Below are 57,170 nucleotides of genomic sequence, written 5' to 3' on the forward strand. Positions count from 1 at the left end.
ATATCAACTTACACCTCTCCAAACCCAGCTTGATGGCATTTCCCCAAGTCCTGTCACTGGTCACAAGAGTGAAAAGATCAATGCTTGCCCCTGTTCTAGTCCCTGGGGGGATGTGGAAGACCCAGTGAGGTTTCCCCTCTTCTCCAGGCTGAACAGACCAAATGACCTCAGCCACCCTCTATGGCTTCCCCTCCAGGCTCTTCAGCACCCTCATAGCCCTCCTTGGGACACACTGTAACAGATTAATATCTTATTTTATATTATTTTTTAATATTTTTATTTCTATTTTTTATACTGATCCAGCCTGATAGGTGTTGCAGAGTGCTTTGCCAGAATAAATGTCAGAGGCTGAGTGAGGAGCTCTGGGGGAGTGGGACAGAAAGCACTTGGTGGGCTCAGGCTCAGGACACACCAATGCTGTGTGTGGGTGTGCTCACCCCCCTGTAAGGCTGGATGGGGAATGGGCAGAGTGCCTGCAGACAGAAAGGGACAGGCTCTGCAGACACAGCACCCCTCCAGCTGTTTGTTTAGCTACAGTCAGAATGCATCCTGCTTTGTGAACCTGCCAGCACACAGAAAAAACCACGGGATTGAAACCCCTTGCTCAGCACATGCAGGACACAGCCTTTTTGCTTTCTAAAAGAGTATTATTTTTATAGGCAGTCTTAGCTAGACTCAGGAGTCCTGATGTGTTCTAACCCACTCTAAGTTCCTTGTCCACTTTGTCCACCTAAAGACTGAGCAAAGATCTGTCTTTGCTCAAAGACATTTGTTAAACCTGAAGACTTCAGATACACAGCACTTTGCATCTTCAAACATTTTTTATTGCTATTCCCATTCATTTAGGTTCAGGATGGCGAGGTCTTTCCAGCATAGAGAATCAGTTTCTTGAATTTGTTTAATTTTTTTAAACATATTTTATAGTCTCCATATCAGAATTATTTGTTTTAATACTGCCTAGTGCAATGAAGAGAAAACCCTCAGATTCCTGATCAGGTTAGGGCTATACTAAACCATGGGCAAAGATCTAGGTGAGAGTGATCCCACTCTGACAGAGTGACAGCACTAAAGATGTCATTTAAAGATAATGGAAGTCAAAGGACTTGGACACCTTCTTCTCAATTTCAATTGCAGCTGGCTGCTCTGCAGTGTCCTCTGGAAGAATCTTACAGGGAAGCAGCCCAGTAGCTGTAAAAGACCATGCATCAAAGCCTCAGAAAAAACAATCTTCATGCAGACAAACAATTTTAATCATCAAAAAACAGGCGTCTCTTTTCTTTTTGTGCTTTGCAAGAAAAGTGTAAATACATACAGGCAGTCACAGAGTTACTCCTAATTTTTAAAATTATTTTAACACCAAAGAGTCCAAAGCCTATGTGTGTGTTAGGTAGAGGTTGTTGCTCTCTATCAATAGAGCAACTTTCCACCTACAATCCCTTGGGAGACCCCTCTCATCTAGCAACCCATTTCTTGTTAGAAACAGTGATTCTGGTTTTTCAGAGCTCAGCAATACCACTGCAATGGGAAGCAGAAGAGCATCTTTGTGCACCAGGGAAAGCCCTGTGGTGGCCATCCTTGCTTCCTGGGAGGTGAGATGGTTGAATTCAGCATCAAGGTGTTAGATCAGCCTAAAAGAATTCACAGGAATGCAAATGGTACTCAATAACGCACACAAATGCTATAGGTTTCCCACACACTATTGCCACAACTGCAAAAATTATTTCCTGTTCTTCATGAAACTCATTCATTCGATATCATAATTTTTGACTTCCAAGAGAAACTTGGGGACCCCTGCAGAGGCTCACCCAGGCCCAGCATTAGCCTGAGGTCCAATACAGCTCTGACCTACTCCTGTCTGTTCCTCTTCCCAGTTCTAGTGCAGAAAAAGAAATGGCAAGATTTACTCGGGGTGTAACAGTCCACCCCATCCCACAAGGAACCTGACACTTTTCACACATGAAGCTTTCCCAAAGGCAAAAATGAGCTTTGAAAAGCTATAGAGAAGAGTTCATAATGCAGTGATGACTCCTTCCATACAACCAAGAGAGCAAAACACACCACAGACACTTAACTGCACCAGGCCTGGGTCATGCTTGCAGCTGTGTGATGCAACCAGAACACTTTATAAGCAGAGCAATAACAAGGTAATAATTGTGAAGGGGGAAGAAACCTATCTGTTCCACTCTAAAAATGAATTAAAGGCACCACAATAGTGTGCATCTAACAGGATCTGACTCAGAAGAAACTGGTCTGGCTCTGTAAAAGCAAACCAGCTCCAAGGCAAAGCTGAGCATGCAGTGACTCTGTCAGGTTTTATAGGGGTTATCACCCTGTTTTCTTCTACATAGCTCAGGGCTGTAGCTCTGTCTGCCTGCATCTCTGTCAGATCAAGAAAGGGGGATTCTCCAGAGAAGTGGCCTAGCTAGTGAGGGTGTATAAATTGTCAGTCAAAACCAGAGATGTGTAACTAACCCAGGCCTCTCTGAAGGCATGGCCTGTGGGATAATTCCAACATGTCTTGATAGCGTAGAACTACAGAGTGGAAAAATCTTCTGAGTGCAACCTGCTGTCAAGTTGCATCCGAAGACATTTATACAGAAAAAAGATCAAAGACTCATGGCTCAGCAGCCACAAAGTGGATACACCAATCATCCCTGGCTGGCCACAAGCAAGAGAAGACTAGGTTAGTTTGTGACCGCTACCCCAGCATGTTCAGCCTACACCTTCCTCACCCCTGAAGCAACTCTGCAAAGGGCCATCTGACAGCAATTGGGTTCCATCAGCACAGCTCAGACAAAACGACCCCAGAAGGTACAAGAGGACATGTTGGGGCAGTCATGTGCTGAAACGCTGACGTTGTTTTTGAACAAAAGCTGGTTCACATCCCACCACCTGCTTGAATAAGAGGAACAAGCATTTGACTGCTGGGAGATCTCTGCAGAAACTCCTTCCTGCTCCACATGAGGATATGCACAGGAGCCTTTGCTCCTCGAAAAACCCAGGCAATTGCCTGTACCAAGATTGAATTGCTGCTCCAAGATCTGTGAGTGGTCCCATAAAGAGCAGCATTACAGACAGGCTGCCAAGGAGCCAGGGGCTGGCTCTGGGGGACAGCTGCATGCCTAGCAAGGGTCGTGAGTCTTGGCCTCTGCACAGAGGAGAACTTGTTGGAAACTCCACCCAGCATGGAACAGTGCTATATACCCAGTGAGTTACTAAGAATATGTTCTCTCCCATGGGATATCTTGCCAAAGAAGACAAGGCCATTTGCAGCAAAATATGGATAAATATGGATATAATATGGATTGTGGCCAAATTTGGAAATAATTGTGTCTCCTTTGCTCCTACAACATTCCACAACTGGGCAATTGGCCCAATGCCATTTCCATGCAAACCAATTGGAGGTTGCCATCAGTCATTCATTTGAATCCACTGAACTGCTGACCTACATCTCACCAAACAGACCGAAAAGACCCTGTGGCCTACATTATAAACAATTCCATAAATGCAGGGAAATTGAGACAAAAGATTCTCCCTCAGAACATCAGCTTGGCGATCAGCTTGCGCTGGGAATCAAGGCTCTTTGCAAGAAGCACAAAACCCAATAAATTACTATGTGTATTACACTTTTTATCAGCTCAGTAGTTAAAACCTGAAGACTGTGAGGCCAATTCACTGCTGATGCACATCCACTGAGTTCAGTAGCTTTAGAGATGGGCTGACTGCAGCTCACTGCTCCCTTGAAGTGCCACAGGCTGCCTTGGATTGCATGTTTGGTGCAGAGTTGCAGAGAATGGTGAGGAGACACATCCTGGCAAGGGCTCCTGCAGACCACATCAGTGACTCCACCTAAGCGTGATGGGATCATATTTGCTTCCCAGAACCAAGAAGCTGACTCAGAGACAGCATCCTTTTCCCACTGCTGAAACCCAGTAAGCCATGATTTAGCAAGAGGGGCCTAATGACCTTAAACAGATTGCTCAGGTACTTGGATTTACATAATCTCATCTTTCCTGGCTCATTTCATGGAAACAGAGCTGGTTCAGCTGCCCTCCAGAGATCTCTGACTGATCCTGGGTATAGAAGGGTGGAGGTTGGACTTTTCATCTCCTCATCTGCCCCACTGTCTGTGCTTGTCTTTGCCACCCTGCTCCATTCCCCACACTCCTCTCTGCCTGCTTCTTCCCTGCTCAGCCTGTTCTTGGTACAAATGTCAGGTGTTCACTCTCTCTTCATTCTTCTTGTGGGACAACAATGGGAGGACCAACAGATTCCTCCATCTGAAGGTCTCATCCTGACTGCTGGTGCAGCCAGAGCTTTTTGCATGCAGGACTCTGGCAGCTGGGGTTGACATTCTGTTAGCATTCAACCACATTTTATCCACTTGGAGCATGGTATTTCCTCTCCTGATTCTGTCTCCTTGTTTATGACAACAGCCTCATCAGGTCCAGCCAATCCCACACATTTCTCATGTAAGCTTTCAAGGAAGAAATGCTCTTTTTTTCTGAGATCTAGCCTTCTCGTGTGCCTACATCCCAGATGCTTTGCATCTCAATGAATGCAGATCAAGAAAGCAAACCTATTACAGAAAAATATGATGGAGGATAAAATTGGAATGTATGGCTCTGAAACAAGGCAACAGAGATGAGTCTGAAAGACAATGAGAAGGACTTTGACAAATACCTGTGAAAGAATGCACTTTCCTTGCATAGCAGTTGCATTTGAGACATAAGCTGTCATTAACCCAGAAAAACCTCTCCCATTTCCATTTTAAAACCTGGAACTGAATGCTACTATCACTTGTATTTAATGGACATTTTGTCATTCACTGTAGAATAGAAAGAAATGACCTTTGCAAAAAAAACCTCTCAAATTATATTTATTTATAAGAATCACTGCCAGTCACACAACATTAGCTTATTAGGAAAACTTAATCAAAACATCTGAACCTGATACCCGAATTTCAATGACCGTATTGACAAACAGAAGTGAAATGAGCTTGTGTGATTAAAACAGGATATTGCAGGTCTTCTTAAATATATGTAAAAAAACCCCCACTGGTAGAGGCAAAACCTAAACCTCCAAAAATTCCAACCAAATGAAATATCCCCAAACTCCAAAATGCCTTAGAAATTAAAATAGATGTTAATGGAGAATACAAGAATGTGTGCTACTACCCTGCACGGGTTGGTATGCAAGAGATTGCTGTCACAGTGCTTATTACACACATATTTATTACACACATCATGTGAATCGTTTGTACCTTGGAATTTCCTATCAGCTGATCTTCAAGGGTGTTGGAGGCTCTTGACTCCTGCCTCACAGAAAGGAACTGACACACAGGGAGGAGGATGACTTTGGAAATTAGCTCACCTTTGCCCAATAAATGAATGAGACCATTAAAACAGAATAATGGTCTTAAGCACTTTTCACCTCAAATGTAAAAAGCTCACAAGCCATGCCTCTTAAAGGCAAGGGACTGTCATGAAATGAATAGTTTTGATTTCTTTTCTTATGGGCTTTCTGCATTTAGAGCCTGCACTAAAAAAAAAAAACAAAACAAAAAAAAACAACAACAACAACAACAAAAAAAAACCAAAACCAAAACAAACCAAACCAAAACAAAACAAAAAACAACAAGAACCAAACCAGAACAATTAGTTGCACTGGAAAGCTTTGCTGCTGTGGGCACAAGAAATCTTGCTTTCCTGCTGACAGCTGAGGTGCTCAATACCATCTTCTGTGAGAAGGAAGTATTGTCAGGTCTGGGTTTGGTTATGGACTCTGCTGACAAGCCTCATCACCATTAATATGTACATACACTAAAATACACTTTGCACACCTTGCTGATGAGTTGTGTATGCAAATATGTTGAGGCCAGGTGCACGTGTAGCATTGACACACTGAAGTCATTAACTTGTGCCACTTGGAGGTTGTGGTCTGGGCCACAGCAGGAACAATGGGGCTCCTCAGACGTTCATGATCTGGTTAATCCACAGGGTAAGCCCTTACATGGCAAGAATGTGAGTCTTCATCTTCATTAGATGCTCCAGATCAGCTGCAAACGTGGCCAAGACTCAGAAAGAACCTCTTTAAGAGAAACATATGACCAAACCAAACCAATGAGCTAATCCAAAACAAAACACACACACACACACACACACACACAAAGTGCCAGCCCACAAACCGCCCCCCAAAAAACCCCAACCCTTCCCACAAACACTGTTGAGTGTCAACAAACATATTATTGCCCAAATAAGCCTGAGTCAAACCCCAAAGAACCTACATTTAGATGTAGGAAACCTCTAAAATAACTGTTATTTCTGTTCTCTGTAGCTACACTGGGTTCTTTGTAGTTAAGACATTCAGGCTGGTTTAAGGGCAATTCTGAAATTTTTAATGGCTTGGTAATCACAAGAGAATGAGCTGCTGACATAGCAATGCCTTCTCATTTTTGTACTGGGACTCCAGCAAAGATATCCAGAGAGACTTGTGAAAAGTTACAACAAACCTGCACTCCACCAAACAGAACACTTATGTGCTGCACCTGAAACATATGTTACTATGTTTTGTATTTCATGCCATTGCCACTAGAACAGAATGGAGACAGACCCTTGCTTGGGGAGCTGGGAAAAGCTAAATCACCTTTGCTGGATCCCCAAAACCAGAGAAACCAGTGCCTGGTCATTCTGCATGCCCAGAGGGCAGTGCTAAAGGGAGTAGCAGTGAAGCAGAAGATGTGGGGAAGTTTGCAGACCTGGTTCCTCACAAGGGGTCTCTGATGTGCCCTGGGCCAAGAGTGGCACTCGTGGCTTCTTCAACTCTAACAGAGCTGAGAACCCAGCACTGCCCTGGGGAGGAGCCAAGCAGTGTGCACTGATTCGGGGTGGAGCTCAAGGCACCAACCACTCCCCAAATAAACCAGCATCCACTGCTCTTTGATCTGTTTTACCACCTTTCCATGCCAAAGGACAGTGGGGTTCAGCAACAGGCTGCTTTAGCAACAGTTCATTCTCTGCTCAGCTGCAGCTTTAACTCAGCTAGCAGTGACTGCAGAATTTTTATTTTATTGACTGATGCCCATTTAGAAGCCAGCAGAAAGTACATATTATTCATTCAACTAGCTTTCATAATGCTCACCTTATGAAACCACAGCCACAAAAAACTTTAATATAAAGCTTTTGAGGCTGATTGGTGAATTCAGTCAGAAAAGCCCTTTCTGCTTGATAATGCAGTTGTAGGGGTTATTTCTGCTATAAGGGTCTAAGATAAATGCAGTTTTACTGAATTTAAAACATTTCAGAGAAATGTGCCAATTCAGTTTCATGTCAGAAAGAGAAAAAGTCAAAACACTCTGTAAAGATGAATTGCAATGATTTCCCTGAATATTAGAAACATAAAATATGCTGAGTTGGAAGGGACACATCAGGACCATTGAGTTCCAGCTCCTGGAACATGACATCCCAACAATCACACCAAGTGCCTGAGAGTGTTGGTCAAGTCTTTCTTGAACTCTGCCAGGCTTTGTGCTGTGACCACTGCCCTGGGGATCTGTTCCAGTGCCCAACCACCCTCTGGGTGAAAAACCTGTTCCTGATATCCAACCTAAACCTCCTCCAATTGAGCTTCAGGCTGTTTCCTCAACTCCTGTCTGATTTGATTGTGAATTTTAAAAATAAATAAATAAAAAGGAAAAACAAGGATTATAATTTCTCAGGACACTGACTATGTAGTTTCTGATCAGCAGCATTGCCAGACACAACAGAGAGGGATGCACACTGCCTGAATTTTGGAGACTTATCCAGCCTTTGATTATAACAAATTTCTTCCTCACTCCGTGGAGAAGCCTAAAAAGCTTGCACTGGCAGGAGCCATGTTGCACTGTATGTATTTCTGAAATTAAAAAGAAGAAAAGAACTGCACTATCCACTACCAGCAGTACAACATCTTTCAGAAGATTTTCTGCATCACACTACACAATATATGGTACAGCTTACATAAAACTAAAATTTACATTCAGGAGCCATGCTGTAGCCTTCAAAATGAGAAATAAAACCTAAATTTCTTCTCTATAAATACTACATACTCCATTTTTTTTTTTTTGGACAGTTATGAGTGACTAATTTTATGAAGGACATGGATGTAGAACATAGCAGATTCTTCCCTCCGTCCTCAATTCCCAAGCCAGGAGGGGAGTCTGAGCCTCCAGACCACGCAGGGTTTTGGGAGAGCCTTTCAGAATCACCCTGACACACCAGAGTACCTTTTTCCATCTGAGACTTCTGGCAAGGCTGCGCCCTCTCCTGACAGTTCAGGACTGAGAAAACCACTTTGCTGCAGTCAACAAACCAAGCTCAGCCTCAAACCTACCAAGACCAGCTCGACTTAACACCTCTATTGCACGGTGCAGAAGGGCTTCATTATTATTTATAATATCAAAATTATATAATTTTTTTGCCATGCTTTAAGAAAACAAACGTCTTGAAAGTATATGCTTTAAAAACACCTCATCATTTATTTGAAAATGGATGGAACACTGTGCTAGAATCATCTCCAAGTAAGATACAGTGTTTACAATCCATGCAATTCTGTAAAGGAAACTTTCATATGTTAAAAATATAACCTTGAATTACTGTTGTAACCCATGAATTCCATTTCACAGAGCTAATACATGATATGGCTAATGCTATTATAAAGAGTCAGTCTGCCTGCACAAGCAAATGTAATCTCCCTCAACAGCAAAGCTTATGCAGGAACAACTTGAAGAAATCCCACACATCTTGTCAATCATTCACACTATGCCTAAGTGAATATTATCTTCATTTTTTTGTGTGACATGCTTACCTCTCATCTGATCTTGCATTCAAGTTAAGTGAATTTTATGGACTCATAACTGCATACCGATTAATGCTTCAGGTCCTGGAAACTTCTGGATGCCATCAAGAAAGAGAAGGAAATTTTCATCACATCAGACTGGTAGGGACTATTTGTAGGAATTTTTTGCCTTTCTTTATAGCTTAAGATATGAGTCACTTCTTCAAAGCATCTGAAATTTTACTTAACAAATTCCCTTCTAATCTAGAACCTGATTACTGACACCATTTATCTTCCTGAGTTTTCTTCTGAGATACATGATTGTTCTGCAGCTGTGGGCTTTTGCACAAGAAGGGCTTTGCTATTTTGTTTTTCTTTAGGGTGCCAGTGTTGCAAAATGTGAAACATGTAAAATTTTCTTAAAAAAGGTTGTTCTTTAATGTTTGGTCTTTATATACTTTCAAGCCAAATCAACAAGAAGGGAGATTGAAACAGAGCATCTAACAAGCTCTAAGTGATATACAGGTGTTAGAAAAACAAATTACTTGTGGGTAGAATTGCCTTCTTAAGGTTTAGGGCTGGACTTACTTCAATGATCTCAGACCCAGGGGGAGGTTAACCAGGCTAGGGGAGAAGAATGTTCTACTGAGAGTGGACACAAAGAATGCAGAATTTATGGGCTCCAAGGACATTTAGCAGAGCTCCCAAGACAAGGAAGAGACCAATAAAGACAGCTCAGCGACTGTGCTGAATCAGCTGTGCCTGGGTAAAAGGTAATTCCAGCAGGGACAGATCACAAGCAGCAGCAGAGAGCCCACCTCAGAGCAAGGGAAAGCCTGAGCATGAAGACTAATCAGCATGAGAAGAGACAGAGCAATTAAACAATAGAGGAGAGAATACCAATTAGTAAGAGAACTGTGTGACTTGTAGCCAGTGAACGTTAATTCTTTTGTTTGCTAAAATGTATAAGTAGTAAAAAGTTTTTATAATTGGTGTGCTTGATCTGTGGAATACCACAGAGGACCCAGGCTTGTGCAACTCTCAGATAAATAACCAATGTCTCTGTGGAGTGTGTAATTATTGGCTTGTTGCACTGGCTAAAAAGTATGAATTTTTTTTGGACAACACTGGGGCATATGTTGCTGTCTGGAGAATTTACAGGCAGCATGTTTACTCAATGTATCATTCAAATGATTGGTAAGGCAGATGTATAAGAGAAGGCAATTATTACTTTACCTTGTCTAATTGTATTATTTACAACAGGACCTTTTACAGCCATAGCCAATGACCACCACTTAAACACAGCTGGAATGGAAAATGATTCTCCACGAAGCAGCAGCAGCAGTAAGGGATACCTCGGGCCCCTGGAAGTTAATGGCTACTGCCAGATATGGAGGAGTGGGGGGAAGATCTTGTAAATCACATTGCTGCACCTGCACACAGGTCAAAGAGCACTGAGTGCTAAGTTATCCTATTTCCTGTTCCCTCTGGCTTCTCCTTCTGCCCTGCCGGGTCAGCACAAGCCTCGCTCTGCACTTCTGACACTAAGCTGAAAAAAGAGAACAGCCACCAGGAGGCGAACAGAGCCTCATTAATAGTCACACAGACTCATTAATAGTCACCCACGATGATCTTCAGCTATTGTAACAGCATTCAGAACGTCAGAGAAACCTTGCATTAACAATATAATCCCCCCCTGCTTCACAAAAGCCTTGTATCGCTGATTAAATTAGCAGATTCATTATAATTACCCTTAAATGCATTTGAGGTATTTTTATTCCATGAAACTATCTGAAACATTCTCTGTTTTAAGCCTTTCTCGGCGTGTTTAAACATGGTGTGTGTGTGTGTATCTAGAGCCTCTGGAGGAACACAGGCTCTGGGGCGACCTTATGGCTCCTAGACAGGGCTGTAGCCAGGCCACCAGCAACAGGACAAGAGGCCACAGTCCTAAGCAAGAGAAGGCTTAGGTTGGACATTGGGAGGAATTTCTTCACAGAAAAGGTGATAAAGGCTCGGGATGGGCAGCCCGGGGAGGTGCTGGAGTCACCATCCCTGGAGGTGTTCCAGGCAAGGATGGAGGTGGCACTCGGTGCCACGGCCTGGCTGACACCTCTGGGTTGTCCCGGTGATTGTGATAGCAAAAGGGTTTTAAAATCATGGGGATTCAGGGTTAGAAGGAAAATTAAACTTAGTAGGCCCTGGGAAAAATACCCTGGGAAAGTATAGGCCTTGTACTTGCTAGAACTGCACCTGTGTAGCTAGTACATGATAAATGATATAATTGTTAGATGTGATGATTGTTTAGTAATTAAATAAAATAACCGTTTAATCGTAAGAATAATCATGAGAAACTGTGGTCAGGGGCTTGAGAAAGATCACGAGAAATTAATGCTTGAATAAAGTCAATGTATACAATAGAACAATATAAGTTTAATAATAAATATGTAAGTTATATAACGATAGAATATAAAATACATTCGGCTCAAAAGCCATGTCAGAGTCAGATTCGGGTCTGTACCCCTGATTCCCAGAGCTCTTCAATAAAAGCACCTGCATATAATCATATCCCGTGATTATGTGTGTTCCTGAACGCTAACAACCTCAGAGGCCTTTCCCAACCACATTAATTCCCAGATTCTGTAACAAAGCCCTGGTGTTTTATTAACGCAATCCTTCACTGCGTTGTGACCACTGCACAGAGCTCAGTTTAGCACAGCCCCAGGATGAATGGCAGGCTTTGCACGCTACTTGAATACTACTCTTTCAAACGTTATTTGTTATGTGTAGTAGCTATAATTCGTGCCATTTCTAGTATGATGTATGTGATATTGAATATTTGTTGGAGTATACACGTTTGTGTTAGGAGTCCCCACACCCTTTCAGGCGAAACCTGGTGTATGTTGAAACCCAATTTACAAGTAAGGATGTGGCTCTCTGGAGATGGCCATGAGCTGCTCCTGTGGGTCCTGCTGTGCCAGTGGGATATGGAATCCTAGAGTGGCTTGGGGTTGGAAGGGGCGCTAAGTGCCAGCTAGTTCCAAACCCAAGGGATTGTGTGTTAAAACTGTAAAGAATAATGTTGTAAGTGAAAATTTGTCCAGCTAAATTAAAATGAACGACCCGAGATGGATATCATGGAAATCCTCTGGACAGATACATGTGAATGCAGGGGTCCCCGTAAATATCATCAAGGGATTCAAGAACTCCGGACATCAGATTGTGTCGCTAAGAAAAGTAATCTAATCAAACTATGGGATTCTGAATAGAAGAAGGGACCGATTGCCGAAATCCTGGCCTCAGGCGGAATTTTCCCTATAAAACCCACATGTGCCAGGCTGGAGGTGTGTGGGCACAGAGGAAAACCTCTGCTGAGGCCGGCTCCTTGCTGCCGACCCCAGGCTCGGCTCTGTCCTTTCCTTGTGGCTGGCTAGACAGAACTCTCCCGCAAAACAAACACCTTATTTCTCCACTTCGGCTGGACAAATTCCCACCAACAACGCTACTCCTCCCATTTTGAACACACCCCCCCGGGCTCGCAGGCAGCCGGCGCAGCGAGCGCCCTCAGCCCGCCGCGGCGGGCCGGGCCGGACGTGACGCGCCGGCAGCGCGGTGGGCGGCGGCGGCCGGAGGGGGCCGGGCCGCAGCGACGCGGTTCCTGTCGCCCGCAGGGGCTCCCCTCCATGGCGCTTGCCGCGGGAGGCCGCAGATAACCGGCCGCGGCCCCTCTCCCCCCGTCCTTCCTCCCTCCTTCCCTCTCCCCCTCCCCGCCCGCCGCCATGCCCGCCCGGGCCCCGCCGCCCCGCGCGCAGCCCGCAGGTAAGAGACGGCGGCGGCCGGGCCTGCCCGCGGGACCCCTCAGCGCTGCCCCGGCGAGCGGCGGCGGCCGGGCCCGTCGGGGCAGCTTCCCCCGAGCCCGCGGCTCCCCGCGCTCGTCCCGCCGCGGCCGGAGCGGCGGCTCGGCTTTGTCCGCCTTTCCCCCGGGGCTCCGCCGCGCCGCGCTGCCGGAGCGACCGGGGAGGTGGTGCGAGAAGTTAAGCTCTCCCGCGCGGCTTTTCCCGACGAGCCGGCTCTTGCGAGGGGTGTGAAGCGTGTCGCTTGGTTGCTGAATGCACCTGGACGTGACAGGCTGAACAGAGTTGCGATAATCTAAATGTGGTGTTTACCTCGTCATTCTGAAACGGGGCCGATTTGCTCAAATGGTATTAGGTCCTGACACTTCGGTTTGCTATGAAAAGTGTCCCCTTGATGAACCAAAATATTATTTTTTCTGTAGTTCCTTAAAAAACAACGATAAAACCTTGGGATTCCTTAAAAGTGTCAGTAAATTGGCTTCTTAATGGTGACAGCCCCTTCCTTCCATCCTCAGCACAGAAAGGGGAACCGTCGACAGCTTAATGCTCCTTAAGCAAACATCTGTTCACAAATGACTGGAGTGACAGAGGGAAACGCTGCTGACAGGAGCTGCGCTGGGTTGGTTTTACAAGTTTTGTTTCCATGCATGGTTTAGAGCCCAACATGCTTCATTAGAACTCATTTTTCAGCTGTTGAGCCCGTGGTAAAGTGAGTTTGATGGATGCTGCTTTTTAGCTGGATTGGTCCTTGGAGATTGAACAAAATTAAAAGTATTTCCTCCTTGTTTTATTCTCTGGACGTATGAACTAGACTTGGAAAGGCAATTAGCCTACTTTAAAAATAAAAATGGTCTGTTGTATTGTCAGCACAGGCAGAGGTTTGCTCATGCAAGGCACAGGTAGCAGTTTCTCCTCCTGAAGTTGGAGCTATACCTGAAGGAATGTAACATTAATTGTGAGAGCCCGGGGAAGAGTTGGAGTACCTATGACTACTGAGGGCTCATTTTGTTTATTTTAAACAGTCATGTCAGTGAGAATAAATAGTGTGAATGTGAGAATGAGACTTAAAAACATGTAGAAAAGCTAATGGAGCTCTGGTGTTTTCATTCTGCATTGATGGTTGCATAAAGTACACATTGTATGACCTTTTGAGGTCATGTGAAAGTATGACCTCTTGTTTTTATTTCCTTAATTTGTTTATAAGTAAGCGGTTGAAGGATCTCAGCCTCAATTGTTTTGGTTTTTTTAAAGTGTACTTTGTTTTTGCTCAGATCATGGTAAAGGATTTAAAAGGCTATAAAATCTGGAGTTCACACAGTGAATCATATTTGTGTTACATATTGCTGGTGATGAGGGCTCTGTGTGATCTCTACATTTCTACTTAAAAACTCCAGTAGCTTACTAAGCTAACACGAGCCTCTTAACACCTTAATTACCTAAAGTAATAGTCTGAAACTTTCAGTGCTTTGAAAAGACTTCTCTTTCACAGTGGAAATAATAGAGCAGATTAGATGGACCTCAGTCAACTCTGCCTTTTCCTCTTGAAATATTCATCGAGCTGTCCTTGCAGATCTGTGGTGGTATCAGTTGGAAACCCAGCGGTGAAGAAACTGATGCTCGATCGAGTTGTTTTCACTACACTCAGCAGCATAATTTTCTTGCAGATACCATTATCTACCTCGACAGAATGTTCATTCCTCTCTGTGCTATTGTGCTGTTTGACAACTTAAACTGTTTCTTTGTGAACATTTCAGCGCAATGACATGCTAACCCTTTCACGGGGATTCAAAATACTCATAATTTTTCTGGATAGTCAGAGAAGTGCCTTAGATCCTACTCGTTCCTAGGTGTTAGAAATTTTGTCTGTTAGATTTTCTCCTTTGTGCAAAAAAACCACACTGAGTAAGGTGCTGCTATTGCACACACACAGAGGGAAAAAAAAAGCCTTGAAGTATGCTTTGTTTGAAAACTGACAGTCTCATTTTCAGTAGACTTTCTTTCATGCTAATGTCTTTGGCAATTAAAGTTTTCAATTGCAAAGAATATTTCTGTATTGGTGCCACTTGCAAGGCGATCTAAGAAATCTGCTGTAAAACAAATTATTTGAGTTTTTCAAATCAAAGGATCCCGTGCTGGGAGAACCACAGGGAAGGGGCAAATACTCTCTTCACTTTAGTATGTTTGGAAGTAGGGTGAAGGAAACGTGAAACCTCAAGTTCATATGTCTATTGATAAGTGATGGAAAATAGATTTTATTCTTTAGAGTATTAGGTGTCCCTCCTGTATTGTGTTTTCAATATGAGGTAATGTCTGTAGGTGGGATAAATGGTGAATAAGTAAGCCTGCTCACTGAAAAACAGGCAGTAAGTACATTTGCAGTAACGGGAAGAAGACCCATGGTTGTTTTCCTTGTATTTCCTCTGCCAGGCTGTGAGAGAAGTGTCACAGCAGAGAGCAGTTCTGATCTGCTCTGTGCTGCAGCCTGGGTGAAGTTTGAAGGGTTTATATGTGTTGGAGATCATACTGCTCTGTGAGGAAGTCTCTGAGAACACTTGACCCTAGGTAATCTTGTTCTAATACTTTCTAATCTAGCATCTTTTTATCCTAATTTAGAACACATTCCCAGCTAGTATGCTTGAGGATAACATCCAGAAATAGATTTCTTGCTGAGTTGAGCACTGTTTTAAAAGGAATTTAAGAAATCATAAGAATGAAAACATCTGAGTTATGTGTTACTTATGACATCTGTCTTTACACATTGTGTGGCTGTGTGCTGTATGTTGGACACAAATACTGCATTCCACAGAGCCAGACTGTAACCTGATTGACTGTCCCAGCCAGTTGTGTTTGCCCATATGAATTTAAGATGTGCTTGTTCTTACAACATTTTCCCCACTTTCTGTTTACAGATTTATGTACAGGCAGCATCTTCATCTGCAGCTGTTAAAGCACATCAGTAGACTTTGAGTTGAAACTTTTTTTTTTTTTGCTTATAGTAACTTTGAGGATAACCTGGGCTTTTAGGTTTGGAGAGTAATGCTATTCTTGGTTTAAAAAAGGAGTTTAGTGAACCAGCAGAACATATAGATTCATATTTTCCAACAGTTCCTCTGATTCCATAGCTAAGCCAAAATGAAACAGGGAGAAGTGAAGCAGCACAAATACTGAAAATACATATTTGCTTCTTTATATAGTTTAACAACATTTAAAATGAAAATGCTTGTACCCAAGATGTGTTTAAGTTTCAGATTTGTGCCACCTAACTTGGTCTTCCTGCATTGTCAGTGATGAGAGGAAGAGCACCACGGTCAAAGAGGTTTGAATATTGAATAGGCTGGATTGTCTAGGGGTGCCTGCTGTTTAATGCCAGCCTGAGAAGCACAGGAGAACAGGAAAAATGAGCTGCCTGAGATTAGTGCCAGATTCTTGATGAAGCTGTCCTGAGTTCTGTTACTTTAATGTTCATTATACATACAACACTTTGTAATAGAAAGTGTCCAGCAAATTCAATGTTTGAAACCACAGTAATGTACGGTGGAATTGATTAATTCCAAATGTTTGGTAGTGAGAAATAAGGCTTAGATGTGTTTGCTTTACTGGAACTGGAGAACATTGTTTTCCTCCACTCAAACAAGTCCAAGGAAAGGTGCTCTGAATTGTCTGCTTTGGGTAATGGACCTCCTGGCTGTAACAGCATTAAGTTCAAAATCGAAAACATTGATTTCTTGGAGGCCTTATGAAGTAAACATTTTCTTGCTGTATTTTGGTTGCTGGTAACTATTTCCAAAAATAAAAGTAAGCTTATTAAACCAATTTAAGAACATATTGACTTCAGCCTGGTCAAATCTTACACTCTCTCTAGAGTGAATTTGGGATACAGAAATGCTGTTCTAACAGGCTCTCCTCATTTTTCAGCTGCCATTCTCTAGAAAGAGGTTCTCAGGTGAAGAAAGAATGGGAATCTGGTTTCCATTGTTCATAAGCCAAAGAAAAGGCAAAGAAATAATGGAAGAGCTTTTCCTACTGGAAGCCAACACTGTGCTGTAATAAGAAGTCTAAATCTGGTCCTTACTGTGGTATTTTTGGCATTTGTTAGAGGAATTCCCTTGCAGTAAGAGTTAAATGTTCTTGGAAAGATCAGATGCTAGCAGCTAATGACTTGAATCCATCTCCTTGCCATTGCAAGGCTTTTACTGTAGAGTATTTCAGTAATATTGTAATTTCTGTCGTAGAGATCTTGATTGTGCCATTTCTGATTATTGTGTTTCCTGTATGCTTTAAGGAGGTGCTTTGCTTAACTCAGCTTTTCTTGAGAATAACCCACAGCTGAGAGGTTATTCATTGCTTTGCTTCCTCTCAAGTTAAAGGAACATTCTGCTCTGCAAGGAGTTTCTTTTGAATTTACATGCCTCAGGTATTTCTTTAGAGAAACTCTTTGTGACCTCCTGATTTTTGAGGTCTTCTGTGAGAGCCAAACATGCTGTTTCAGGTTTTGACTTAAAAGATACACAGAGAAGGAATTATTTATGCCTGCTTTTGTGTAGTGTAATTGTATAACTCTCTATGCTGCCTAGTCTTTATTAGACTGTTGCTATTACTTTGCAAAAAGGTAGTGAGCAAGGATGTGATCGTGTGTGAAGAAAGCACATATTGTTCTCTATTTACTGCAAACCAATAATGAGATAGCCTGGTTTTGTTGTAAATGTTTTGAAAACCTAGTTAGTGATCAGAAAAGAAGAATATGCATTTTCTCTTTCCAGTTCCTCGCCTATCAAAATTTTTCTAGCATTACTGATTTCTGTTTTCTCACTTCTTTTAATGTTTCAAATTAACTTGAATTGCATTTTTGAAATGCATGTGACTTGAGAAAAAAAATGTTTGAACCTTGAATCTTAATTAATCAGCATTTTTCTTCTTTAGAGTGCAATGTCAGTATGTACTTTTGAGTGTATTGGTGCATTGCATTTATAGTATGATTTCACAGTGGTCTCCTATTTGTGGTACTGAAATTTCTTGAGAAATTCCTTGATAGTGAACGTTAGAATGTGAATATAAAGAAACACATGGAATTAAGAACTAGCATTTCCAAGCAAACATGTAAAAGAAAGAAATACAGAAAATTATATCCGAGAGAGAATACAACTCTTTTTTTTTTCCTAGAAAATGTTGGTACAACTGCATGCCATGAGCTATTGATAGAAATCCATCTTCAGTCTAATCTTGAACTGTTGAGATCTGCAGAAGTTACTGGCATTTGTCAGCATAAATCTGTGTTTGTGACTAAAGCAATCCACTAAACAGGAGCACTTTAACTGTGTCAGATTCCTCACCTCGAGGTGTAAGGTCTGATGCCAGAAACCTGGGTTGTTGCTTATTACAAAGCACAGAAGTTAGGCAAATTGTGCTCTGTTACACAAGTAAAGACTGTTACAATTTCCTTCAACTCACAGTCCTTATTATTTAGTGTACTGAAAAATTGGTGGCTTCTTTTAAGAAATACATGTTTAAAGAACCTATAAGTGAACAGAGCATGGTAGCTTTATACTTGACTTATAAATTTGGTCACCAATTGGCTCAAAAATAAGATGATAAATAATCCATATTATTATTGGTCATAGAGCTTGTACAAATTCTACTTCAGGTTAAATCACATTGTAAACATCACTTGAAATCTCATTATTTACAAAATAATGTATCAGAATGTCTTGATGAAGGCTACGTCTGAGTTGAGTAAAAGGACTACAAAAGATGAAACCACAGTTCCAGCTGTATTTGAAATGCCAGACAAAACAGGGATTGACTAAATGAAATAAGGAACAACATAGTTGTTCTGTCAGACTTGTGGGCTTTCACCACAGGTTTCAATGGACAATAACTCATTTGGTTTCTAGCTGGCAGATAAAACACTTTCAAAGTCATGAAAGAGGACCATGTTGAAATTATTTCTGAAGAAAACTACATTAAGACTACAAATACCTAGGCTGCTTTATATTGTGAGGAAAATTGAAATTATGTCCAGTTTAAAAATGTATCACTGATTAGTCAAGAGGAGTGGGAATACTATTATGACTTTTTTTTCTTTTCTTACTGTTTGAGATCTGTCAATAACATTAAATTGTGTCAGTTGTAACCTTACACTCATTTATAATGCAGATTCATACATTTTGGAGCTCTCAGTGTTTGGCTTTTAAAATGCAGCAGTAGCATAACTGGAAATACCTGACATTTAAAAAATAATTATACAGAAGTCCATACAGTTGGTTATGCAGTGGGTTCTTGTGGGTTAAACAGATTGAGCACATAGTAGACTATCAAACCTGTGATCAAATTTTTAAATGTACAGTTAGTGTTCCTTGCAGATCCTGTTTTGGCAACAGTTACTGAAGTGTAGCTGGAGCATTGTGCTGCTGGACTGCTGCTTTGTAAATGATCCCTGTGATGTTTTAAAAGTGCTTTGAAATAAAAAATTGAAGGAAGTTTCTTCTGCTCTATGTAAGAAGTTGCAGGAGAGAAATTTTTTAAATGGCCAGGCATCTTCCTACATGTCCAGTTGGGTTTTGGCTGTTTGTTTCAGCTCTCATGCTGAAACATCATCTTTGTCCTGTGCTTATCCTTGTTATTCTTGTTCCTTGTCTCCCCTTTTTTATGTTAACTGAAAAGAAAAGGAGTCTTGTGGGTAAACTCCCTGTGATTGTGATATTTGCTCCTCTCACATTATTCAGTTTGTTCTGTGAAACTGCATATTTGGATTATTTTAGATCATCCTTGCCTCCAAGGTTGTTCTCAAATCTATTGTGATTTATTTTTGGCCGCAGTTAAAATAGTCATACAGTAAATGGTCAACCAAAAGATGTGTAGAGTTGTTATGATGGATAGTATATTAATTTTTCTTGGCACGTCTTGCCAAAATGAGATCCACTAATGTAAGGTGCTGTAGTTACGAGTACAGACCTGAATGTGATATTTCAAATGACTGAGGTGAAAACCAACCTATACAAGCATATAAATCTGAAAAGACTTAAAACACATGGTTTTTGATGAGCAATACAGATAAATTTTTCTTTTAATGGGAAAGTTCAGAAGTTTAGAGCAAGTGAAGCTCTTCTCTCAAATACCTTGTTTAGCAGCTGGTGCTGAGTAAGCCTATGTGGGAGCTTGTTGACAACTTAGGCTTTATTCTAAACAAAATTCCTTTGCAGTTCCCTTCAGTTAGCATATTATGTTACAAATTACTTCATGGTCTCATCTGATAGGCATGATGTACTTTTGTAACTACAAACTACCCTTTCAAAAAGAAATTTTAATTATGTTAGTCATCTCAAGGTTGCCAGTTTCCTGGCAAATATCAAGTGCTAGAGAAGAACAGCAGAGCTTCATTTGTTGCTCTTTTACCCTTTGTGTGCTGCTCTTAAGGTGCTTTTACAAAGTGGTTTACTAAAGGCACTGGGATAGAAGGATCACATTTTATCTGTGTTGCCTAACTAGTGTTGTAAAGTCTGCACTTATTCTGGTGGTTAGAAGTTCAAATATTTGCCAATATGTATAGGTTGTTTCCACTCTTTTTCTGTAGGTGAGGCTTAGTGTTACTACAGTTCATTCATGTGAAGTGTTGCTTGAAATGGAGAGAGCTAGGTGTGAGATCTTCTTTGAAGGGTTTTAAGGTATGAACTAGTTCAGTGATGTGTACAACTGTGAGTTTATACATGCTAGTAGTAGCTGTTTTATTAATTGCACACAGCATTGAAAAAGTCAAGATCATTCTTTAGGTAAGAAAATTTTCCATCCACACCTGGCTTGTTTCTTTAATGGTTTACAATGTTAAAACAGAGAAAGTCCTTAATCTGTTTCTACCAAGGCCATGGGAATGCTTTCTTCTTTTTTCTTTTCCACCTGTGGTTTAGTGATTTATGGTTAAATATTTTATGAATAATTGTGCTCAGCTCTCTTTTTGAGAATAAGTTTTGATGAAGTGTGTTTGGCTCTAGGGTTCACATCTGGATGGCATTTCTCAGCTGGTTCCTGAGACAGAAGCAGGCTGGTGGCAGCAGTGTTGACTTGTGGCTAGGAAATCCAGAGAACAGGGCAACCAAACTGAAACCCGTGGACTGGCAAGCAAGAGACTTAAACAATAGGGCAGTAGGTCATAGCTCATGGTTCTAAGAGCAGTTCCTTCCTCCAGTCCTTCACAGTTCCAGAGCTTATGGAAACACTTTTCAGAGTCTTTGACAGTGATGAAGGTCCCTTATGTGTATGGCACTCCGTGTGGCATAGCCCGTGGAGTGCTTAACTCTTGTCACACACCTGAGCACACAAAGGAGTGTGGCAAAACATGGACCAGGTCACTGGCACTTTAGTGAACTGTTGGTGATGGGAGGTAGAGAGCTGATGAGTTAAAACTGAATTTTGTTGTGCCAGCGTGTTGCACAACAGCTCAAGATGATGACAATTTGATCATGTAGCTGTTTAGCAGAGACTTGAACTTTCCCAGTAGATTCTTTGTGACTTGTAAAACACATGGGTTTGGGGAATGTTTCTTTCTGATATCTAATACAGATATTGACCTATATACAGACTTAAAAAATGAGGCATGAAACTGTAAAAAGGAAATATGTAAGAACACGAAAGCTAGCCAAGTTCTGACACAGCTCTGTTTTTCCCTCATGCAGAAATACATTAATGTTGAAGCAGAACCAAACAATGGAACCAGACATTATTCGAATGTACTCCTCATCCCCTCCACCACTTGACAATGGAGCTGATGATGATGATGAAGATGAGTTTGGAGGATTTTCTGGTGTGAGCACTGCTGGCGTAGCTTTTGCTGATTTTGATACAGCGGACTACAGTCATCCAAAGGAAGAGTTTATACCCACAAATCATTTCATCCCACTCCGTGATTATTCTGACAACGTAGCTAGCATTGCAACTTTCACATCTGTTAAAAATGGTAAAGACTGCATTGCAGAGCTTCCTACTCATACTAAGGAGCTTTCTGATATGTCAGCTACTAGTACTATCAAAGAAAAATCTAAGTTTAGAACTTCAGGTACCGCTTTAGAAGATGTAAACAGAAGGGGGGAACAAAGAGACAACACTGGAAAATCAGAGGGTTTTTCTTCTCGTGTGGTTAGAACTGGTGTAACAGTTGAGAGGCAGGATGAGCAGATAGATGCTTGTAATGGTGAGAAACTTCCATGTCTAGAGATTCTAACAAACGGATTTGCAGTATCAGACCCTGTAAATCCTCAGGGAACAGAAGATCTAGACAGTACTGGTGACTCAAAAGGACTGAAAACTGTTAGCACCCATAGTACTGAGCAAAATTTGAACTCGATGCCTAGCTCAGGTGGAGATGTTGCAGATTTTGCTACCTTCTCAAACAAAACCCCAATCCATTTAGAGGGAACAGGGCCTACAATATGCAGTGTTCTTAATGAAAGAGACTCGGTGAGCATTCAGGAGAACAACAGAATAAACAGAGTAACTCATAGTGAAGGAGAGGTTTGCATTTCAGAAATTAGTTCTGAACAGGGTCCCTCAGCACTGGAATTTGCAATTTCTAGTACGTCTCAAGCAACTGGAAGTTCAATATGCACTACAGAGAATGGAGAGCACAGTGGGAGGAGAAGACAGCATCACGTAGAGAATGGCAAAGATTTTACTAGGCCTGAGGATGCTTCAAAAGCAGCAGATATCAAGGCTGATAAGATCCAAAGCCCAAGCTGTGATCCTGCAGGAGACAAACTGGGTGGTGATGAAGATCTCAAGAATGGAGGAAGTAGCACTGAAGTTTTAACTTGCAGTGACAAGCATGAGGATGTGTTTGGTGACTTTGGTTCAGTCAGCAGTGCATCTCCCACCTTCAGGAATGCTCAAGACTCAATAAAAGCTTTTGATTCAGAAAGAACTTCTGAACAGCCCGCACATACTAGCGAACCTCACGAGGAATTTGGTGAATTCAGGGACACGAGTACTGTTTGTCAGCAGCCAGCAAGTTTGGACCAAGCTGAACTAAATCAGGCTGCTGACACTTTAGAATGTGATACTACCAGTAAAACTTCTGGGGTAGACTTCCAGCATACTACTGAGGTAGAAAATGGTGATGATACTGAATTTGGAGACTTTGATTCAGTGCCAAAGCCTCGAGATGAGAGCGTTGCTTTCCAGGACTCGGATGACTTTGCGGACTTCAGTTCAGCAGGTTGTGACCAGGCTACAGACTGGAATGCTTTTGAAGATGAACAAAAAGACAGCTGTTCTTGGGCTGCCTTTGGAGATGAGCAGGCTGGTGAATCTCATCACAGAAAAGAGACGTGGCAGTCACATAGGACAGATGCGTCTGCCAGGAGTGATGGCCCAGTGTTGCACAAGACTGACAGTGCTGCTTTAGCATCTTTCCAAGGGACTATCAAGCAATCCCAAGAGCTATCACCTTCAGTTCAGGTAAGGGTTTGCTTTTTTTCCTCAGTCTTGCTCTGCTCTTATGCATACAGCTCTTCCTGGTTCCTGCTTCTGCGTACAACAAATATTTGAATAGTCCTTGTTTGCCTTTTAGGAGAGATTTAATGTGCTCTGTGAGACAGGCTGATAAGAAACATTATGCTGTGTTTGGATCTTGCAGATCTTTGCAGCACTGTTACTTCCCACAGACAAATGAGCAGGGTGTGCTGGAACTTTTAGGAATGTGTTTTGATGATTACATGTGATCCTTGACATAAATTGATCAAAGGAATAAGCCAACATGAACATTTCAGAGCCTGTGATAGTTTTTCCTTTTGCTTCATTGTTTACTGCCTTTTGGGGAGGCACTCTGTTGCCTTTTTGTAAAATAGTGGTGTGGCTGGAAGCTGGGATTACTGGTTCCCAAAATTTTCCATCACCATTCTCTCAATGTTTTCAAAACCTGATTAAAAATGATGATTTGATTTGTGAATAGCTGCACTAATTCACTTAGAGCAGACAGCATGATAAAACACAAGCTGTGGAATTCTATCTCGGGTGTTCAAACTTCTGGGAAGTTAACTCTTTAAAAGTTCTTTAAAAATAAGTCTCTGTTAGGTATTAATTGCAGGAAGCTGCACGTGATAGCAGCATCACAAACAGAGGACTGGTGATTTGTTAAAGCTGCTGCTATTTCTAATTAGAAGTCTCCAGGAGGAGGAAGTAAATAGGTTTATTTCTTACCACCTCTCCCATGTTTTATGCTTTTTTTGCTAAGTATTCATTAATTACTTATTTGTTACTTCCTAAGCCTTTTTAACAGTCATTTTGAGATCCCTGGCTATTCATACAAAGACTCTTTTTTTGTTAAGCATTTAATAATATTTTTACTAAATTCAGAACAACAATTTCAGTTTAGAATTTTCTTCAAAGTTTCTTTTTTATTCACATCATTCCATGTGAGTAGTTTAGAATATGCCCTGTATTTTTGAAGTGTGCAGCAGCACCAGCAGTAAAGGATGTTAGTGGAATATGTGTCTGAAAGGTTTGGATTTTCTCTGGCAATAAGAGGAAATGAGGTAAGTCCTTTCTTTCAGGACCTTGCTCGGTGACAGCCCTGCCTCTTCCCATTCCCTACCAGTGGCAGGTGAAATGGCTTTTCAGAAGGTTGTGCCAGCTGGAGCTCTGCCAGCATCAGCAAATGGAATGGAGCTTTTGGGACTTAGCACTGATTTCTTGTCACGTTAAAAGCTGTGAGCCTCAGGTCCTTACTCTTCCTGCTTGCTGTTCCGTGCAGTGACTAACACCCCCAACCTCAAAGATTTCACAAGCCAAAAAAAAGGCTCCTGAGTAAACCTGCAGGCAAATTTTGTGTCTGTGCAAGACCCTGCTTATCACCTGAAGGTGTTGGTCCATTTCCTAAATTGAAAGCACAAATCTATTGTTACCTATTCACTCATAAAATTGCAGAGTATTAAGATTATTGCAAATAATCTCAATTGTTTCTCTTGCCATTTGAAAGACTGTCCAGTGTCTGAGAAAGAAATGGGGTGGGGAGATGATTCTAGTAAATCATCCCTTTTTTCTAGTAATTAATTAATATTAAGGGATAGCCTGAAGGTTTCAAATATTTATTTTCACCTAAAGTTTTCTGTAATTTTATGATAGGTTTTCAACAGAAAACACTTCTGAATGTAGATATTAAAAAAAAAAATCTGTTTAAACAGATTAACAGTTTAAAAATAAAAACAGAACCCTCAGAGGCTCTGTAATTAAGTTTTCTCTCCCCAAGCCTGTCTTAACAAAAGATAAAAATCAAGTTAAATTTGAAGTTCCTTACTTAAAGTCTGTCATAAAGTTATATGTTAGTTTGATTAGATTGTAAAGCAAAATTTAAGACTTCAAGTTTTTTCATTCCTTCTCTTTATGCTACAGTCACTTGTGACTGTTTGGATCTAAAGTGATGTTCTCCCTCCTCTGCCAGGGAGGAAGTACAACTGAGAGAATGTTTTACACAAATAAACTGGAGAGGAAGTTGAGCTGGACGTATTTTCTGTTGCAATAGTTTCCTTAGCCTTGCAATGTAAATTGCTACATTTTTTTTCCAGTTAACTCTTAAAAGCAGTAGTTACTTTGTAAGTTTTGGAAGGATCTATTAAAACTTGCTTATATTAAAAAATACTTGTTTTAAGATTAAATAGTAATTCTGTTTATAATCCATTGAGCCACAGTTTGCTAAATTGCAGTTAAAAACAAAGATTAATGAGTCAGCATGAGCCAGAAGACAGTCCTGATGCTGAGTGCAAAATCTTAGTAAAATTAATCTCAGATTTTGATCAGCTTCCTTGCTGTCATTTAAGAGGTTGTCACTGAGGTCAAAACACAAAATATGGCATTTTAAAGTAGTTGCCAATCTTCTGTTTGCCATGTATTAAACTTAGTTCTGCAGCTGTTCGGTGCAAAAGCAGAAATACTGGCAGGCAAGGTAAATCTGGTGAGAGGGAAGAGAACAAAGTTTTTTGTTACCCAGCCTAAAGAAGGGTAGGGAGGAGGGGATCACTTGCATCAATGTATTGCTGGCAGATGTAAAAAGCACTTGCTGTAGCAAGCCAAAGGGAGCAGGCTGTGTACAAACACTGCATGTGTTAGACACTTGAGAGAGATGGGAAAATTGAGATCTCAGCTTACGCTAAAGGTGAGCTGGGATCGTTTACAAGATACTGAATACACTTGCTCAGTGATGGTGAGGCTGGAGAGTCACTGCAATGTGGTAATGAAAGAATCCTGAATGGTTTAGAAACAGAATGATCCTAATGGAATTCTTTGCAAAAGCAGAAAATTGAGAAGGATACTTAGCCAGCAGCACTGCTGTTTAAATGTGGAAATAATGTATACAGCAATTTTTATCCTTCAGAATGCAGCATGAAAGCAAAGTTATTTATCAGTAGCTCAAGTTTCCATTGAAAAGGTCTCTGTGTATTTTCCTTTGTTTCTTAGTTTGTAGATTCTGAATGTGGAGATGGCAGTAAAATATTGTGCTTTCTGAATGCAGTCTTGATTGCATGATGTATATGCAATGGGAAAACTGTTTAAAGACTGTGGATTTGGTATAATCTTTAATTTAAAATAGGCTTTGCTTCAATTCAACTATTTAATCCAGTTTTTATTAGAAAATATACAATATAAAGGATGAAACTAAGAGGAGGGACGTTCACAAAAATACCTTATATGGTGACATGTAGTGACAAAAAGATCACGGTCTTTTCTTCCTTGCCTTTGGTCTCAGGCTCTCTGAATCCTGCACACAATTTGCAGTGCAGGATTTGTAACATGCTGACCATTTCTGTTCAGTAGTTCTGTGTAGAGGGGAGAGGAGGAAGGGCATGGTGTGCACACGGGCTACCATCTGAACCCATATTAATGCTGCATATACCTTAATCCATTTAGTTTGTCTGCAGCTGAAAAGACCTAATGCTTGCTTTCAGTGTGGCTGCTCTTTGCATTAGAGATGTGCCTTTGTGTTCATTAACAGATTTAGGATATAGTTGTGGGTGAGCTGGCTGATCCAACAAGTCTTGAGCAAACCTGTACCTGCATTAGCCCCTTCTGTGAAATCTCACTGCACACTACCAAGTTATGTTTATGATGAATATAAGGTTTGTAGTGCAGCTTTTTCCATGAGATAATGCTGAACATTAGTCAGCTGAGGCGGTTACTCTGCTGCATTAAGAATATATATATATATATGAATATATATATATAGGATTCAGCAGTGAGGCACAAGAGCAGTAATAATCCATGGTAATGGTGTGGGTGGGGAATATGGCTGTGCCTGCCTGTGTGCAAGGAGCATGAGCATCTCCAGGGCAGTAGGAGCTAAAGAAGGGCTTGGTTGGAAGGCCAAATCTTCCCTGATTTACCTGAGAGTTAGCAAATCCTGGAAAGGGCTGAAGGAAAAGGTGAACAGCCCTCCAAGTGGGTTTTAAGGTTCTCCACTTATTAGAGAGCCTGTGTTCACAGGCTCTGCCTCTTCAGATTAATCAGTGTGGGCGAGGCACAGTTACTGAGCCATGAATAGGCACCAAGACAAAGAAAACCCTGGATCACTGTCATTTGGAGTGTACACTTGTCTTGGGCAGTGAGCATCCTTTTGGAAAAAAGTAATTGTGGCCATAAAGATTTCAGGCCCTCCGTTCAGTAAGGTAAATTAAAATAGTGTTGGCTACTGATGTAAATGCACCTTTCTGGAAAGGTTTGGGAGTTTAAGTCCGTAGCACAGTTCTGAAGTATTTGCAGCTGAATAACAGTAAAAGTCAAGACTATTAAAAGTAGCCAATAATTGCTGTTCTTCAGAACAGACTGGCTGAGGGGAATCTAACAAAAAAAAATAATTTGAGAGGGAGTTGTTTAAGCATTACTATTTATGGGCAAAATTATTTTCCATTTTGTACACGTAAGTGTCATCTGCTGTACTTCCTCTCAGAGTCTGACTGAAAAGTTAGTACAACACCAGTAGGTAATAACAGTGTGACAAACTGACATGGTCAGTGAGTTCTATGTAGTCACAATAAATAACTGTTAAACTGTACTTTGCCTGGAAGATGCAAGATTTGATGCATTCATTCTTCAGCTGAGGGAGAATAATTAGTGAAGCTTCCAGCAGGAAGGAGAGAGAAAGCTTCACATTTCTAGCCTGAACTTCCCTGCAGTTTCTAACTCTCTCAGATCAAGCAGTAAAAAGAGCAGAGAAGTTGTAACCTTTTTTTTTTTTTTTTTTTCCCTTAAGCCATTACATTTTCAGATTTGCTTTGCAGCTGAGCTCAAAACTTATATAGTTACTCTTTAAAAATGGGCTTCGGATATTTAGGACTAACATTGCCTTCTTTAATTCTTTAAATTATCGTAAAAAAAATCTGATTCCTCATTTTATGTTGATGAAGGGGGTTTTTAGCTCTCGTGGCATCCTCTTCCTGGCTTGCAGAGCTCAGTTTAGGATAAGTGTTTTCATTATAAATTTCCCATGTAAATAAAAACACATATCTCAATTCAGTTTTTTACATCTAAGAAATAGATGGCACTACCTTATATTAACCTGCTTTCAAAGTGGGGATGGAGACAAGCCCTCACATTTGGAACATGAGAAGTTAAACTAGTGTCCTTTGTAAACTTTGCTTGTCTTCTTTACTCAGGCGTTTTTCTGCCTGCAGCTGTTCTCTCCTTGCTTCTGAGGAGGTGTTACCTGTGCTTCAGACAAAAACACAAATTGTTGCTGTGTGAAAAGGAAATGGATTCATAGTTTAAACAGCCCATAAACTGTTTCAAAGGAAAAGCTGTCCCCGTTTAATTGAGAACTTAGGGATTTGTTTGCTTTTGTGGTTTTATGTAACCATTTAGCTTTGTTCAATGCTTGAGTCCAGAAAATTTTGAGGAAGTTGATTGGTGTGCTCCCCATGAATTGCATCCATTGAAATTGGTTCTTCAGCTCCCTTGTGTTAGCTATATGGTCATGAAGTTTAGCTCTTAAAAAATCCCCAAAGCCCCTAACCCAAAAATACTCCAAGAACATCAGTAAAACCAACCCCAAATACACCCATCCCATGCACACACATGGTGAAGGTAGAAGAGTAAATGGTGACATAGCTCTTCACAGGCAAATGTGTTGCTGGAAAATGTAGTTTGGTTGTTAAAAAAAACAGCAAAGGGAGTTTCTAATTTAACTTCTACTTTATTTTATTCAAGTAGTCATAAAAAGTTATGCTAGGCACTCTGCAGAACACTGAGTTCATAATTTATGTTAAATAAAATCTCAGTGGATAATAATTTCCTTTACTTGGCCCCTGAGCTTTGTTCTGTCATTTTTTGAGAGCTTTCATTCAGCTTCTGAGTTCCAGCTAGAAGCCAGTCATGTCCATATGGACTTTATTCCTTTCCTACTTTATATGTTTAGCATCTTGGATCTTTCATAGGCTCATTTCCGTCTCCTTTAATGTTTTTTCTTTTATTACTTCTCACATAAGCTTCAATATCTAAGCGTGCTCAACAATTGAACTGTTACACTGGTTTTATTTATTCTTGGATCTTCCAATTTTGTGTTTGGTAGATGCAAACAGCCCAGAGTTTGTGTTTCTTCCTCCATGGCCTCTTTTCTTGGCAGCAGGATGAGGAGGGCTGAAGGCATGCTCTGGTTTTGACTCTCCCCTTCTTAGAGCACCTCTGGAGGCTGCCAGAGCAGAGATGCTGTGGGATGGAAGAGATTTCCTAAGGGAAAATAAGGGGTTGTGTTAAAAACATGGGGCTGTGCCCTCCAGTGAAAGGGGAATGGGTGGAAGGACAAAGTGTCACTCCACTCTTTGAGAGGGTGTTCACCTGGATGAGTTCTTGTGTCTGCTCCACTGCTTATATGTGATCAGAGGTGTGGAGAGAAGCAGGACTAGTTTTTTTTCTCTCTTGCACACAGAGTTCCCCAGAACTTCACCTACAGCAGTTACATGGTGAAAACATTTGTGTCACTCTTTCTGTAGTGGGGCTCAAGTGTGTTGTTTTTATGGCAGATTTTATTCTCTCCTCTTTTCATAGCTCTGAGGAAAGGCAGTGAGCTGGCACTGTTGGGTTCATGTGGGGGCAGCTGGGGAGGACTTGGTGTGCTGGGTGGTCAGTGAAGAATTGCTGTGTTGAAGGAGATCATGGATTCTATGACCTTGTGGAGAAGAAGAAGAAACAAATTGTGTAAACCAAGTACTTTGGGCTTTCAGCTCTGAGGGATGGATCTTGCCTCCTTTTTAATTGCCACTGAGATAAATTCTAGTCCTGTGGTTATGCTTATTTCAAAAAAGTATCTCTGATACTTTGTTTGGTTCTGGTGGTGATTACCACATATCTTAAGTGTCTACCAAAATCTTCTATTCATTTACAGAAACTGTGGGGCTTTAAATTTATCAACAATTTTATTTATTTATTTATTTATTTATGAACTGTTTGGAGAATCACGGCTAATGTTTAATGGCAGCTGCAGCCTTTTCACATCTTCTCTAAGTGCCTTCAAGAATTATTCTTTTCAAATGGCTGTGGAGAGCGATCGTGTATCAAATATTTCTAGTGACGTGAAAAGTGGATAAAAATTCTTCTTTTCCGTTTTTTTTTTTTTTTTTCCCAGAAAGACAGACATGGTCATATACAGTATTTTCTTTCAGTCTGATTTATGCAACAATAGACTGAAGTTTGTAGGAGGTGGACATTTACACCAGCTTTAAAATCTTGGTGACGCTCTTAATACCTGGAAGCTGTGACCCCAGGATTTCATCACCAGTTAGAAAAACAAGTCCAGCTGCTTCCATTGCCACTGTATGGAGATGTGTGTTTGTGCACTCATCCCTTTGTCCATTTGCACATACAGAATTAATTATTCTGGTTTGCTATGGAAACCATTCTTTGTCATATAGAAATAAGGGCTAAGCATCACTGGGAATTGAAAAAAGATGACAGGCAGTGTAAAGAATGCTATAGTTAAATTGTTCCTGAAATTTTGGCACAATTCTTAAACTCAGATTTGAAATGTGACACTGACTGAGATTCTGCTTGGTTCTTAGAGATGTTGTGTTAATTCTTTCATTACCTAAGCAAGCATATTTTTAGTCACTAGCATGTTCTCGAATGCTGATCCTTTTCAAGAAATGTGATGCCTTGCTGTTTCCATGATCCAGTGCCATTCATCTGCCTCTTGCTTTTCCCTGGGGATTTGTGCTCTTGCTGTGTTACAGAAATGAAGTAAGCATCACCTGTTAATGTCAGATAAGGGGAAGTGATACATTGTAGGCAAAGTTAAGGTTTAAAATTGAAGCAGAGTATGCTGTAGTGTGTTGAAACATTAGGTTTAGGAATCTGGAATACTGTTTAGTTTTACTTCCTAAAAATGTAAAATAGTGTCTCAGTTCTGGTCAGCAAACAGGAAACAGCCTACAAGTATTGCAACTTAGTGTATGGCCAGAATGACTGAGCACTGAGAGATTATTAAAAGGAAAATTATTTATTGTAGAACATGGCTCATTATGGTCAGAATTTACCAGAGAGGTAATGAAGAAGAAAAGTAAGAAAAATAAAGGAGAGTCAGGTGTGCTCTGAATTCAGATCTTTGCACATTTTTATTTACAAGTGACTGTACCTGCTGGCTATCCCTCTCAGGCATATCCTCCACAGGTAGTAAAACTGAAGAGCTGATGCTCTAAGCCAATTCATTTTCCTGTTTTTTGCAGTTAGTGGCTGCACAGAAAGAATAGTCTGGACAGACTCAATCCCAGTTCCTGACTCATCATCCCAACTCCAATACAGAATCCAGATATTCTGGTCACATGTTTACCTCTGTTATGTTTGCTGATGTACATGGTCAACTAGGTGCTTAGCTGGAATGAGATACAAGGCAAATTTGCAGCTAAAAGTTCAAATAAGAAGTGTTGCAGATAATTCTTGGAATTGTGAAGCAGATATTTTGCTGCATGAAGGTTTGTCCCAGTTGTATCGATTGGCCTAACTAAAATAGGTAACTTCCTCCTACAGCCTTGCTTTTCTGAACTTTAAATCATCTCAGTTGTAACAAAAAAACCTCTGTTTGGAGGCTTATGTGTGTAAATTCAACACAAATTGTTGCTGGAATATGCTGCATCTCCACAGGAGGGCTCTGCTGGCACAGCTAAAGCAGCACACGCTGTGGGATGCTCCTGGGATTTCTGCCTACTCTGTTTCTTTTCCATTTTTCCAGTAGGAAAGCAGGTGCTGGAGCTGCTGGATGCTGCCCTGTGTGTGTTGCAGCAGAGCACTGGGAAAATGATTGTTGAGGAACACTAAACTAGAAAGATGGAATTGTTCCACTGAAAGCCAGGCTTGTGCCTCCTTTCCATAGCAAGAAAATAGATTTTAGGTGTTTCTGGCAAAAATTAGTATATTAAAAAAAGGGTTTAATTTAATTTTTACAAGCATGCCTTGCAAAAAATACCATTGAAATTGGTATTTTAATAAATAATAAAAGCTTGATGCTTAACTGTTTTTAATAGGTTGAAAAAAATTCCGTATCATTAATACATCTGATGTTCAAGACCAGTTAACAGAGGTACAAGAAGTTGAAATCCTGTCTATATGGAAATACAAAAGAGAAACATAAGGGAAGAACTTGAAAAGAAGAAAGCATACTATCCTTGGCAGAAAAAATGGGGGGATTTTTTTTTTCCTTTTTGTGAGGGCAGGAGGCTGTTTGACTTTTTTGTTTTGTTTTTTGTTTTAGTTCCATCTGCCAAGGCCCAGTGCATGCTTTGGAATTAAAATGCCTGGAAACCATTAGTTCCAATGTATGCTGCTTATATTGCTGAGACATTATCCTTATATAGCATAAATCTTGTTGCATACATTTTCTGCTAATTTCTAACAGAGTGACTTTGGACACTTCTGTAAGAACTCCCTTTGCAGAGGGCAAGGTGCTTACTGTTTCTTAATAGCTTAGTAGCCTGTATTTGGTGTTTAAAAGAATCTTGTGGTCCTCTGACAGTTAATATTTTGTGGTAAGTGAAATCTTGTGTTAGTTATAAGTTGTTTTCCATCTTGCTGTAAGATTGGACTTATCTTTATGGCAGTTACCAAACTTGACATAAATATTTTCTCTTTGGTATAGGCAACATTGCTAAGTCGTCTGGAACGAATATTTGAAGTCTGTTTCCCTTCCATTCCTGTTGCTGAAATTGAAGAAGAAATAAGTTCCTTGAATCATTTGCTGGAAGCAGGTGAAAAGCAGATAACAACTGAGGAGACCTTAGGAAGTACTGGGTAAGAAACCACCATGCAACAAATATCAAAAGAACTTGAACCACATATGGCAGTAAATTAAAATGAGGTGTTTGCTTCAAGTATTTTGAGAAGCTATCAAGTGAAAATCGCCTATCTATCAGAATGTTTGTTTTCAGTGACTGCATACACCAGGAGTACTTCACTTAGCAACTCAGCAGCCTATCATCTTCTTTTCAATTATGTTTCTGAATTAACCAAATATGTCTTATTACTTACACTTGCTATAAATTACTGTATTTATTCATGTGATGATGAAGTCTAAGAAGGCTTCATCCTGTCTGCTGTGGACATCATTTTCCAGTAAGAAGTCTGAACTATAATTGTTCTGAGAGCACTGTGCAGTTTTAGTTCCCCTGGGTGTTGTGCTTGGGCATAATTTTAATTGGAATGTATAATAAGTCACTTGCATTAAAAAACAGAATAAATATTGGAGGCTAAGCTGTTTTCCTGAATGATAACTTGATTTATGATGGGCTGTGCAGGGAGCTGATGGACGTGTGGACAGAGCTGCAGGACATCCACGATGCATACGGACTGAGATACCAGTGGGGTGGCTCCCACAGCAACAAAAAGCTTTTGTGCTCCCTGGGAATTGACACAAGAAATATTGTGAGTCTGCCAGTAAAAGTGCCTTTCTAAATAAGGAAGCTGCTTTATATGTAGAATCAGGTGGAAGTGTTTTGTGTGAGTGCCTTCTCCTAATTGCATAGTTGCACAGGACATGGTTGTTCATGACAGACCACCTGGCAACCTTTTACAAGCCCTATTCATATAAAAAGTTGCATTAGTTTTTAACCATTGTGTTATAATTAACATAGTATTTATTCAGTGATACTAACCTTACTCAAGTTATGTAGCATTGAAAAACATTTCCATCACTGACATTGAAACTCTTCAGTAAACTCTTTGTTGTTTTATCAGCTCTTTACAGGCAACAAGAAGCAACCTGTTATAGTACCCATGTATGCAGCAGGACTGGTAAGCTTTTATTAGTAATATCTTTGTTATAGTTCCAACAACATCAGATAATGAAATATATTAAATGACATTAAACACCAAGTGTGCTGAAAGATATTTTTGTGAGTACAGTTATGGCTTAGGTGTCAGTAGAAATGCTAGAGAAGAATTACCAAATAAATTATTTTCACTGTATGTGCAAGCAGATACTTGATCTTAAGTGACAGAAGTATTCAGTAAAAACAGGGAGAAGATAAGGTTTGTGATTTTTGCTGGTCTGAGTAGAATACATGTTCTTTTTTTCTCAAAAAACAGTGCACGTATATGTATGCACACAGACAACCACACCTATGTTTTCATATGATCATCCACAAGTGGAATAGCAAAAAAATAGTTTTCTTTGGTTTATAGTAAGCTGATTTAACTATTTAGGCTGATCATCCACAAATTAAATAGTAAAAAATCAGTTTTCTTTGGTTTATATTAGGCTGATTTCTACAGTTTTCTGATGCATCAAGGTCAGCTTATGTATGTCTTAGGATGTTAACATGGTATTCTGATACAGATAATTAAAACAACTCTGAGATATTGCTGTTTCCTTCCTATTTGTGGGCAGGACTATGTTTGCAACACATGCAATTATTTTTTGCAACTGATTGTTGCTGATTAATTGTCTCCTAAATTTTTATATACTTTTGCACACAATAAGCTGGATAGCAGCAATAGTAGGAGTAAAGTGACTCAGTACTGTCTGTTGCCATATTGCTTTCTGTGTTTCTCTGCTGTCCAAAAGAAATTATTTAACTGGTGGGTAAATTCAAAGCTCCCCTAATATGATGTAGAAACATTTGTGGGACAGCTGATCTTGGCAGGTGACTTCCTGAGAATGGTTTAAAATGCTGTGGTTGCAAATCCCCTGCTTTTATTTGGGGGTTTCTCATTGTTCTCAGGTGGTTGGCATGTCTCAGTGCAAACTTTGGGCTTTTTGTACATCTTCTCAGCATCATTTTTTTTCAAGATCAGATTTCAGACCTTTTTCATAATACTATCTATATTTGAAATGTTTGCTTAAAATTGAAAATGTGAGTTTATTTTCTTAATGCTTCTTAATGCATTTATTTCCATCTCAGTAATTACCGTTCTTGGTATCATTCTGCAAACTGATTAATTTGGTTTGTTCCTTTTGGATTGCTTACCTGTTGAAATGGAATGAATGCAGTTGTACTTTTGTGATGGGTCATTTGATATTTCTGGAAGTCTACACAGAGTTGGGAGGAGAAGACATCACCTTATCAAGTAACTGTTTTCTCCAGCTTAAATTACATTACTGAAAGTTGAAAGCAAGCTCCAGCTCAACACTTGGGTTTTTGTTACTAGCTCTAAAATGTTTCTTAGGCCTAAGGACCCAGGATGATTTTCCCCTGCTCCATCTACTCCTGCCCCTCTCAATACAGTGAAAGTGTCCCAGAGATACTTGGTTACCCCCAAGCCCTTAGCTGAGGGTAGTACTGCCTAGTAGTGTGTTCTAGTTTTTGGCATCTACAGTTCTTAAAATGTCTGTAAATGTGTCTGTGTGTGCAAGTAATTTTTTAAAAATAGATTATTTATTTATTTACTTGTTTGCTGTTTGTTTATTCAGGGTATGTTAGAACCTACCAAGGAACCTTTGAAACCAATATCTGCAGCAGAAAAAATAGCTTCAATAGGACAGACACCTCCTGTATCACCAGAGATGAACACATGTGCATCTGATCAGTTCCAGGTAAAAAACAGGGAGAGAAGGGTGAGGAGAAGCAAAGAAAGAATGAGGGAAATAATGGGATGCCTTGTCTCTTTATTTATGTTTAAAATATGTGGATGGTGCATTCAAAGACACCTGTATGTAAAAGGCAGGTGTTGGTTGTGTCAAATTGAAGTCCTGCTCTTGGATCTGTTTTTCATGTGTGACTGGGAGTCCCTGTGATGAGGCTGTAGCAGCTGGTGGCCACCATTTCAGAGTCCTGATGATCCTTACTGCTACACAGCAGTTTGCTCTCAAAGGCAGTGGGCAGGTAGACAGATTTTATATGTAATGTTAGGCTCATCTGACCTCTGGCTAAGGTTCTTCATCTTTGCTTATTCTGCTTATTGCTGGGGGTTGTTCCACATGTTGGTTAGGACTTAATTTTCTGAATTATCCTATTTACATTCAGACTGTTCATGTTCACTGCCTTTTGTCCTTTCTTACTTCTTCAGAGTGTAATGAAAAGCAGCCCAGCTGTCTGAAGAGAGGTTTAGGGTGTGGTCACTACAAGCATACATCTGACTTTTTGATTGTATAAATGCTCTTGGCCCTTTGTGCCAGATTTTATTGAATTATCTGTTACACACAGTTGCTTTGCTGGCTTCCCTGTCTTTAAAGTCTGATACAAAATTAATTTAGAGGAGTTTAGGAGGGAGCTTTTGAATTTCACGAGTTCTTTGTTGCTGTTGTTTTGATGTTAAGGATGGTAGAAGAGCACTTGAATGCCATGCGTGTTGCAATGTGTGTGGTTGTCAACAAGCTAATGGGATATGCAGAGGTATTTCATTTTCAGTGTCATTACAGTGATGCTCAATACATATTCAGAGACTCAGCTGTGTCCCTCCTTAGTGCAGGTCTTGTTTAATCCACCCAGCATCTTCAGTTACCTGCTATGCTCGTGACTTCTGATTGAAGGCATTCCAGAAAGAATTATTCTTGGGCTACACCTAACCTGAACAGTAGGTACTTGTGACTATAGTGATGTTCCTGCAGTCCTTGCTCTGCCACACTGCAGAGCTTTAAGTGTGACATCTATGTAGCAGAGGATAATTCTTTTTCATAAATTATGCCATACACTAAACAGTATAGAGAGTTGTGAGAGCCTGAAGTAGCATCTCTGACAAGTGCCATTTTCTCAGTTGCTTGACAGTCATAGTAAAAAGAAGAACCTCTACTTACCAAAGTCTCTGTTTTTCTGTAATTACAAATTCCTGCTACAGAATTTCCCATTACTTGTCACAGTGTGATCATCTTGACCTATAGCTTGTTCTGACAAGGTCATCTCTGTTCCATAGTTGTGGTCCATGAACACATCTGAGATGCTTCTGTGCTGTCTGTCTGCACTGTTGGCATTAGGCTAGCTTTTCCAAAAAGACAAACATTAAAATAAGCTTTAGGGGAAGAGGTGGGTTAGAGATTGTAGCCATTTAGAACTCTAGGAGGCTACAGTTTGATGACATCCTGATAGTTTCAGGGCGTGAACAATCAATTCTCCACCTCAAAGACCTCCTTTGTTTCTTGGTCTCATCTTCTGTCCATGATTGGTGGCTTCTGTTTGCTTTGGGAAAATCCAGTTTCATGTCACATTGTGCAAATGTCTCTTTCAGAATATTCCAGATTGGGCACGTCATCTTATTACCACAACAAACATTTCGTTAGGAACTATGCTACAAACATTGTTAAAATATTCAGTAGAAATACAGGCAGTTTTAGTGGACTCCTAAACTTCTTACTCTAAAATTATTCTTATTCTGAAACTTCTTATTCTAAGTGCAAGTTATTTAGGTGCAGCTATTCCAGTATCTCTTTAGTGCACCTGGTTAATGTGTAATTATTTAGTTAAACTTCTAAATTCCTCCATTTTCAGAATGAAGATTTTTCAATATTTTCAGAAAATTCAGAATATTTACATTCTCTTTGGAAGGAGAGGCTCTGGTTGAGAGATTCGTGTTCTTTGCTCAGGGAAAAGTTCTCTCTCCTCTGAGGGCTGGCATTTATGGCACATGTATACAGATCAGTGTCTGTATGGGTATGACTTCCTGCTAAGGGAGTAAGACTTTGGAAGACTGATCAGGTGCAAGTAATAGTGGAAAGAACATTTGTAGAAACACAGGAATACCTCCTAAATCTTTTTGTTGGATGTGGGAATCAGAGCTTCCCTCTGGCTGCCCTGGAAGGCCTGGGGCCCTGGCAGGGGTCAGGAACCCCCCTGGACAGAGCCCCAGAGACACTGGCTGTGATCTCTGTCCATGGAAAAGAGTTTTCAATCTTACAGCATGAATTACCAGCTCTGAGTGTTTGATATAAGTAATAATTAAGTGTGGCACGGGTGCAAAAGTAAAATTTTAGGATTCTAGATAAGGGGTCCAAAAGGGACAAGATGGAGGAAATTGGGTGTGTCTTGTCCTTTTTCTCCTTCTTCATGCCCCCCATGTTTCACTGTGGTGTTGGCATTTTTCTGTTGGTTCAGGCTGGGGACACACTGTCCAACGTAGGTGACAGATATTGGCACGTTCTTGTAAATCCAGCCCAGGGAGTTTCTGGTATTTAATGTTTGTAACATCCCACTGAGGGCAGAGCCCCACACGCTGCCCTGCAGGACAGAGCTGGGCAGGGCAGCAGAACATGTGAGAGATAAACAGAATAAACAACCTGGAAACCAGCACAGACCAATTATGGATTCTGCTTTGGCAGCAGGGCTGACAGACAGAGACTTTCTACAATTTTGGGATCATCAATACCACAGATTCCGACAGTTGTAGGCAAACAGGCAAAAGCATATAGAGATTTAAAATTGAGAACTTTAGAACTAATAGAATGAGGTAAAAAGTAGCAAATGAGCTGCAGTGTTTCTTCCTAGTTATGATACAAACTCTGAATGTTTTGCCTTCATTCCCTCCAGTGGGTCTCACTGAGTTAGGCGGTGGAAATAGAGTGGACGAGTTTCCATTTGAGCCATTTAAGCTATAATTTAAAGGGTTTTGAAATTGAGTTCTCTAGCAAGTCACTGACTGGATTGTCACATTAGTTTATTGTATAACGATGAGTTTTGTAGAGTCATTCTCTTTTATATTTGAAGGTAGAATCTAAATTCTCCTTTGATCTGTTGTTTATCTTGACAATTGAGGGGTTTATTTCTCTGTTCCTCTATGCTCATAGCTGTAAGGCAGTAAACAGAATATTAAATAATCCCCTGATTACTGTTGCCTTGATCTAAGTGTGGTTTCTGAAAGACTTCACAGGGCTGAAGTAAAAGGCTTTGTCAAGGCACATCAGGTGTAAGGACTAGCTGGTGAGACAGGCACCCTTTGATTGTGAGACCCAAGACAGGTGCCATTCTCTTCTGTTTTGTACTGCTCTAGTGGGCTTCTAAATCACAGACAAGTCTTCAGGCAGTGCATGCAAAATATATTCCACAGTTTGTCTAAAGGGTTGCTGTCTGGACTTAATGATGACTACTTTCTCTTGGTCTGATACTGTTTTCTGGTTAATGTTGTTTTAAGGTTTATTTATCTGATTCTCTTTGGATTTTTTGAAGAAAGTTGTCCAGATATTTCTGCTCTTCTGCTATTGCTTCAAAGCATTCTCTTCTCTCCGTTTGGGACTGTTTATTTTGTAGAGTTACCTGCCAAGGTTTACTTAGTAAGTTTTATATTGGAATAAAAACCTGTAGTGACCCAGACCTTTCTAGAAGAAAATTACTAATGCTCCTTTTCTGCAGGTGCCCATTACAGCACATCTGCTTGCATGTAAGCCACTGAATTAGGGATCAGATTATAATAGAAATATACATCTTACACTTGCTGGCTATTAGGGACTGAACCTTAATTAAACCCTGTGGGGTGACAGTCTCTAAAAACACTTTTAATTACATAAGAGACCATCAGGACTTCTAACAATGACAGATGCAAACTGCCATATTATTGGCCACCAGCCAAAGGCTCCATCAGGCACTGCTCTCCAGTTATATGTGTGAGAAAGATCCAAGAGTGTGAGAGTGAGTGTAGCTTTGTTGTCAGAGTAAGAAAGATAGATTTGCAGGTAAGAGATGCTACAGAATTTGCTGTTCTCTCAGATGTGACAGCTGTGTAAAGGGGTGTCTGAAAAGAGCAGTTTTCAGAACTGATATAATTTTGCCAATGAATATGCACAATGAAATGTATTAATTACTTGCATGTAAAGCTTTTTCTGGAATGCATATGATGCTCATTTTTGGGATCCATCTGAATATTTGTATTACAAGTCCTTTTATTCTTTTTGCCCAGCTTTAAGACAGCAAAATGCTTCCCTTTTTTTTAAAAATTTTTGTTTAATTTTCCTTGGGTAATTATTGGCACAGATACAAACATTTACATTTTACTCTTTTGGATTATGAGAGCTCTTACATAATACATTCTAAAATTACTGTGTGAAAACATCTCTCACTTGTATCAAAGTGAAATATGATGCAGTAAAACAGGCAGGCATTTTAATTTCCTTTCTTACTTCCTTAACATTCAGAGTAGTATTCTGACAGTATACTTTTTCATTTCTGTACTGTGTCCTGTAATCTAAGATGGAGGCCTGGAGGAGTGAAAGCAGTGTGCTCCATTTCTCAGTATTCTCCTGGACTGGGCACTTTTCCTTAGAGCATGTTCTAAATATGATACTTGTAGTAACCTAACAACCTCACAGCTTCAGAAAGGCTGAACATTCCCATTTGCTGGCTATGTTCCCACTGGCTGAGCTTCAGTACTTGTGTTCAGGTGTCCCAATGTAGTTTTCGTAGGGCTGAGGTAACAAGAAACAGAAAACTTGCTGTTTAATTTTGCTTTTTCCTCTGCCTTCTCCTTTCACTTGGTTTCCTATTGTATAGACTGGGACTTGCCAGCATCCTGTATAGGTGGGGGCTGCTTTACTTACCCTCTCTTTTGCAAAGTAGCTGAAGTCAGCAGAGTGGCCTCATTCCACAGAGCAGACTAATATACTTGGTATATTCTTACTGATTTGGAGTCAGACTAGTTTTTTCCCATTTTAGGAAGAATTCATCACATCTTTTGTCCTTTCTTTGTCAAATCTGAGAGTCAGGCCATCATTAAAAGCAAACACTTAGCAAGCCATTGCTGCAACTTTTTCCATGCAGCTCTGTCAGTCATCAGTCCTGACTCAGGACTTCGACACAAAATCTAGGTGTTTTCCTCAGTAAAAGTTGGTAGGAAGCCACTTTATTTCAATTTGAGTTCATTTTGCTCAGGGCAGAAAGCTACTAAATTGTCATACTCACTACCCTTTTCTTTCCCTGCAAACTTCTTTTAATGTTAATATATTTTACATGTGACAAAGTTTAAACAAGCTACTGATGATAGTGATCATTACTTCGTCAGGAAAACATGCAAATCATTTCAATGCTAGTAATATCATTCCCAAAGCAAAGTAAAAAGTGAAGAATCAGTTTATTAACCTCCACGGAGAGAATACTGTTCAAGCTGTTTAAGACATTAGATAGTAAATGCCTTGCTTAGAAATATCTTTCCTATAAGTAAATACAGAATTCTCCAGCTCCCTTTGTTTTGCATCCTGCAAACATCTAGCACTGAGGAAATGCCTTTTACAGTGAGCTTAATTGTGCTACAAAGCTACCTCAGGTTGCTACAGTCTCAATTAGTGAATCTGCATTTTTCTTTAGTGTCAGATGGTTAGAAGTTTTAAAATTAAAAAATTAAGGCTGATTTTCTACAAAAGCAAGGAGAAGGTGTGGCTCAGCCACTGAATCTTAACAAGTACTGATGCATTTAAAAAAACATTGCTGAGAGCATCCATTGCTTTTCTTCCATACTGTGTTTCTTTAGAAGTTGAGGGTACATCCTTTCCCAGTGCCTCACAAGAGTTGACTTCACTGGGCAGAGAGCAGAGTGTAATGCACAGAAGTAGAAAGGTTCAGCTTCTTTCAGACATTTCTGCTACTGTCCCATCAGTTTGTGTCCCGAGAGTACAGGAAGACAGTGCTTGCAAGTCACACTGCACCTGAACACACCTTCCCTGTAGAGCATGGTCCCTGCTGCTTGCTTGTGTCCAAAAAGCTTAACAAGAGGAACTCAAAAGGCAAGGATGGGCTCCCAGAAGGAGTCAGTGTTTCCATACTCCTCTTGTTCAAGCATTGCTGCCAGTGGTTTGTATCTAGATCAGGATGAGTTAATTGTGAAAAGATAATATATCACAGGACTTTTATTTTTAAAGGGGTGGCGTGGAGAGGGTATTGATAGTTTGTCCCTCATGTGTGGGGAATTGTGTTTCTTAAGAGCAAAACAAATCAAAAGAATGATTGGTCGTTTAATGATAAGTAAAATATATGATCAAGACAAAGAATGTATGCACAGACAGCTTTCACTGTTCTGAATTTGCCCTGTAATTGTGTATACATAACTTTTTATGCTAAAGTGCCTCATCTTCCTTGAAAGTAATAGTTTAATTTTCAATGATGCCTTAAGGTTTGTTATTCGATTCATGTTCTAGTTAATTTGCAAATCCTGTTTGAGTTAGAAGTTACCTAATCTGTGCTGATCAGAATTTAATAGACTTCCTGTGGTAGAACAAATCTACTTTGAATCTCTAGTGCATATTATGAAAAGACACACCTCCCCAAAGTTGGGGCTCGATCATTTACTTGTCTTTTTTAGTGTTTAGACGCTAAAGAATCTGTTGTTTGAACTGCTTTGCATTGTTGTAACCTGAACTGACTATGAAATCTGATTTCTGACTTTTCAACTCTAGGAATCTCTACCACCTGTCCAGTTTGACTGGAGTAGCAGTGGCCTTACTAACCCTTTAGATGGTACGTCTCTCCGTAGAGCCTCTAGCACCAGAGCTAGAGATAAGAAAGCTACAAAGTTCAGACAAACATCTATCTGCTGATTATTTTTTTAAAATATATACACACACACACATATCTATATAAATATATATAATACTTATTTCTTACTCCTAACTTTGGAAATTCAGGCTTTCTTTCTGATTAACAGTTCCCCTATGACAAGTATTACATAGTTTGAAAAATACGAAGTTAAGTGTTATTTTAGATTCTTGCCATATGCTAGTGACAATATTAACACTTCATTATGTATAACTGCAGACTATAATGAAACTCTTAACAAATGAGCATTTTAGGTTGATGAGTTTTACTTCCTAAAAGTATTTTTCACCAGTCAGCTATCTCTTTGGACATCCTCTGAATGACAAACTTCTGTAAAGTGGCTACTTCAAAGCACAATATTTTAACCACAAATTGTTTGCAAAATATACACTTCCTGAGCTGAAAGTTTTCAGATTTAAAGATAATTTTGTATTTCAAATATGTGATTTCATTCATTATCACTTTTGCTTACACTAAAGAGCTAATTATAACTAATATATTAAAGAGGTAGCTACGAACTTCTTTGTATCTGTAAATGTATATAGTTATCACCTAAAAGACCCTTCACCTATATCTATTTTCATAGCAAAGTGAGTTGTGCCGCTGCCTCCAGTGTCAGAAATATAAGTGCATGCGAAGGAAATAAAACAAGTTCTGGGAACTTGTTTGATTGACAGACTAGAAACCTATCAAGAAACTCCTTTACGAGGAGCCTGCTGACAGCAACTGACTGATGACATACAAGTTCAGAGGCAGGCTCAGATAAAGTGCATCTCTTACTGCACTGGTGTTGCCACACTGTGTTGTTGCAGAACGTGTGGGGTGTAAGAGTTTGGATAGCAATATCATGGTGCTGAAGGAAAGCCTGGATGGACCCTTTTGCTGTTGTCTGGTGTCTTTACTACTTCAGTCAATCATCATGCTTTCTTTTAACAAACAACTTTAAAATGTATCTTGGTTTGATTTCTGTTTTAGTACTAAAGGGGAACAGTATAATTTGCCAGTGAGGAACTGGACATAAGAGTGTAATTTGTTACCCAGTGGTCACACTGCTTTAAGATAACGATAATTAATAGCTTAAAGCTGCTAAATAAAATTTTGGATTTTTTTTCTTTTTGTTCTTTGCTATTTGAGGATCTGCTAAGTTTTCCTGATGAAAGAATGGCTTTCAATTTCAGTGAGGGGAGAAAAAGCCCATTATATTTTAACTATCAATTGACCTATATATTGTTTCCCTTTAACTGGTCACATCTCTCTCTCTGGGTCGTGCTGGTTCTCTTTAATTTTAGATTGAAATAAATATTTCTATTTTAAAATTACTAGTGTTGATTTCCTTGCTGCATTGTACATGAGGAAATGTGCACTGAATTAAGTTGTTAACATTTTAGAAGGTACAAACTAATACTGTAAGCATTGTTTTCATGTCGATTTTTTAATTGCGTACTGAGTACTAATTATAACTTGCATGTTCAAGTGTGTGTCTTACCCCTTTTTACACATAAACCCCTCCCTTGGCTTACCTTCTATATGGCTGCCTACCAACACGGTCACTGAATTTCAAGCTAGTGGAGGTTCCACTCTTCTGAACCTTGATTTCTTTGGGCCCGTGGATGACAGTAGCTCTAGCAGCACCACCACAATCCCAGGTCAGCAGAGTGTTCAAACCACAACTGTAAGAATATAACGACTTACTAAAAGCATGAGCACATCACTTGACTTTCCTACAAACAAGGAGAAGTTTTACATTGCCTTTCTCTAAAATGTCTCTCTACTGCCGTTTTTCCTTTAATCTGTGTTCTGTTTTCTGATGTTTTGTATCGAGTACGAAGTATTTAAAAGGTACTGTCAGCTCTGTATTTGTCACCTGCTGAAGGAATGAATGGCTTCTATGCTCTTGCAAATAAGATGTTAAAACACTTGTTTCAAATGAGACATTCCAGAAGTTAACTCTTCTAAGCACTTTAAAAAATTTGAAAAATGGTGTAGATGTGGCCTAAAAGATGTGGCTTGCTGTCTTCTGAGTGCCTCCAAATTACAGGACTGTGATGATGTTTGGAAGCCATGTTTGAATATAAATTTATCAACCTGGATACATGACAGCCCAGGACGTCATGGACTACCACTAATGATACAGTGAAAAAGGTGTTTTAACAGCCTTTATAATAGAAAAGAAGGATAGTTGCATGTTTGTGGGATATTAGAAGCTCATGAATGTTAATTTTGAAACCAGAGCACTTTATCTGCAACTTACTTCCTTAAAAAGGAGATGAAAACCCCACTTTCTCGTTGAATAATGTGTGAAAGAAATTGAATTCATTTTTCATGTGGTTTTTACATGCTCTGAGTATTTTGCACAAGCTTGTGAAAACCTACACTTTGAATAAATTCCTGCAGGAATTTCAGGGAACACTTTGGGGATTTGTTCCAGTGCATAGGTTAAATTGATAATTCAAGTACTCCTTCAATACAATGCCTGAAGCCATGATAATTAATTTCTTCACGGAAAGATATTGTTCCTCTTAGTGATTTTAATTTTTAAAACCCATTCATCAGATGTTTGGGGTCCTCCCACATTTCAAATAAATGATTATAATTATTATGGTATTCTTTGTTTTGAGAAACATGCTTTTTTAATTTTAAAATGTAATCACTAAAAGCAATTTTGTGGCATGGCAATCTGAATGATTTTTTATTCCACCCTTGAGAAATACCATTATCAGATGAAAGAGGGCAGATTTGTCATGGAAGTGGCAGCTAACAAAGTCAAGGTGCTTGAGTCCTACAGATTCTTTAGGAAGTGTGTGCTAAGTCCACTGACACAAGTCATCAGTGCCCAGCACATGTATTATTGTTTGTGTAGTTGGGTATGTGCATTATTGCTTGTGCAGAAGATGTGCACACTGAAAGGGATTACTGGAGGAATATTCTGTTAGTCTTTTATTGCATTTTATTTTTTATGTTATTGTTTCATCAAGTTACAGGTATCACCTTCTATGGTATGCCCTATAGTGCTTTTTATTCTTTTTTTATTATTATTATTTCTTTTGGTTTGGCTTTGGTTTTTTTTCCTTACTGACTTGTTTCTGGGAAAGTCATTTGTTTCATGGCTTGCAGCTCGTGTGTTTGTGTGTGTGTTTAGGAGCTTTGTGTGGGGTTTGGTTGGCTAACTTTCCTTCAATATCTCATTAAGGTTTTGCAGTTTCCTTAAATACTCTCTCATCATCTGAATAAAATGGAGAATATGCAACTCTTAAAAAATACATAAAATAATTGAAAGACAAATTGCTAGATTTTTTTGCTTTTGCTACTTTTATCAATAGAAGTTTATTCTTTCTTTGGAAACTTAGTTTTACTTGCTATAGATTGACACTGAATTCTTCTCAGTCTGATTTCATCAGTACTCAAAATAACTTATTAATAAAAATTTTCATTCCACATTATGAATAGGGAGTTACTAATTTCTAGTGTTTTCCCACAGATATAGTATACTGTTTTATTTTTCATGTTAATAGTTTAATATAAATGCAGCTGAATAAGAGGTGCCTAAAGAACAGTAAATTGAGCAGTGACATCCCAAGACAGGACTGTAAATGGGAATATCTAAATGATGTAACTTACAAGGTTGCATTTAATGTTTGTTGCAGAGTTGCATGTCAGAGGGCTCCTTCCTTCAATTAGCTTTCCAATTTGTACCTTAATGGGATTTCGCAGGCTTCTGCAAGTCAAAGTGTATCTCTTCAAGGCTTCCTCTCCCTGATTGAAAGTGGATATTTTATGGAATATTTGGGCTTTTTCCTTTTTCTAAGTTCTGTAAACATCTGACATTTGTAGAAGTCTTGGTATACCGGTCTCAGGACAGAACATATCTTGGTATTTTGCATGGAACTGGATCAAATCAACCAGGAATATCCAGACATAAAAAAAAATATATGTTAAAAGGACAGCTGATTAATTTCTACTCAACTTGTATTATGTGGAACAAATCTTCCACCTCCTGCAACTCAACCAGATGATTTTCTTTATTTTACATTTTGGTCAGCTTAGTTTCCCTCACAATAAAAGAAGAATTAACTTGTCCCAAAAGGATGAATGGTCAAGACACTGCTTGTGGAGAGCTCATGCAAAGCAAGTTTGAGGATGATTAACATCACCTGTTAGCACACACAGTGCTGCAGTTACTGGTGGCAAAGGCAGGACAGTAGGCACTGGCCTTTTTTTTTTAATCTTTTGGTGTTACAGGAATACTTCTAGAAGCATCTTGATCTTGGGAAGTAAGCTGGATACAATCATCAGCAAACATTAATAAATGCTGGTTTTGTATCAGGGAGCTGTACAGGACCACCAGGTCCCAGTATTTGCAGCGTTTGTTCTGCAGTAGGATGAAATGCTTTTGTGTTGTCCAAACCAAAAGGCACAAGTGTGACACCTGTTTAGCACAGAGGTAAGCACAGTGCTTTATGAACAAAAATTCTGTGCTGTTATTGAAAATCACCTTGTGAATGGCACATTCCATGCCTCATGAGACCTGTGAAGCATAAAATATCTGAAACTGTTACTAGGGATGTATCAGCGATTTCAAATGCAACAAAACTTGTTACAGTCTTTCCTCTTGATTTATTTTGGTAATTCTAATTCCTAGAAAATGTTTTTAAGAAACAGTATGTAATAGTTAAAAATCCTGGAGCTACTTCCTACTGAGATGTGATGCTTGATACTAAACAGGTAGAATTTTAAGTCATATAATTTTTGCATACAGGTTTCCATTGTTTGCAGTGTTTTCAGAATGACCTCTGCTGCCAAAAATTGAAATCCATTTACAACAAAAGTGATGTCAAAATTCAACATCTGACCTCAGATACCTGAAGCTAGGAATTTAAGGCTGAAACATTCAGATTCTTAATGCATTAGAAATACTTGAAAGCTGAAAAAGGAGCACAGACTAAGAGTTTTGGTGGTCCTGTGCATATTAGTATGTAACTTTTTTTAATGCTATTCCACTTCAATGTTTCATAAAAGCTGCTTTTCCTCACTTAAAATTTCAACACAGCCCCTAGTAAAAAGCCAGATACTAAATGCACTCTATTGCATGCCAGTGTTGTTTGTAATCTCTAGGTGAAGAGTTGGTCCCTGTTAATATGCAGTGTTCTTTTAATACAGGCAGTTGAGTTGAAGTAATTGAAACAATCCATTTTGACACAGCTGACATTTTTATAGAAGTTTCACTCTGAAAAGTCAATCAGACTGGTTTTGTTTACTCACAGACTGAGACCTTGTATGCCAGACTTGATCCAAGGCATGTGTTTTGTACTACAGCTAAAAAAGCTGCTGAAAAAGGGTGGAGAGAGAAGATGATGCTTCAGAAACGCAAACATGTTCTGTCATGTTCTTTTCATGTATCTTGAAATTATAAATGATTCAGATGTTTACAGAAAACAGTCTCTAGCAAGTTGTTCTGTGACTAATTATGACTCTGCTTGCCTCCAACCATCACTGATTATTATTTTATACTATAAGGTGTGGATCCTGAGTTGTATGAATTGACAACCTCAAAACTGGAAACTTGCAACGCAAGCAGCAGAGTGACTGATGCTTTTGCAAGGCTCATGTCCACAGTGGAGAAGGCAAGCACGTCCACAAGGTAAATGCTCTTCATTGCACATGATTCTTCTGTTTCTAAGGGTGGTGTGAATGTGTGTGCAGTTCAAGGGTGGAAGTTCCTGAATGATCAAAAGGCTCTGAATTTTAAATCTGAAGTTCATTGTACTGTAGTTCTTATTTCAGATTATCTCAGAAGTCTAACATGAGCTAGGTGAGAGTTTGTGATAGAAAAAGATCACCAGGACTTAGGTTGAAAAGGTGGAGCCAAAGGCTGAACTGGAAGAAGCAGCTCTGTGAACACCAGAGCTGATTCCTGAGAGTGGCAGGGTAAACTGAATCAGCTCAGTGACCTAGGGCTGAGAGAGAAGACTCTCCTTGGACTCTGTGTAATTTATAAATACAGAATGTTCCACAAGTAAAATGATAACAGACTAACAATTATGACTATATTTGTCCCTTCAAAAATATTTCTAACACCTGTCAAAACTTCTGTGAGCAAAAAGCAGCTTAATTTTGCTGTTACAGGTTAAGGATTGAGTGTGTGGTTGGTTAAGGATGTCATTTCTGCCTCAGTGGAGCACACATGAAATAGTTTTGTGCTTTTTTTATAGGTAGTATCTATAGAAAGGCTTTAGGCATCAAATGGCTTTCTTAAAATCTGGGCTTTGATTGGGTCCAGAATCATCTTTCCATTTATAAGCTTGTATTCTTTGGGTTTATTTTTTTTAATGTGTATCTTAACTAGTGGGATCCTAGATTGTCTTAACATAGAATTAATGTCTGTGCCCTTTAAAAGAAATGCTGAGGAATCTTTACCAAGTAAAACATTGGTTTTTTGGAAGTGTGTGCCTCAACGTGCAACAAGTAGGTGATAACATATCTTCACTCACAAGTGAGCTTTAGGGTTTATTCAGCACTCTTAAACTAGATGTGTTTTCATGCAACAGCCCTTGGGAGGAGGCACAGTAATGGTGGGATGGAGCTGGCTTGCTTAAAATGACTCATTTCTAATTTTCAAGAGTTCTTTTCAAACATGCTCTTTTACTGAGAAAACTATCTTCCCAGTTTTCCTGCAGTGATAATTTTCAAAGTGAATGTGAAACCAACAAGCCGTGAAATTTCGAGGGAGAACCAGTAGAGGGAACTCCCCACTTCAATGCTGATTTTTTGGTCTTTTGGATTGCCTCTTTTTCTATCCATGGAGTGCACATACTCTCCCTGGAGATACTGTAGTGGAAGTTTGGCTTTCAGGAATTAGAAAACATAGTTGCAGTTGAAATACTTTTGTATTATATTCTAATAGTAACCACAGCAGGATATGGAAACTCTAAATGTATCTTTGTTGTATCTGCACTCTTAGATTTGTACCTTGCTTTAAGATGTCTTAGCTTTTTGTTTACAAAGAAACTTGCTTAAATGAGTGTTGACCCTCATTTTTCTGCACTGTTTTTTTGATATGAGGGGTTTGGTTTTTTTCCCAGTGCTTCCACAATGCACTTGAAAGCTCTTACTTGTGCTCTTAAAGCTCTTTATCCAGATGTCAGAGCTCTTCTCCTGTTCTGGAGAGCATTGCTTGCCAACAGGAATTGGTTCTAGATCTGTGATGTAGCAATAGATCAGGCTGGGATCTCAGACTTGGAGACTAAGTTCAGACATAGACAAGGATTAGCTGTTTCCACGGTTTAATACATTTTGTATGTCCTTATCCACTCTGAATTAAAAAAAATAATCAAGTGCTTTTTCTTCTTGATGTCATGCTCCCCAGAAGAAAAACAGTTTGTTTTTTCAGGCTAGAAGCCTTCTGAGAAATAAGAAGGTGTAGCCTCAGCAGTATGCCAACTAGTGTGGCACAATGTTAGCTTTTTATAATCAATTCTTTCGTGATGAACTGGAGACTTTAAAATAGGAGTGGCTGGGTACAGCCAGGTCAATGAGAATGAGGTTCATGCACCAGCCTGGAAATGTTAACTATCCATAATAACTGACTGAACCAGTGGATTAGGATCACTTTCATGGCAGCTTCAGTTGTGCTGAGGCTATCCCATGTCTGTAACTTGGCTGAATTCAGGATCTTTAGGGTAAAGTTTAGAGTGACAATACCACTGTTCAGCTGTGGGGTGCCATGTGAAGAGTTGTCTTTGTCTAAAGTAGCCCTGTCTTTACTTGCAAAGCCATCTCAGCAGGAAAGCAGGAAAGTATTGGGAGAGGAGGGAAACTTCCCCCCCAGCTTGAGCCTAAAACCTTGACAGCAGTAGTAAGTGTTGAAGGTCAGGGATCCAGTGCAGCATTCCACAGAGTCTCCAGCCTTGCCTAGTTCCATAGAATTGGCAGAGATCAAAAGTTTATCTGCTGTCTTTTTGAAGGAAAGCAGAGCACTGATACCTTTCCAAGAAATGGCCAAAACCCTAATTTAAACTGGAAATACTCCTTGGGGATGCTGTTGGATGGAGCGGGCTAACTTTTAATTACAGAGTGTTTTTAAAGTGCATTTCTCTAATCAGCTCATTGTTGCTGATAAAACCTAGCCTTGCTGGTGCTATCCTAAAAACCCTTTGCAAACATGAGAGGTGACTGAAGCCCTGAGAGACTTGAATGCTGCAGGAAGGGGTTGGAATGCAAAACAGAACAGTGACATGCCAAGTGATGGATGGACAAAGCATTCCCTCTTTCTTGCCAGATTTTCTTCCAACAGCTTTCCTGCCTCTAAGTCTGGTTCATTTCTTGTGGCTTAGTGTTAACATGCCTCTGAAAAGGAAATTTAGTGCCTACAGATAGAGGAGCTGGTACAAATGCTTGGTTAGGGGTAGCCCTCCTGTCCTTCTTGGGAGGGAATGTAACCTGGTGTAAGAGAAGAGATGGATGGAGACAAAGTGTGCTGTAGAGGATTGAATGAGGCAGAGACCTTGATTTGATCCAGGGATGGGTCCTTTCATGGTTTTGTAATCAAAAGTTCTGATTCCAAAGCAGGCAGAAATAGGACAGCTGCCACTGACAGTCCACTCACACTGGTGTCTGTTCTTTAAGCCATGGCACCTAGAAATGAGGAGTGCATGAGCAGGAGAAGCTCTGCAAGACTTCTCTGCTCTGATCAGGGCTCGGCAAAAGAAGCTCTTGGCAACAGGAACTTCAGCAGAAGTGGTGCCTGAAGTTAATGCACAGTTACTTCTCTTGCCCCTGTTAAAGGACATCACAGTTAGTAGCAGTTTGCTAAGTTTTAAAGGTAAAACCTGTCTGCTGTAATGATGCTACTTTGTCTTTTAAAATCAGAGGGTTAATGAGTAACTCTTAAGGGTTGTCCTGGTGATATTTGCTACCACAAGTGTTGATTGTTACAAAGAAAGGGTACTTGCAGTGTCCAGTTTTATTGTATTGCAGAGGAGCTTGCCTCTCTCCATTGAAGAATGGAGAATTTTGGCCACCCTGCCCCTTTCTGCACTGAGATGATTTCAAAAAAGGGTTTGAGTCTCATTACCAAGTGATTCTGTTTATAGCTCTGTCTTGGTCACATTTAGCAGTGGTTGCTGTATTAGTGTGTTAGCTTCTCCTGCTTTAGAGATACCTTGTACATTACACTGGAGTAGATAAATTATTGCAAAGGGGAATTTTCCAGCCAGAAGGGGAGCAGTTGGTAACTGGGTGAGGTTGGCACCTCACTGGTGTGCCTGTTCTGCAGAGAGAGCAGCTGGCACAGCAGGAGTGATGGCACTGTCCTGTGACAAAGGTGCTGCATGTGACACAGTGAAAGGCAGCGCTGCCTCTGGGACCCAGCAGTGCCATTTCTTAGCATGCTGTAGTTGAGCAGAGGAGGAAGAGGAATATAAATAGCAAGGAGTGTGTGAGCTCCATCTAGCCTGATGAACAATTACAGGAACATCTCCAAGGCAGCCCTCTTCCCTTGGCTTCCTCTGCCAAACACTCCTTTGTTAGCTCTAAGTCCTTGATCATCAAGAGTTGGTACCTTTAAGAGGCTTGTGGTAAATTATTATTAATAGTGGCACCAGATACTGATAGCACAGTGGTGTTTGAGAACCACATTTCAACAGCTCAGAGATAGACCCTTGAGTGCAAACAGAGCTGGCTGTGAAGTTGTTAGAGGAGGCACATATTGGCTCTCTGCTTCTTCCTTCAGTAAAACCAGCACACAGCTTTGTTTATCCTCCAGAATTTGGTAATCTGCCTAGTCAGTAGCTCGTGAAATTCCACTGCAGCAGAGAAAAAAAATACTGCTGTTCTGTGAAGGTAAGTCAGATTTAGTATTTAGGCTGCCTCATGTAGAGAACTTTCACTGAGTGGGGATTTCAAGTAGCAAACAAAAGTGATAGTTCAGTGTCACCACAATCATCAGATGTCAAGGATGCATTTGAGTCCAGCTCTTTTTTTCTTCTAGCTAAGGAATTCTGAGGTTTCTGTGGAAGCAGACATGTAGCCCCTTGCTTTCCTCTAGTCTCTGCTCAGCTGAGAGAACAATCCTCATGGAAGCTAACAAAAAGTACCTGCTGCTTCATGATTGAGTGGACATCATCCTCTCATGGGCTTGGTTTAAAGTTTGTCAATAATACCAGATACAGAAAGGAGATTTCTGAAGTGTTCTAGAGAAAGCAGTTTCTTTGGTTCAAGCATTTTGTCTCAACCTTCCCCCCCTCCCCTACAATGGTTGCAATTTCTTACATCATTAAGGGGGCTTATTCAGTTACAATTTCTTACATCATTACAGGTACCTTTTAGAAACTGGAATAATGTTTGATGGAAAACTGAGTATTTCTAGTAGTAGGCAGTGTTCTTCAAAGATAAGCCAGATATGTGTAAAGTATGGATGTTTGGGCAAAGGAGAGAGGGGGGTCTGTAGCAGTCTGAGCCAGGCTTCATTTTTCTTGGGAAGTGTGAATTTTTTGCATAATAGTGAGAACCAAGTGACATGGGATTCAGACTTCTTTATTCATTTATGCTCAGTAATTCTTGTGAATAATGCAAAAGGCAAAGTAAACCCTAGTGATTCCCAAACTGCTGTGTGCATCATGGCTACTCATACTCCTGCACTTCAAAGCAAGCAGATACACTTATTTGTGAGGCACCTTCTGCTGCTGTTGAATCTTGAGGGGAAAAAAGGTTTTGGGATCACAATGTAGAGTGGCATGATGGGCAGTCTAAGAACAGTCATGTTGCAAAGGATAAGTGCCTTTTTATTTTAAAATTATTAAAGTCCTTTTAAGATCTTTTCCATTTTATTTTTGAAGAATTGTACCAGATTTAGGTAGTTTAGAACTAATGCTCCAACTGTTTTATCTCTAAAATATGGGCATGGTTGTCTCTTCAAGTGAGTCTCTTGACTCTTGAAGCTGCTAAAAAAAAGGAAAGAAAAAAAATCTGTAAAATTATCATTTGAATAGGACTTTTCCCCCTTATTGCAACAATATACACAGGAACATTTTGCTGACACTCTCTGTTAACACAGTATTGGTAGGCAGGTAGGTATTATAACATTAGACTACCTTCAAGTAGCTTACAGAAGTGCCTGTCAGTGGGAGACAAGCTGACAGAACATTGCTTCAATCAGTGATTGTTTCAGTGATCCCAGGGCTATCAGGTACTGGATTAATGCACTTTGTTCTTTTCTTCCCAACAGGAAGCCTAAAAAGGAAGAACATCTTAGTGAAGAGGCTGCCAAGGTGATTTCTAGCCTTCCTGACTTAACTTTCATGCATGCCAAGGTGTTGATGTTCCCAGCCACATTAACACCTTCAACAAGCTGCCAAGAAAAGGTAGACTAAAGTGATGTGAATTGGACGTTTTCTATTGATTTTTTTTTTCTTCCCTCTGCGGGTCGTAAAAAGCAATCTTGCTTTAATTAAAAAAATATCAAGTTCAGATGATTTGTTGGTAAGCAGCACTAGAAAGGTATACATAGTAATGTATATTTATTTACATACTGGAGTCCTAAATTTATATTAGAGAAAAATGTAAATAATTGGGGGTAAATCTTTTTGAAGATCTATTCTTTTTGTTGTGCTGGGCTGTATACATTTATGTCTTTGTGAAATACACTGGTGGTGTCCTTCTTAAAAAACTTTTAAAAGTTAAAAAAAAATCCTATAAACACCTAATGAAAACTTCAATCTTCACAATCTGTGAAGTTCCCCCTTAAAACTTTCAGATTGCATTGAGCAACTTTTTCTTTCCTGCATATACTAAAATACTTTTTGCTGGAAAAAAAATCAAAAGGTAATATTGTCCCTTTTGTGGGTTTTTCAGTTATTGTTTCTTTAAAACCCAGTAATTTCTTTTGTGTTTTAACAAGCTTAAGATGTGTTTTTCCTTTTATTTTCCCCCATCCCCTCCCCCTGTTTGATTGGTTGGCTGATCAGTTTTTATGTTCTTGAATTTCAATAGTATGGCTCTGTCACTGTATAGCCTTTTGAAAGGTATGCTGTCAGTAATTTCTTGTTCCAGTTATGGTTTACTGTCTAAACACTTGATTTTTTTTTTTTTTTGGTCATTAGAAGGTTGTCTGCTCTTAATCAGTTTGATTTGGAAAAGAAGGACCAAAACAATATGAATGTCTTACAATGAAATTTACCTGTTAAAAATTTTTATGTTCTGTTGTACCACTATTCCTGTTTGATTTTGCACAGTGTAAAATGACATAATCATAGATTGCTATGGTTTTAGGCTGTATATACAGTAAAAAACTATGGGTTGTAAATGTCTGGGGAAATTCCTATGGAAAAAAGAGAGCTATGTCAAAGAACCTCTAAAAAGGTCAATATGCATGCCCAAGGTCTTTTGAGATTTAAGTGTGTAAATTTCCTTTTAGCTTACACAAAATAAAATAATTTAAAAGATACATATGTATACAGGCTGTTATCTTTTCTTAAAGAATGTGTGCATTACTCACTTCTCTGTTAGTGGTAAAGTAGATGTGCTTAGGACCTTCTGATTTGTGTTGCTCAGTCCCACAAACCACACCTGGAAGGATCCTGTGGATTTTCCTTCAATTCTCCTGTCTCTTTATCTGTCAGGAGTCAGTCTTTTACTTCTGTTTGCAATTTCCCTTCTGGCTTGTAGGGCAGCGTGGCTCATAATATTTAGGCTTAGAGGCTTCTTCAAAGCAATTGGCAATATTCAGCTGTGAGAAGCATCAGCTATGGTGAGGCAAGAAGGGACAGCTGGGTTTGCTGATTTCTTAGCTGCAGAAAACCAGAAACACAGCAGGCACTGAATTCTCCTCTCATGGTAGCTTGCACTGCAGCTCTGTGAGCTCATCAGAGGGTCTCTGGACTGGCTGCAGGTAAGGCATGTTCTGGGTGCTGCTGTTTCTCCATGGTGCATGGACATAGACTCTTCCATGTCTTTATTATGTGCACAGCTCTTTAAGTGCTCTGTAGTCACCACCAGTTCATCACCTAACATCTTGTTCTGAAAAATCTGTAGTGTGTTTTTTTTTCTGCTGTTTGAATTCTTTATTGTCTGACAGCACTTGGGTCAGAAAAGCCTGAGTTTTGATGTAATCAGCTGGGTAAGCTGAAAGGTTGTCCTTCCAAAAGGAAGCTTTTTACTCCTTGAGGGACCAATGCCGGGGTTCCATCTTTGTGAGTGCAGGAGTTTCAGTGAGTGGTGGCTGCTCAGAATTGAGAGAGCAGCTCCTATGGCTATGGTAAAGTTAATTTGTAAAGGTTGAATTGCCTCCTTTGCCCTCTAATTAGTACTGCAGTGTACAATGATGTGGTATCAAACTGCACCCTATTGTAGCAGAGAAGGTTTAAGCAAAAGCCATCTGCTTTACCATGCAGCCCAAACCCACTGCTGTTTGCTGTTTCTGCAGATTTTCCTTACAGCACTGACTGCATGCCCATTACATGTTGAAATTAGCTTTGCTAATCTCCCAGGTTTAGCAGAGTATTCTTGAGTGCAGGCTTATTGTACCCTTCAGTTCTGGTGTTGGCTGCTGTAGGTTAAAATTGGTGCCTTTGTTCCCGTGCCTGTGGCTATCCCTTGGAGCTGGAGCAGTGGGATAGCTGCAGCACAGAGCTATAGCTATTGTTTCAAGGAGAATATGTTTAGGAGCTGACTCATGATCCTTGTCTGGCAGCGAGTGGACTGAAGTATTAAGGAGAGGTGGGGGTGGAAGTGCCAGCTGCAAGTTGATCTTTAGTCTCCTCACAATTGCCTCCAGAGGCAGCTGCCCATTTGTCTTCCAGTCTCTGAGTGCAGTTCTGGTGGCCTGCCGTGGATGGGGGAGGGGAAAAAGGAGATTTCTATTGTGACTGATGTACCAATCTGAAACTTTGTGAAACCTGGTACTATCCAGAATTGGTTCATGGGTTTTTATGTTCTTGCTGCATCCCACAGACCTGCATACTGCTGAAAGATGTAAAGCTTATATCCAAATTCAGCCTTTTGGGGTAGATGCTGCCTGCCTTAAAATGCAGAACTGCTTTTTTTCTCCTAGCTTAAGCCTCCTTTTTTGTTGTTGATGGTAGGATGGACAGACAGGATCCTCTTGCCTCTCTCCTGTTTCTTGTACAGGCAGCTCTGTTCATAGGCAGGAAGTTTTGGCTAAGAGATTCATGTTCATAGGCAGGAAGTTTTGGCTAAGGGACTCAGCTGCAGCGGCGTTGTCCTTCCATGCTGTTCCCATTGACACAACATGCAGTGTCTGGTTTTTTCTTGCCAGTGGCCTCCTGTCATGGGCAGGATGGCACTTGATGCTTTGTGCACGCTTGTGTTGCTGTGCATTGTCACCAGACGTGTCGGGGTGCACCACTTTCACCCCAGCACTGGCGTCACTGAGGAGAGAGTGCCTCTGTGCCTGTCCAGCCCAAGCAGCAGAGGACACCTGGCTCAGATGCAGTTCCCTGAGTTGGCACATGGCCATGAAGCAAAGTCCAAAGATCCCACTGTGAAGTGAGCTGCAGGCTCCTGAGTGACTGCTGGGCAGGGCTGGGCTCTGCTTGTGTTATCTGAAAGGCTGCGCTGTGAGACTTGGGGGTTCAGCTCTGCCTTACCAGAG

The 57,170-nt window shown here is 40.1% G+C and overlaps 1 protein-coding gene across 3 annotated transcripts; it reads left to right on the forward strand.

Moving 5' to 3' along the window:
- Positions 1-12,451: 12,451 nt before the first annotated feature.
- Positions 12,452-55,004, forward strand: AFTPH (aftiphilin). 3 transcript variants are annotated; one of them, XM_021555847.2, is made up of 10 exons: positions 12,452-12,633; positions 21,335-23,111; positions 32,764-32,915; positions 33,419-33,545; positions 33,858-33,914; positions 35,533-35,655; positions 42,427-42,487; positions 44,128-44,211; positions 48,080-48,203; positions 53,787-55,004. In XM_021555847.2, exons 2-10 carry the CDS (start codon positions 21,345-21,347, stop codon positions 53,929-53,931), a joined length of 2,640 nt encoding a protein of 879 aa, XP_021411522.2. In that variant the 5' UTR covers positions 12,452-12,633; positions 21,335-21,344; the 3' UTR covers positions 53,932-55,004. The 3 variants fall into 3 exon arrangements, with proteins under 3 accessions (XP_021411522.2, XP_021411524.2, XP_021411523.2); XM_021555848.3 differs by lacking the exon at positions 12,452-12,633 and adding an exon at positions 13,268-13,287; XM_021555849.2 differs by lacking the exon at positions 44,128-44,211.
- The last annotated feature ends 2,166 nt before the right edge of the window (positions 55,005-57,170 follow it).

Source organism: Lonchura striata, chromosome 3, assembly GCF_046129695.1.
Source record: "Lonchura striata isolate bLonStr1 chromosome 3, bLonStr1.mat, whole genome shotgun sequence".
NCBI classification, from domain to species: domain Eukaryota; kingdom Metazoa; phylum Chordata; class Aves; order Passeriformes; family Estrildidae; genus Lonchura; species Lonchura striata.

Excerpts from the sequence above, each read along its gene's own strand:
- AFTPH (XM_021555847.2), top strand. The coding sequence starts at position 21,345 with ATGTTGAAGCAGAACCAAACAATGGAACCAGACATTATTCGAATGTAC. Across the intron at positions 23,112-32,763 it reads AGCTATCACCTTCAGTTCAG|GCAACATTGCTAAGTCGTCT; the intron begins GTAAGGGTTTGC and ends TCTTTGGTATAG. Across the intron at positions 35,656-42,426 it reads GTGCATCTGATCAGTTCCAG|GAATCTCTACCACCTGTCCA; the intron begins GTAAAAAACAGG and ends TTTCAACTCTAG.